The sequence below is a fragment of the Falco cherrug genome, chromosome 4, assembly GCF_023634085.1.
Source record: "Falco cherrug isolate bFalChe1 chromosome 4, bFalChe1.pri, whole genome shotgun sequence".
Taxonomy (NCBI): domain Eukaryota; kingdom Metazoa; phylum Chordata; class Aves; order Falconiformes; family Falconidae; genus Falco; species Falco cherrug.
In genome coordinates, this window is record NC_073700.1 from 89,709,846 (window position 1) to 89,777,881 (window position 68,036).

Sequence of the window (68,036 nt, forward strand, 5' to 3'; positions counted from 1 at the left end):
GGAGTAACGAGCATAAGAGGAAGGACAAGACTTTACCCTGCATTTGCAGGTACCGAGCATTCTTGAGTGTGCTGCTAATACAGTCCAAGCCTGAAAGAGGGAAGACGCTGGGGAACGGAGCTGTGTGGCATCTAGGAGCTTCTCTCCTAGGTGTGCTGGAGAAAAGGTTACCAGCCTCTGCAGGGCTGTCTCTAAACCTCGGGGGACAAACAGAGAAGGCTAACTAGAGTCAAGGAGAGCTGAAATGCTGTACAGGGACAGGGCAAGGGCAGAGGACGTGGTGTGTCATATGGAGGAGCTTCGCTAGCAAGAAGATACAGTCAGAGGTGGGAGAAGGACAGCTCATGGCTGCCGCTGCTGAAGGAGACAGCAGCAGTTAACATAGCTCAGAGGCAGATACGGAGAGAAAGAGTGGCTGGAAAGACATGTGCGCACTGCTGGAAAGCAGGATGATCTGGGCGGTGAGGAGTGGCAAGCAGCTGCAGAAAGAAGGGTGCAGGGACAAGCAGCTCAGCATCTCAGAGCCTGGGAAAAGTGAGATGGAGAGCGGGGACAGTGAGCAAGCCCAGGAAGTGACAGATGGACTGGTGCACAGGCAAGCAAGGCTGAAAGATATTTCTGGCTTTACAGGTCATGCCCAAAAGGACTCTGTGCTCCAGTTCCCCACAGAAATGACCATCCAGAGAGGACACAGCACAGCTCTGCGCTGCAATTTCTCCACCAGTTCTGCCAATCCCTACATCTTCTGGTACCAGCAGCGCCAGACGCAGTCCCCTCAGATGCTGCTGCAGGGAGTGTACAAATGGAAACCGCAGGTGGATTCAGGGAGGTTCTCGTCTTCACTGTCTGTGGAGACCTCCCAGGTGGTTCTGCATGTGCGGGATGCTGAGCTCCAGGACAGCGCTGCCTATTTCTGTGCACTGAGCCCACAGTGGTGCCCACAGCACGCAGCAGCGCATAGAAACATGGGCGGTGCTGTGAGGGGCACATCCCTCCCTGCCACTGCTTGCCTGGAGCTCTGAGCTCAGCCTACTCAGCAGCAGCACCTGGGGGCTGTGGTGAGGCTGGGCCTCTGCCTCCCCAGCCTGTACTGCTGTGAGGCACAGGCCTGTGTGACTTGTGCAGCTGCGTCTGGATCCAGGCTCTTTGATGATGAGAAGCGCTCAAGAAAGCACCGCAGAGTGGACGTTTTCAAGGCCCTTCCAGATATCGAGCCTGTCCACATCTCAAGCCTATGTGTGGAGGATAATGCAAAGCTGGAGAACATCCCCTTTGCTGCAGCCACCCAAAGAATTCCCATGGTACCAGGAAAAGAAAGGAAAAGAAACATTAAATCCCTCAGTGGTAGCAGCTCCCGCCTGACCTTGGTGATCTCCTCAGGGGTCTGGGACCAGCCCCTGCCCTTGCAGAGGGAGCAGTTCCACAGTGACACACTCATGTGGCCGCAGAAGGGGTGTGTCTGGGACAAGCCAGACTCCCCTTGGGCCGCAGCCGCTGAGGCTGGGGCATCAGAAGTGATGTAGCAGTGAGCCTGTCTCTAGGCTCACGTGAAGGCAAATACCCTCTCTTGTAAAGGCAGAGAAAGGCAGGAGCAACATTAATTTACAGAGCAGCTGAGCAAATGGTTTGGCTGCCCTGTGAATGCTCACGCATTCTTGTTATTTTTCCCCTGTTTTAATTGCTGTGCTGGCCTTTGCTCTGCTGCTGTTTTGCCTGCAGGTGCGGGTGCGGTAATTGCCCGTAGCAAGAGGGAGCTGCCAGCAGCCTCCTCTGTGCGCCTTGAGCTGGCTGGCTTTATCCTGCAGACACAAAACAGGTTTTGCACATAATCACACCAGGGTAATGACAGTGCACGTGTTTCACCTAAGGCTGTGGTAGCGGACGGGCTGCAGGGATGGCTTCTGCGAGAAGCTGCCAGAAGCTGCCCCCATGTCAGAGCCATAGACAGAGCCAATGACAGCCGGCTCCAAGGCGGTCCTGCTGCTGGCCAAAGCAGAGCTAATCAGCAGCGCTGGCAGCGCCTCTCTGATAACATATGCAAGAAGGGGTAAAAGGTGCTGTGCATCACCTGCGAGAGAAGAGTCAGAAAATGTGAGAGAAACAACTTGGCAGGCACCGAGGTCTTTGAGGAAGGAGGGGGAGCCGGTGCCTGAAGTGCCAGAGCAGATACTCCCCTGCAGCCATGGAGAAGACACTGGTGACACAGCTTGTCCTGTGCCAACCCACGGAGGACTATGATGCAGCACATACCCACCCTGCAGCCCACGGAGGACCTCATGCCACAACAGGTGGAGATGCCCTGAAGGAAGCTGCAGAGCATAGAGAACCCTGTGCTGGAGGAGGCTCCTCAGAGAAACTGCGGCCCACAGAGAGGAGCCTACGGAGGAGACATTTTTCTAGCAGGACCTGTACAGCAGGGGGGACCCAGACTGGAACAATCCATTCCTGAAGGACTGCAGACCGTGGAAAGGACTTTATGAAGAATGGCAGTGCATGGGAAGGACCCATTTGGAGAACTTTGTCAAGGACTGCCTCCCAGAGGAGGGAGTAATGTAAGTCTACGAGATACTGCTTTTAATAAAAAGTTCCTCTAGCTTTCAGTGGTGAGTGAACTCGCACAACTTGGTAGTTTCCACAGTCAGAGTAGATGAATATGAATTTGTTAATTTCCAACCCTCTAACACTGAGTGGAGGGTAATCTACTTAACGGTTACACAATCTTACTGGTCAACTACACATGCTCGTTGAGGAAGGGTGTCTTTGTGGGCCGAGGCATCTGGTGTAAGGGCTGTGAGTTATAGTATTATAATGAAGGCAGTTTGCTTAAGGACAAATCTCTTGCTACCTGTGCAACAAGGATGAGGGACAACTTTCCTGGATGTAATTCTTCTGCAGAGTCACCTTGTCCCAAGCAGCAATTGCCTCAGCTAATTATCCTTGATAGTTCTTTGCATGGCACATCCTGAATCAAAAGTATGTGGATGTTCTCTTTCTTCAAGAAGATGTGCAGATTATTAAACAAAACCGTATGTCCATATAGTATTGTTCATTAGCTTATACATTCTGGTTAAAACATTTTGTACCATGCCCAAAAGCCAGGGACCTACAGTCCTACACCAGGACCCAGTCGCTTGCTTTACAGGCCAGCCCGGGTTACTGAAAGGCAAATGCCCCTGCTGGATAACCCCAGGCTCTAGGAGTGTTTGGCTTGGTGGAGACCTGTCAGCAAGCCCTGAAGGCAGCCAGTCCTGCTCTGAGGCTACTGTCCTGGAGGGAGGGGGCTGCATAATGTGGGGGGCAAAGTCCTCCCCGCTGTGAGCTGGGTGGATGTGGGAGGAATATTTTCCCCCGCTGGATATGGAAAGCCTTTCCTGCTAAGGGATCGCGGCCTGTGATATGAAGCAGGGCACTCTGGAAGCCCACCCCAACTTGTAAGTAGCTCGTTTCCTCCTGGCTGCAAGGTTAGAAAGACTTTTGGAGACAACTCTTCTGCCTCTGCCCCCAACAGCCCCTTCCCAACTGTGTTACCGGTCATTGCTTTCGTCTTGGGGTGATGGTGCAGATTGCCATGAATTAGGGTTACTTCTGCCCCAGTATCCAGCAGAGCCGTAACACGGTGAGTGTTGTGCTGGCTCCGCAGTGTCACAAGCAGAACTCAAGGGCTGTGTTCATTCCCGCCCCTGGCCAGCCCTGTCCCTGCCCCAGGGCTGAAGAGGGGACACCCCTTCCCTGGGCTGGTTTGCAGGTGAGGAGGGATGCCACCCCGTGTGCCCCCTGCTCCCACACCACCATGTGCTGCCCAGATGCGTTTGAGCTACCGCGCCTGCATCTCACCTGGGGCTGCTGCTTCAGCTCCGAACATCCCCACGTCCACCTCCAGCACGGATGCCACAACCAACACAGCACAGGTTCTCCTTGCCTTTTCCTTGTGCGGGCCCACGCTGCCTGAAACAAGTTAGTTGTTCAGGGGGGCTGGGACATTCCGATAATCCCTCCTCACTTCCCGCTTCACCAGGAAAACCACCTAGGCCACGTGTCCCGTAACAGCCTTCCATGGCTGTGTGCGCGGGCCCAGTCGGGCATTTGCTCTGTCTCTGCTTCACTATTGAATAATGGGCCATATACGATTTATTTAAAGAACATGTGCTCATGTTTGTCTGAGGAGACCCTTATTGTTAACTTGAGGGTGTACTAAATCCTTGAATGGGTGACACAGGGAGGGTGCTAAATTGTCCAGGCATGAGATATCTTAATATTGTTAACTTGAAGATGTACTAAATCCTTGAATGGGTGACAGAGGGAATGTTGTGCTAATTGTCCAGGTGTGAAATATGTTAATGAGTTCATGGAAAGTTAATGAATAGACATGAGTGACTTGTATAAAGAAGGGGCTGAAAGGTTCCCTTGCTGTGCATGACTTTGGTGCAGCGATCCCCCATGCACCCACCGCTGCCAAATAAAGATAACCTGCGCTTGCTCATATATTGCTAGAGTGATTCTTTAAATCACTGTCCTTCCCCTGCAAAGGCATTTCCCACGGGGACCTGCCAGCTGCACCAAACGTTTTGCACCAGGAGCTGCTGGTTTGATTCCCAGTGGAAAGGCACCCAGACTCTGTAAATGGCCATTTCTTATCCCAGAGAATGCCACTGAAGAAAGAGATGGCAGTACAGATAATCCTATGTCCTTCAGACGCTGGGAGCCCTAAGCTACGTGCTGTCAAATAGGTGGCTCCAGTCAGGGCACAGCACACCACGCTCGTCCTGCCCATGAAAAGGTCACCCCTTCTTGGTCAGTCAAACTCTAAGACGATTGTCATGAAATAAAACAGCTCTATTCAGCATTTCTGCTGCGAAACAGAAGCCATGTTCACATGAGACCTTCCTGCTGCACTTCAGATAGAGGCAAGGACACAAGGGCAGTGCAATCACTGGCACCAAGCCGAAGCTGCCTGAAAGCTCATCGGCTGCAATGGACGGGCTGAGTTTGTCCCCTGGCCAAGGGATCTGTGCAGAACAACACGGGCCTGAAGGCCAGGCTCTGCTTGTAGCAGGGCACAGCAGAGGCCAGGGCCTCCTCAGGATACCTGGATCACCAACTCCCTGACCTACGGTGATGTGGGGGTGAGGGTGATGGCACCCTGCTGGTTGTTTCCCTCATGTGAAGAAATGCCAGCTCTTGACCCTGCTCAGAGCAGCTTTCACATCCTCCTTTCTTAGGGTGTAAACCAAGGTGTTGAGCAGAAGAGGAAGAACCACGCAGAGAACAGCCGCTACTCTGCCTAGTGACCTTTTCTCGGGGGCTCCCGTGTAGGTGAAGACACATGAGGCATAGAACCAGGCCACAGCATTGAAATGAGAAGCGCAGCCTGAGACAGCTCAGTGCCCGTCTTCTGCACAGAAGAGCTGCAGCATGATTTAAATCTCCATTGGAAAGGACAACCGCTGGCAGCAATGCCCTTAGTTTGAGGTCTAAAACTTGGGTGGGTCCTGTGCCCCTTTTCTATCTTTCCATGGTCTCCGTTGGGCAAGCAAGCTAGAGGTCGTGCCAAGAGCCAGTAGCAGCGCTCTGGCAGGGCTTTGGCAAAAGGCCTTACTTGCCAGGCACGCAACAGAAACGCCCTTATAATGGTGTTGGCCTTTTCACATTTTTGCTATGCTTGTATGTGCTTCATTAGCCATAATCCCCTCTCGGTGGAGGACAGGGGTGTAGGGATTTCCATCCTTCCACTTGTACATTTCTGTCAAGACATCGGGGTTTTCGTGGAGGAAATAGGATATGAGGCTGTGGTGGCTGCCAAGAGACAATTCCATCTCCCAGAAGGGATGAGATTTACAGGTAAGAGAATCCTCTTCCCCCAGCACTGCAGCCAATTCCTGAGCACAAGGTCTGTGGTGGAGAGGAAGCCTGCACGGCTCTGAACAGCACTCAGCTGTTCAGAGTCGACGTTCTTGGGCTTCTGAAGCACAGAGGAAAACCTGGTTTGTGCAGCGGCAGAGGCCCTCGCCGTGAACCGGTGGTAAAGGATCCCTTCTCCAGGCATTCTTTGCATGCGGTTCAAAGCGGCCAGCCAGCACGCTTGCCTCAGCGGTGGTGTCCTGGAGCCCAGGGCAGCACAGGCCGCCAGGGGTTCTCCAGGTGGGTACTTGGAGGGATGGATGAAGCCTGGCTGTAAAGCAGAGGGCAACATGGTGCTGTGGGTTGTGGTTAGGCTGGGCGTGTGCCTCCCCAGCCTCTGTGCCAGTGAGGAAAGCTGTGGAGATTGGTATGGGGGCGACTTTTTCAGCCAAGTCCAAGCCCAGGGGCTTGGAACACAGGAGTGAATCCTCAGCAGAAGGATCCTACTTGTCTTGCTCCTAGGCTCCCCCCAGCATCCACCGAGAGCTGCCGTTGGAGAGAATGGTTCTAGGCAGGAGGCATGATCATGCTCGTGACTTAATTCCTGGCCAAATGAGCCCAAGGAGGGAAGATCCCTCCTTGCCTTGCACCTGGGGGTTGGCTGAACCCTGAGCCTGCAATCTCACCCTGTTCAGATGCATGGATCAGCCTTTGGCAGCTTATAGAAAGCGAGGTGGAGCATGAGCCCAGTGCCAAAGCTGACAAACGGATAGATACGGCGGACACAGAGCCAGGCAATGCTGAAATACCTTTCTGGCTTGACAGATCACAGGCAGAAGGAATTTACGCTGCAGTTCCACCAGAAGCGACCATGCAGGTAGGACACACCAGAAGAGGATTGTTCTCCAAAGGCCTGAGCCATGATCGAGCACTTCCTCCGGGGAGAGGCACCTTTCAGCTTCTGGAGGGCCCTGGGACCGTGCTGTAGACACAGGTTGGAGGTCAGGCAGCTGGGGAGGCAGGGGATGCCTGGTGGCCAGTGGCTGCAGGTGAGTCAGCAGTGTGCCCTTGTGGCAAAGCACACCTACTGCGCTCTGAGATGCCAGCGAAAGCGGAACCAGCACAGGCAGGGAAGTCATCCTTCTCCTCTCTTTGGCACTCCTGAGACCATGCCTGGGCTCCTGCGTTCAGGCTGGGGCTCCTCGGTGTGCAGGCAAGGTACAGGCGTGTTGGAGGGAGTCCAGCGGGAGGCCCCAAGGCAGGCAGGGAGCTTGAGGACATGATGCACTCAGAGCCTGAGGGAACGAGGCCTTAGCAAAAGAAGGCTCAAAGGGAGACCTTATGGGTGTCTACAGCTACGTGCTCTGAGCACGTGGAGAAGATGAAGCCAGGCTCTTCTCCAAGTGCACGGTGCCGGTAGGCCGAGAGGCCACAGACACAGTTTGGAACCTGCGGAATTCTACTGACGTGTGAGAACCTTATTTTCCAGTTCTTTTTGACCCTGAAAAAGCTCAAGGACTGGAATGCACTGTCCATAAATGTTGTGCAGGCTCTGGCCTTGGACGTTTTCAAGACTCGTCTGGACACAGCCCTGACCGGCCCTGTCCAACCTACATCATGCTATGGGAAGAGCAGAAACAGTTTGGCAGGTTTGTTTGATGGGACTGGAAGTAAGGGGAGGACAGCTGGAGATCCAGCTGGTTTGGAGGAAAGGGAAATTGGCAGGGTTACGGTCATCGGGAAAGGCTGTGTGGTGTTGGGTGAGCTTGGCAGAAGCTGATTTATAAGAGGGGTTGAGCAGCGGGGCACAAAGCTTCATGTGTTGCTTCCTCGAGTACCGATCTTCTTTTGGATAGAAGGAGAAAGTCCACAGTGCCTGTGGGGCTGAGTGGGACAGTTGGTGTCTGCAGGGCTTGGGGGTGTTGAAGATGATGTTTGTAAGAGCTGCAGCCTTGGGCTGTGCTGACAGGAGCTTGGCGCTAGGCACCGTGAAGGCGCTAGGACAGGCCAACCCCACCAAGGCCTTGTGCTGTGAGAGAGAGGACACAGGCATCAGGGAAGGAGAGACTCCCACGACATTGCATGGGGGGATGTGTCAGAGAGGTTGGTCCCCAGCTGCAGGCCTGTCGCCCCTCCACCCTGGCAAGGCAGAAGCTGCTGAGTGCAGGAGCAACAGGTGCCACTGCTGGAGGAGGCAGGAGCACAGCACAGGCATTTCAGGCATGCTAAGAACAAGAATTCTCTCCTCCCTTTCTCGTTCTGGGTTCCCCTGGCAGAGTCGTTTCTGGCAGCTCTGCTCTCTCAGAGCTCCCGGTGGGGATGCGGGCGGGAAACAAGGGAAACAAGGGAAAGGGAAAAACTCCTGTCCTTGGAAGAACAGCACCACGCACCAGGGCAGCCCGGGGTCACCCATAGAAAGCAGTCCTGTGCAGAGAACAAACTAGGCTTCTGGTAGACACCAAGCTGGCCATGAGCCAGTACTGTGCCCCTGCGCCAAGGAGTTCCAAGGGAATCCTCGGCCGCCTCAGACAAAGCATTGCCAAGAGGCCAAGAGAGGCGATTGCTCCCCTTTTCTCAGCACTGCTGGGCAACAGCTGGAGCGGCATCTTCTCGCACACCTTCTCTATGACCCAAGTGGGCTGCAGAGGCAGCAGAAGGCAGGCTCTGAGGCTGCTCCCCGGCACCCGCAGGGCAGCGGGGGCTGCCGCTTCCAGCCCCGGAGCGGGGAGGCAGCTCTGGAAGCTGCTCCATCTCCCGGGCCGAGGCCCCGCTGCTGCCCCAGGCTGCGGCGAGCCCCCGAGCGGCGCCGGCGCCGGGCTCAGCCCCGGGGCGGAGCTGGCGGCGGCGCGGAGCAGAGGAGGCGGCGGAGAGGAGGCGCCGCGGCCGCCGCCCAGAGCCGGGGCTGGCGCGGGGCAGCGAGGCGCGGGCGGCGGAGCGGCGGCATGCGGCGGGGCCGGGGCGCAGGGCTGGCGGGGCTGGCCGCGCTGCTGCTGGGTGCGCGGGGCTGGCGGCGGGGGGCGGGCCGGGGCTCGGCCTGCGGGGGCCCCCGCGGGGCTGCCGTCCCCTCGGGCTTCTGCACGGAGCCCTGCCGCCGCGCCGGGCTCGCGTCCCTCCCTCCCTCTGCTGCCATCCCGCCTTCCCTGCGGAAACTCGCCGTGCTCTCGCTGTCCAGCCCTGCCCGCTGCCTCCTTCCCTCCGCCTTCTGCCGCGGAGCGCCTGCAGCCGCTCCTTCCCCGCTGCTGCTTCCCCTCGGGCTCCTTCCCCGCTGCTGCTTCCCCTCGGGCTCCTTCCCTTTGTCCCTGTTTTTCTCCAGTGACTCCACCTGTCACTCTCGCGTTCGTATGTCTGCCAGCCGTTAACGGACACCTCCGTTAATGCACCGCTAGACATCCTCTGGAAACTCTTCTCCCCCCCCCATGCCCGAACGTTCCTGGCTGGGATTTGCCATGGCGAACGGCAGGCGGGGCAGGGCACAAAGCAGGTTTTGAGGATTCCCCCTTCTTTTTCTCCTCGGCAGTGGCTGTGGGCAGAGCCCAGGTGCAGCAGGAGCCGTCGGCAGAGACCACCGAGGACACCGGCATCGCCATCAGCTGCTCACACCCCAGCATATTGACAACAGACTTAATCTACTGGTACCGCCAGCTCCCGGGCCGAGGCCCCGCATTCATCACGAGCGGTCACAAAGGGTCCAGAGAGGTGCAGGACCCTCCGGGGCGGATGTCGGTGGCGGCAGACCGCCGGTCCAGCGCCCTGTGGCTCGCCCGGCCCCGGCGCAGGGACGCGGCGGTGTATTACTGCGCCGTGGGAGACACGGGGCTCGGAGCCGGGGCTGCGGCCGGGCACGAACCTCGGCGGCCGGGGCCGGGCGTGTGTGTCGGGGGCGGGGGGACAGCCCCGGCCGGGCCCGCCAGGGGGCGCTGCCGCCTCGGCCCGCCCGGCCGCGGGCGCTTCCCGCCACCGCCTGCGGCACCGGCACCGGCACCGGGATCAGCGGGTGCCCCTTGCAGTCGCTGCCCGGGCTCAGCACCTCTCCTCCTCGAGGGCTGCTGCGCATCGGTGCTCCGAGGCAGCAAACAGCCGCGCTTGGGCCGCGCTGCATGGGGAGCCTGAGAGGGTCTGTGCAAGGCAGCGGGGCGCAGCGTGTTTCCCACCACGCGCTCGTGCTTGCCCAGCACGGGGTCAGAGCCTTGCGGGTACCGTGGCGTCCCCTGGCCTGTCTGAAAAGGCCTGCCGGCATTGTCCCGCAACGCCTTCCCAGAGGGGACCGATTCCCATCCAGGCCACCTCAGGCTGCTTCTCCTCTTGCCAAGGATGCTGAGCTCTTCATGACTTTTAGGAAGGCCAAGTGACACCTCTAGGTCCTCCAAGTGCTGCCATGGCACAGGGAGTTCACGATGTCAAGAATAAAGCGAACGCAAATGCTCCAGCACGATGCTCAGCTTAGTGGGTGTCTCACCTTTGCCTGGCTGCCTTGGGCAAACACAGCAGCAGCTTCCACCCGGTAATTTTCCCCATCCCAAGGACGCACACAAAGATCTCAGCTTGGAGTTGTTATTAACACTAACAAGCTCCCTGGGCATTCAAATCAGGCAATTCCCTGCAGATCCTTGTGCATTTCTTCCTGTCAGGCTTTCCTTCTTGGAGATCTGCTGTGTCACCACCATCGTCCCCCAGATGCTGTCCCCAAGATTCCTTGCCAACAGAACAATCCTTTGTGTCTCCTGCTGTTATTTTCCTGCTTCTTCCTGGCTATGCCTGAGTTCCCGATCCTCTCAGCCATGGCCTTCAGTCATGGTGTCACCATACGCAAAGTGCTTGGCAAAAAGCACTGTCATGACAAAGAAGCTCTGCTCCCTGCCAGCGCCGGGAGTGTGGGCAGTGGGCTTTTTGGTCACCTCCTCCCAGGTGGCTCTGCTGCTGCAATGTCCCTTCTGCACCAGGAAGGTTGTTAGACCATTTCTACTGCTGTACTGGGCCAGCATGAGCATGGCGTGTTGGGGTTGGGTTGACCTTGCCTGGCTGCAACGTCTCCCCCACTCTGCTCTATCACTCCCACTACTCACCAGGATGGAAAAATAAGAAGGCTCATGGTTTGTGGCAAGGACAGGGAAATTTTGACCCAGCAGTTGGTGTCACAGGCAAACAGGCTCAGCTTGGAGAAATTAATTTCTTGCCAATCAAATCAGAGTAGGAGAATGAGAAATGAGAATAAATTTTAAAACACCTTCCCTGCAACACTTCCTTATGCCTGGGCTCACCTTCCGTCCTGACGTCCCTACTTCCTCCCCCAGAGGAACACAGGAGGATGTGCAATGGGTGCTGCAGTCAGTTCATAACTCATTCCCTCTGCCGCCTCTTCCTCCTCATGCTCTTTCCCTGCTGCGGTGTGGGGTCCCTCCCGTGGGAGACTGTCCTTCTCCAACACGAGTCCTTTCCGTGGGCTGCAGTTCTTCCCAAACTGCTACAGCGTGGATCCCCCGTGGGGCCACAGATCTTGCCAGAAGCCTGCTCCATGATGGGATCTCCATGGGGTCACAGCTTCCTTCAGGGCACATCCACCTGCTGTGGCATGGGTTCCTCCATGGGCTGCAGGTGGATGTCTGCCCCACCCTTAACCTCCATGGGCTGCAGGGGGACAAGCTGCATCACCAGCTCATCAGGGACAACCTGTGTCATGAGCCACACATGAACCTGGAGCACCTCATCCCCTCCTCCTTCTTTGCTGACTTCAGTGCCTACAGAGTTGTTTCTCTCCCATATTCTCATTCCTCTCTCCCACATGCTCTTGTGCACCACTTTTTCAACCTTCTTAAATGTATTATTGTGGAGGCACCACCACCGTCACTGACTGGCCCAGCTTTGGTCAGTGGCAGGTCCGTCTTGTAGCCACCTGAAACTGGCTCTGAACAACATGGGGTGGCACTGACTGGCACCTTCTTACAGAAGCCACCCCTGCAGCCCCCCTGCTACCATAACCTTGCCCCATAAACCAAATACATTCCACTCCTCACCTCTGTGAATCAAGTGTTTTCAATTAACAGTCAAATATGCCCTTCTCAGACAGTCCACAATGCTCACAAACTCCCCCTTACATCAGCAGGCCACAGCCAGGGCACAGGACACTGTGCAGATCGCGTCCACAGAAGGATTACTCCATTGCGGCTGGTCATGCTTTTAGAGCATTTTCTTCCATTGGAAACAGATCTGACATCATTGCTACTGTGAACCACCGCAAGCTGGACAGAAGTTGACTGCAAATCAGCAGATAGTAGCAGCTGGGACATCCTGAGTTCTCAGGGTATAAATCAAGGCAATCAGCAGGGGAGTAAGAGAGGTGTAAAGAACCATGGCAGCTCCATCAGTAGGTGGTTTAAATCACCATCAAAAAACCCCAGAACCTCTGGCAGCAGCGCCCTTAGTTTGGACTGTAAAACCTGCATGGATTCTGTACCCGTTTCCTCCATGTCCAAGATCTCCTCGGTTGGGCAGGCAAACCAGGGGGCATGCCAAGGGCCAGGAGCAGCGCCTTGGCGGTGCTGTGGCCAAATGGCTTGCTCGTCTGTATGGAGAAATGCCATCCCTCCCTCTTCTACAAGGACCATTGCAGGTGCTATCCTCATTAAGAAGGAACTCCAGCTTGTTACAAGGTTTACTGTGGTTGGGTTAGGAAGTGCAGCTGTGCTGCTGCAGGTGATGGTTCCTTGTAGCACAGCTAGGGAAAAAGGATTTCAGACATGCAAGTGAAATGCCCTGATAAAACATTGCCCTTCAGTCGTGGTCCTTGGTGAGGAGCGACTCCTCTTGGGTCTGCACAGGGAGGCAGGCAGCAGAGGTCCTCCTGCCACATGAGCCGGGCATTGCTGCTGCTCAGCAGGCAGGGGCTGGGGATCTCTTCCACCCCACTAACATAGCCAGGCCCTGTTAGAACAGAAAGTCACAACTGAGACAGCCTGGGGGCAAGCCATTGCTTTGAATCCACAAGGAGAAGTGGTTTCTTGCTGGTACCTTTGTAACGTTGGCTCAGGCACACAATTACAAACTGGCTGCCCCGGCTTCACAGTCCACTTTCAGCCTGCTCCTGCTGCTGTGGGAAGGCCTCCTGCAGAGAGGTGTTTTGCCATAGACCGGGTCAGTACAACGAAAAGAGACCCCTAGTTAAAGAAGTGAGTTTATCTTTACTTACATTTTAAAAAATAGAATAGGAAGTGAAACAAGTAGTAAGTGAAAGGATACAGCAAGAATAAAACAAGGCAATGCACCTAATCACTGCTGCCTATGACAGGCTACAGCGGTTAAGAAAGATACATCACCAATTGCCTTAATACTTTACTGTCATCCGGGTCCACAGCTGCTGGGAGCCCTGGTTACAGTGAGGATTTGGAGAGCCTGTCCCGGCATTTGGGAGGTCCTACACAGGGCATCCACTCATAGGTGAGGTCTCCAAAGTCACTGTCAGAGGGTCCAGCTCTTATAGTGTTGAATAAACAAGATCACCTAATTTCAGATACAGAGACATCTGGTTTCACTCTCCTCTCAGATCCCACCAAAGCCTGGCCAGGGCTACCAGGAGGAACCAAGGGAGCCTCCCTTACCTACTTGATTTTAACCACCGGTTTCCATAGAAGGCCATATATCTGGTTTCACAGCCTTGACCACCTGCCTCTAAGCAAGGAAGGATGCACTCCATCTTTGCAAATGATTATATTCTATCTAAGCTACATCTTTCACTAATATCATGCATATTTTACCAATGATTGGATACTAAATACAGATATATATATATAAAACATTTGGTTGGCGTGTTCATCTAGATGTCAAAGTTGGCTCCTGGTCCCAGCCAGTCCCCAGCGAGGCTGGTGCGGCTGCAGGAGCTGACGCAGCTGTGAAAGTTCATGTGCACAGGCTTGAGAGGCAGAGGGGAAAGGTTCAGCCCTTCGTCCTGCCTCAGCTGGGGACTGTGGTGGCAGCTACAGTGCATTACCAGGAGCCCCTGGCAGGTTTGCAGACATTGGAGAGCAGAGGGCAGCCCACCGTCCTTCTGCCACGGCCTCGGCTGAGCAGCAGGACCCTGAAGGCCTTGTGGGAGCGGGGTTGTGAATGGGGGCTGCTGCGCTCGCCAGCTGTTTTCTGCAGTCCCTGCCAGCTGTGTGAGCCAAGGGCCCTGGGTGAGAAGTGGCAGAGGAGCCCTGCTCCAGGAGCAGGAGGCAGTAAAACCGAGCAGCCCTTTGGCTTGCCTGGGGATAGCGGTTCTGGGGCCCAGGGTGGGACAAGCACCTGGCGCCTGTGGCTAATGTGGGCAGGTGAAGGGACACAGGGGGACTGCCTGTACAACGGAGAGCTGTGTGGCAGTGTCCTCCCCCTGCCAGAGTGCGGGAGCGTGCCTGTCCCTGTGCGGCTGGTTTCTGCAGCAGATGCTCTTTACAGAGATGTTTCTCTTCAGGTTCCTGCTCCACGGCCAGAGGGGAAGGGAGAGTGTGCGACACCTGGGTCCGATGCCAGGAGAAGATCACCAGGGATGCCATTCCCTCTGATGGACGGTACCTACACCACGAGGCTCTGGAGAACGTTCTGGTGGTAGAGGCTGGGGGACAGGTGCAACGAGGCCTGCCTGGAGCAGCAGGGAGAGAGTTTTGCTCCGCCCTCTGGGCTGTGGTTTGGAGGCCTCTTTGATCGGGCAGAGGCAGAGGAAGAGGTGAAGTTGCAAGCATCAGGTCCCTCCGGCTGGCAGGTGCCTGCACACCCCGTGAAGGGAGAGCGTGACATGGCCCTGATTGTGCTGGCAGCCCTGGCGGGACTGGCAGCCTTTGGTGAGATGCCACTTCCAGGCTGGGGTGAACGAGGCAAGAGTTTGCGCAGCTGGTGGTGGAAGCACGGAGGTGTCAGTCCTGATGGCCTGGGGGATCAGGGAGTGTTTCTGTAGGGAGAGCCGGGGCTGCAGGTGGGTATGGCAAATAATGTGGGAGATGTCAGGAGTAACGAGCATAAGAGGAAGGACAAGACTTTACCCTGCATTTGCAGGTACCGAGCATTCTTGAGTGTGCTGCTAATACAGTCCAAGCCTGAAAGAGGGAAGACGCTGGGGAACGGAGCTGTGTGGCATCTAGGAGCTTCTCTCCTAGGTGTGCTGGAGAAAAGGTTACCAGCCTCTGCAGGGCTGTCTCTAAACCTCGGGGGACAAACAGAGAAGGCTAACTAGAGTCAAGGAGAGCTGAAATGCTGTACAGGGACAGGGCAAGGGCAGAGGACGTGGTGTGTCATATGGAGGAGCTTCGCTAGCAAGAAGATACAGTCAGAGGTGGGAGAAGGACAGCTCATGGCTGCCGCTGCTGAAGGAGACAGCAGCAGTTAACATAGCTCAGAGGCAGATACGGAGAGAAAGAGTGGCTGGAAAGACATGTGCGCACTGCTGGAAAGCAGGATGATCTGGGCGGTGAGGAGTGGCAAGCAGCTGCAGAAAGAAGGGTGCAGGGACAAGCAGCTCAGCATCTCAGAGCCTGGGAAAAGTGAGATGGAGAGCGGGGACAGTGAGCAAGCCCAGGAAGTGACAGATGGACTGGTGCACAGGCAAGCAAGGCTGAAAGAAGTTTCTGGCTTTACAGGTCATGCCCAAAAGGACTCTGTGCTCCAGTTCCCTGCAGAAATGACCATCCAGAGAGGACACAGCACAGCTCTGCGCTGCAATTTCTCCACCAGTTTTACCAATCCCTACATCTTCTGGTACCAGCAGCGCCAGACACAGTCCCCTCAGATGCTGCTGCAGGGAGTGCACAAATGGAAACCGCAGGTGGATTCAGGGAGGTTCTCGTCTTCACTGTCTGTGGAGACCTCCCAGGTGGTTCTGCATGTGCGGGATGCTGAGCTCCAGGACAGCGCTGCCTATTTCTGTGCACTGAGCCCACAGTGGTGCCCACAGCACGCAGCAGCGCATAGAAACATGGGCGGTGCTGTGAGGGGCACATCCCTCCCTGCCACTGCTTGCCTGGAGCTCTGAGCTCAGCCTACTCAGCAGCAGCACCTGGGGGCTGTGGTGAGGCTGGGCCTCTGCCTCCCCAGCCTGTACTGCTGTGAGGCACAGGCCTGTGTGACTTGTGCAGCTGCGTCTGGATCCAGGCTCTTTGATGATGAGAAGCGCTCAAGAAAGCACCGCAGAGTGGACGTTTTCAAGGCCCTTCCAGATATCGAGCCTGTCCACATCTCAAGCCTATGTGTGGAGGATAATGCAAAGCTGGAGAACATCCCCTTTGCTGCAGCCACCCAAAGAATTCCCATGGTACCAGGAAAAGAAAGGAAAAGAAACATTAAATCCCTCAGTGGTAGCAGCTCCCGCCTGACCTTGGTGATCTCCTCAGGGGTCTGGGACCAGCCCCTGCCCTTGCAGAGGGAGCAGTTCCACAGTGACACACTCATGTGGCCGCAGAAGGGGTGTGTCTGGGACAAGCCAGACTCCCCTTGGGCCGCAGCCGCTGAGGCTGGGGCATCAGAAGTGATGTAGCAGTGAGCCTGTCTCTAGGCTCACGTGAAGGCAAATACCCTCTCTTGTAAAGGCAGAGAAAGGCAGGAGCAACATTAATTTACAGAGCAGCTGAGCAAATGGTTTGGCTGCCCTGTGAATGCTCACGCATTCTTGTTATTTTTCCCCTGTTTTAATTGATGTGCTGGCCTTTGCTCTGCTGCTGTTTTGCCTGCAGGTGCGGGTGCGGTAATTGCCCGTAGCAAGAGGGAGCTGCCAGCAGCCTCCTCTGTGCGCCTTGAGCTGGCTGGCTTTATCCTGCAGACACAAAACAGGTTTTGCACATAATCACACCAGGGTAATGACAGTGCACGTGTTTCACCTAAGGCTGTGGTAGCGGACGGGCTGCAGGGATGGCTTCTGCGAGAAGCTGCCAGAAGCTGCCCCCATGTCAGAGCCATAGACAGAGCCAATGACAGCCGGCTCCAAGGCGGTCCTGCTGCTGGCCAAAGCAGAGCTAATCAGCAGCGCTGGCAGCGCCTCTCTGATAACATATGCAAGAAGGGGTAAAAGGTGCTGTGCATCACCTGCGAGAGAAGAGTCAGAAAATGTGAGAGAAACAACTTGGCAGGCACCGAGGTCTTTGAGGAAGGAGGGGGAGCCGGTGCCTGAAGTGCCAGAGCAGATACTCCCCTGCAGCCATGGAGAAGACACTGGTGACACAGCTTGTCTTGTGCCAACCCACGGAGGACTATGATGCAGCACATACCCACCCTGCAGCCCACGGAGGACCTCATGCCACAACAGGTGGAGATGCCCTGAAGGAAGCTGCAGAGCATAGAGAACCCTGTGCTGGAGGAGGCTCCTCAGAGAAACTGCGGCCCACAGAGAGGAGCCTACGGAGGAGACATTTTTCTAGCAGGACCTGTACAGCAGGGGGGACCCAGACTGGAACAATCCATTCCTGAAGGACTGCAGACCGTGGAAAGGACTTTATGAAGAATGGCAGTGCATGGGAAGGACCCATTTGGAGAACTTTGTCAAGGACTGCCTCCCAGAGGAGGGAGTAATGTAAGTCTACGAGATACTGCTTTTAATAAAAAGTTCCTCTAGCTTTCAGTGGTGAGTGAACTCACACAACTTGGTAGTTTCCACAGTCAGAGTAGATGAATATGAATTTGTTAATTTCCAACCCTCTAACACTGAGTGGAGGGTAATCTACTTAACGGTTACACAATCTTACTGGTCAACTACACATGCTCGTTGAGGAAGGGTGTCTTTGTGGGCCGAGGCATCTGGTGTAAGGGCTGTGAGTTATAGTATTATAATGAAGGCAGTTTGCTTAAGGACAAATCTCTTGCTACCTGTGCAACAAGGATGAGGTACAACTTTCCTGGATGTAATTCTTCTGCAGAGTCACCTTGTCCCAAGCAGCAATTGCCTCAGCTAATTATCCTTGATAGTTCTTTGCATGGCACATCCTGAATCAAAAGTATGTGGATGTTCTCTTTCTTCAAGAAGATGTGCAGATTATTAAACAAAACCGTATGTCCATATAGTATTGTTCATTAGCTTATACATTCTGGTTAAAACATTTTGTACCATGCCCAAAAGCCAGGGACCTACAGTCCTACACCAGGACCCAGTCGCTTGCTTTACAGGCCAGCCCGGGTTACTGAAAGGCAAATGCCCCTGCTGGATAACCCCAGGCTCTAGGAGTGTTTGGCTTGGTGGAGACCTGTCAGCAAGCCCTGAAGGCAGCCAGTCCTGCTCTGAGGCTACTGTCCTGGAGGGAGGGGGCTGCATAATGTGGGGGGCAAAGTCCTCCCCGCTGTGAGCTGGGTGGATGTGGGAGGAATATTTTCCCCCGCTGGATATGGAAAGCCTTTCCTGCTAAGGGATCGCGGCCTGTGATATGAAGCAGGGCACTCTGGAAGCCCACCCCAACTTGTAAGTAGCTCGTTTCCTCCTGGCTGCAAGGTTAGAAAGACTTTTGGAGACAACTCTTCTGCCTCTGCCCCCAACAGCCCCTTCCCAACTGTGTTACCGGTCATTGCTTTCGTCTTGGGGTGATGGTGCAGATTGCCATGAATTAGGGTTACTTCTGCCCCAGTATCCAGCAGAGCCGTAACACGGTGAGTGTTGTGCTGGCTCCGCAGTGTCACAAGCAGAACTCAAGGGCTGTGTTCATTCCCGCCCCTGGCCAGCCCTGTCCCTGCCCCAGGGCTGAAGAGGGGACACCCCTTCCCTGGGCTGGTTTGCAGGTGAGGAGGGATGCCACCCCGTGTGCCCCCTGCTCCCACACCACCATGTGCTGCCCAGATGCGTTTGAGCTACCGCGCCTGCATCTCACCTGGGGCTGCTGCTTCAGCTCCGAACATCCCCACGTCCACCTCCAGCACGGATGCCACAACCAACACAGCACAGGTTCTCCTTGCCTTTTCCTTGTGCGGGCCCACGCTGCCTGAAACAAGTTAGTTGTTCAGGGGGGCTGGGACATTCCGATAATCCCTCCTCACTTCCCGCTTCACCAGGAAAACCACCTAGGCCACGTGTCCCGTAACAGCCTTCCATGGCTGTGTGCGCGGGCCCAGTCGGGCATTTGCTCTGTCTCTGCTTCACTATTGAATAATGGGCCATATACGATTTATTTAAAGAACATGTGCTCATGTTTGTCTGAGGAGACCCTTATTGTTAACTTGAGGGTGTACTAAATCCTTGAATGGGTGACACAGGGAGGGTGCTAAATTGTCCAGGCATGAGATATCTTAATATTGTTAACTTGAAGATGTACTAAATCCTTGAATGGGTGACAGAGGGAATGTTGTGCTAATTGTCCAGGTGTGAAATATGTTAATGAGTTCATGGAAAGTTAATGAATAGACATGAGTGACTTGTATAAAGAAGGGGCTGAAAGGTTCCCTTGCTGTGCATGACTTTGGTGCAGCGATCCCCCATGCACCCACCGCTGCCAAATAAAGATAACCTGCGCTTGCTCATATATTGCTAGAGTGATTCTTTAAATCACTGTCCTTCCCCTGCAAAGGCATTTCCCACGGGGACCTGCCAGCTGCACCAAACGTTTTGCACCAGGAGCTGCTGGTTTGATTCCCAGTGGAAAGGCACCCAGACTCTGTAAATGGCCATTTCTTATCCCAGAGAATGCCACTGAAGAAAGAGATGGCAGTACAGATAATCCTATGTCCTTCAGACGCTGGGAGCCCTAAGCTACGTGCTGTCAAATAGGTGGCTCCAGTCAGGGCACAGCACACCACGCTCGTCCTGCCCATGAAAAGGTCACCCCTTCTTGGTCAGTCAAACTCTAAGACGATTGTCATGAAATAAAACAGCTCTATTCAGCATTTCTGCTGCGAAACAGAAGCCATGTTCACATGAGACCTTCCTGCTGCACTTCAGATAGAGGCAAGGACACAAGGGCAGTGCAATCACTGGCACCAAGCCGAAGCTGCCTGAAAGCTCATCGGCTGCAATGGACGGGCTGAGTTTGTCCCCTGGCCAAGGGATCTGTGCAGAACAACACGGGCCTGAAGGCCAGGCTCTGCTTGTAGCAGGGCACAGCAGAGGCCAGGGCCTCCTCAGGATACCTGGATCACCAACTCCCTGACCTACGGTGATGTGGGGGTGAGGGTGATGGCACCCTGCTGGTTGTTTCCCTCATGTGAAGAAATGCCAGCTCTTGACCCTGCTCAGAGCAGCTTTCACATCCTCCTTTCTTAGGGTGTAAACCAAGGTGTTGAGCAGAAGAGGAAGAACCACGCAGAGAACAGCCGCTACTCTGCCTAGTGACCTTTTCTCGGGGGCTCCCGTGTAGGTGAAGACACATGAGGCATAGAACCAGGCCACAGCATTGAAATGAGAAGCGCAGCCTGAGACAGCTCAGTGCCCGTCTTCTGCACAGAAGAGCTGCAGCATGATTTAAATCTCCATTGGAAAGGACAACCGCTGGCAGCAATGCCCTTAGTTTGAGGTCTAAAACTTGGGTGGATCCTGTGCCCCTTTTCTATCTTTCCATGGTCTCCGTTGGGCAAGCAAGCTAGAGGTCGTGCCAAGAGCCAGTAGCAGCGCTCTGGCAGGGCTTTGGCAAAAGGCCTTACTTGCCAGGCACGCAACAGAAACGCCCTTATAATGGTGTTGGCCTTTTCACATTTTTGCTATGCTTGTATGTGCTTCATTAGCCATAATCCCCTCTCGGTGGAGGACAGGGGTGTAGGGATTTCCATCCTTCCACTTGTACATTTCTGTCAAGACATCGGGGTTTTCGTGGAGGAAATAGGATATGAGGCTGTGGTGGCTGCCAAGAGACAATTCCATCTCCCAGAAGGGATGAGATTTACAGGTAAGAGAATCCTCTTCCCCCAGCACTGCAGCCAATTCCTGAGCACAAGGTCTGTGGTGGAGAGGAAGCCTGCACGGCTCTGAACAGCACTCAGCTGTTCAGAGTCGACGTTCTTGGGCTTCTGAAGCACAGAGGAAAACCTGGTTTGTGCAGCGGCAGAGGCCCTCGCCGTGAACCGGTGGTAAAGGATCCCTTCTCCAGGCATTCTTTGCATGCGGTTCAAAGCGGCCAGCCAGCACGCTTGCCTCAGCGGTGGTGTCCTGGAGCCCAGGGCAGCACAGGCCGCCAGGGGTTCTCCAGGTGGGTACTTGGAGGGATGGATGAAGCCTGGCTGTAAAGCAGAGGGCAACATGGTGCTGTGGGTTGTGGTTAGGCTGGGCGTGTGCCTCCCCAGCCTCTGTGCCAGTGAGGAAAGCTGTGGAGATTGGTATGGGGGCGACTTTTTCAGCCAAGTCCAAGCCCAGGGGCTTGGAACACAGGAGTGAATCCTCAGCAGAAGGATCCTACTTGTCTTGCTCCTAGGCTCCCCCCAGCATCCACCGAGAGCTGCCGTTGGAGAGAATGGTTCTAGGCAGGAGGCATGATCATGCTCGTGACTTAATTCCTGGCCAAATGAGCCCAAGGAGGGAAGATCCCTCCTTGCCTTGCACCTGGGGGTTGGCTGAACCCTGAGCCTGCAATCTCACCCTGTTCAGATGCATGGATCAGCCTTTGGCAGCTTATAGAAAGCGAGGTGGAGCATGAGCCCAGTGCCAAAGCTGACAAACGGATAGATACGGCGGACACAGAGCCAGGCAATGCTGAAATACCTTTCTGGCTTGACAGATCACAGGCAGAAGGAATTTACGCTGCAGTTCCACCAGAAGCGACCATGCAGGTAGGACACACCAGAAGAGGATTGTTCTCCAAAGGCCTGAGCCATGATCGAGCACTTCCTCCGGGGAGAGGCACCTTTCAGCTTCTGGAGGGCCCTGGGACCGTGCTGTAGACACAGGTTGGAGGTCAGGCAGCTGGGGAGGCAGGGGATGCCTGGTGGCCAGTGGCTGCAGCTGAGTCAGCAGTGTGCCCTTGTGGCAAAGCACACCTACTGCGCTCTGAGATGCCAGCGAAAGCGGAACCAGCACAGGCAGGGAAGTCATCCTTCTCCTCTCTTTGGCACTCCTGAGACCATGCCTGGGCTCCTGCGTTCAGGCTGGGGCTCCTCGGTGTGCAGGCAAGGTACAGGCGTGTTGGAGGGAGTCCAGCGGGAGGCCCCAAGGCAGGCAGGGAGCTTGAGGACATGATGCACTCAGAGCCTGAGGGAACGAGGCCTTAGCAAAAGAAGGCTCAAAGGGAGACCTTATGGGTGTCTACAGCTACGTGCTCTGAGCACGTGGAGAAGATGAAGCCAGGCTCTTCTCCAAGTGCACGGTGCCGGTAGGCCGAGAGGCCACAGACACAGTTTGGAACCTGCGGAATTCTACTGACGTGTGAGAACCTTATTTTCCAGTTCTTTTTGACCCTGAAAAAGCTCAAGGACTGGAATGCACTGTCCATAAATGTTGTGCAGGCTCTGGCCTTGGACGTTTTCAAGACTCGTCTGGACACAGCCCTGACCGGCCCTGTCCAACCTACATCATGCTATGGGAAGAGCAGAAACAGTTTGGCAGGTTTGTTTGATGGGACTGGAAGTAAGGGGAGGACAGCTGGAGATCCAGCTGGTTTGGAGGAAAGGGAAATTGGCAGGGTTACGGTCATCGGGAAAGGCTGTGTGGTGTTGGGTGAGCTTGGCAGAAGCTGATTTATAAGAGGGGTTGAGCAGCGGGGCACAAAGCTTCCTGTGTTGCTTCCTCGAGTACCGATCTTCTTTTGGATAGAAGGAGAAAGTCCACAGTGCCTGTGGGGCTGAGTGGGACAGTTGGTGTCTGCAGGGCTTGGGGGTGTTGAAGATGATGTTTGTAAGAGCTGCAGCCTTGGGCTGTGCTGACAGGAGCTTGGCGCTAGGCACCGTGAAGGCGCTAGGACAGGCCAACCCCACCAAGGCCTTGTGCTGTGAGAGAGAGGACACAGGTATCAGGGAAGGAGAGACTCCCACGACATTGCATGGGGGGATGTGTCAGAGAGGTTGGTCCCCAGCTGCAGGCCTGTCGCCCCTCCACCCTGGCAAGGCAGAAGCTGCTGAGTGCAGGAGCAACAGGTGCCACTGCTGGAGGAGGCAGGAGCACAGCACAGGCATTTCAGGCATGCTAAGAACAAGAATTCTCTCCTCCCTTTCTCGTTCTGGGTTCCCCTGGCAGAGTCGTTTCCTGCAGCTCTGCTCTCTCAGAGCTCCCGGTGGGGACGCGGGCGGGAAACAAGGGAAACAAGGGAAAGGGAAAAACTCCTGTCCTTGGAAGAACAGCACCACGCACCAGGGCAGCCCGGGGTCACCCATAGAAAGCAGTCCTGTGCAGAGAACAAACTAGGCTTCTGGTAGACACCAAGCTGGCCATGAGCCAGTACTGTGCCCCTGCGCCAAGGAGTTCCAAGGGAATCCTCGGCCGCCTCAGACAAAGCATTGCCAAGAGGCCAAGAGAGGCGATTGCTCCCCTTTTCTCAGCACTGCTGGGCAACAGCTGGAGCGGCATCTTCTCGCACACCTTCTCTATGACCCAAGTGGGCTGCAGAGGCAGCAGAAGGCAGGCTCTGAGGCTGCTCCCCGGCACCCGCAGGGCAGCGGGGGCTGCCGCTTCCAGCCCCGGAGCGGGGAGGCAGCTCTGGAAGCTGCTCCATCTCCCGGGCCGAGGGCCCGCTGCTGCCCCAGGCTGCGGCGAGCCCCCGAGCGGCGCCGGCGCCGGGCTCAGCCCCGGGGCGGAGCTGGCGGCGGCGCGGAGCAGAGGAGGCGGCGGAGAGGAGGCGCCGCGGCCGCCGCCCAGAGCCGGGGCTGGCGCGGGGCAGCGAGGCGCGGGCGGCGGAGCGGCGGCATGCGGCGGGGCCGGGGCGCAGGGCTGGCGGGGCTGGCCGCGCTGCTGCTGGGTGCGCGGGGCTGGCGGCGGGGGGCGGGCCGGGGCTCGGCCTGCGGGGGCCCCCGCGGGGCTGCCGTCCCCTCGGGCTTCTGCACGGAGCCCTGCCGCCGCGCCGGGCTCGCGTCCCTCCCTCCCTCTGCTGCCATCCCGCCTTCCCTGCGGAAACTCGCCGTGCTCTCGCTGTCCAGCCCTGCCCGCTGCCTCCTTCCCTCCGCCTTCTGCCGCGGAGCGCCTGCAGCCGCTCCTTCCCCGCTGCTGCTTCCCCTCGGGCTCCTTCCCCGCTGCTGCTTCCCCGCTGCTGCTTCCCCTCGGGCTCCTTCCCTTTGTCCCTGTTTTTGTCCAGTGACTCCACCTGTCACTCTCGCGTTCGTATGTCTGCCAGCCGTTAACGGACACCTCCGTTAATGCACCTGTAGACATCCTCTGGAAACACTTCTCCCCCCGCCATGCCCGAATGTTCCCGACTGGGATTTGCCATGGCGAACGGCAGGCGGGGCAGGGCACAAAGCAGGTTTTGAGGATTCCCCCTTCTTTTTCTCCTCGGCAGTGGCTGTGGGCAGAGCCCAGGTGCAGCAGGAGCCGTCGGCAGAGACCACCGAGGACACCGGCATCGCCATCAGCTGCTCACACCCCAGCATAGGGACAGGAGACTTAATCTACTGGTACCGCCAGCTCCCGGGCCGAGGCCCCGCATTCATCACGAGCGGTCACAAAGGGTCCAGAGAGGTGCAGGACCCTCCGGGGCGGATGTCGGTGGCGACAGACCGCCGGTCCAGCGCCCTGTGGCTCGCCCGGCCCCGGCGCAGGGACGCGGCGGTGTATTACTGCGCCGTGGGAGACACGGGGCTCGGAGCCGGGGCTGCGGCCGGGCACGAACCTCGGCGGCCGGGGCCGGGCGTGTGTGTCGGGGGCGGGGGGACAGCCCCGGCCGGGCCCGCCAGGGGGCGCTGCCGCCTCGCCCCGCCCGGCCGCGGGCGCTTCCCGCCACCGCCTGCGGCACCGGCACCGGCACCGGGATCAGCGGGTGCCCCTTGCAGTCGCTGCCCGGGCTCAGCACCTCTCCTCCTCGAGGGCTGCTGCGCATCGGTGCTCCGAGGCAGCAAACAGCCGCGCTTGGGCCGCGCTGCACGGGGAGCCTGAGAGGGTCTGTGCAAGGCAGCGGGGCGCAGCGTGTTTCCCACCACGCGCTCGTGCTTGCCCAGCACGGGGTCAGAGCCTTGCGGGTACCGTGGCGTCCCCTGGCCTGTCTGAAAAGGCCTGCCGGCATTGTCCCGCAACGCCTTCCCAGAGGGGACCGATTCCCATCCAGGCCACCTCAGGCTGCTTCTCCTCTTGCCAAGGATGCTGAGCTCTTCATGACTTTTAGGAAGGCCAAGTGACACCTCTAGGTCCTCCAAGTGCTGCCATGGCACAGGGAGTTCACGATGTCAAGAATAAAGCGAACGCAAATGCTCCAGCACGATGCTCAGCTTAGTGGGTGTCTCACCTTTGCCTGGCTGCCTTGGGCAAACACAGCAGCAGCTTCCACCCGGTAATTTTCCCCATCCCAAGGACACACACAAAGATCTCAGCTTGGAGTTGTTATTAACACTAACAAGCTCCCTGGGCATTCAAATCAGGCAATTCCCTGCAGATCCTTGTGCATTTCTTCCTGTCAGGCTTTCCTTCTTGGAGATCTGCTGTGTCACCACCATCGTCCCCCAGATGCTGTCCCCAAGATTCCTTGCCAACAGAACAATCCTTTGTGTCTCCTGCTGTTATTTTCCTGCTTCTTCCTGGCTATGCCTGAGTTCCCGATCCTCTCAGCCATGGCCTTCAGTCATGGTGTCACCATACGCAAAGTGCTTGGCAAAAAGCACTGTCATGACAAAGAAGCTCTGCTCCCTGCCAGCGCCGGGAGTGTGGGCAGTGGGCTTTTTGGTCACCTCCTCCCAGGTGGCTCTGCTGCTGCAATGTCCCTTCTGCACCAGGAAGGTTGTTAGACCATTTCTACTGCTGTACTGGGCCAGCATGAGCATGGCGTGTTGGGGTTGGGTTGACCTTGCCTGGCTGCAACGTCTCCCCCACTCTGCTCTATCACTCCCACTACTCACCAGGATGGAAAAATAAGAAGGCTCATGGTTTGTGGCAAGGACAGGGAAATTTTGACCCAGCAGTTGGTGTCACAGGCAAACAGGCTCAGCTTGGAGAAATTAATTTCTTGCCAATCAAATCAGAGTAGGAGAATGAGAAATGAGAATAAATTTTAAAACACCTTCCCTGCAACACTTCCTTATGCCTGGGCTCACCTTCCGTCCTGACGTCCCTACTTCCTCCCCCAGAGGAACACAGGAGGATGTGCAATGGGTGCTGCAGTCAGTTCATAACTCATTCCCTCTGCCGCCTCTTCCTCCTCATGCTCTTTCCCTGCTGTGGTGTGGGGTCCCTCCTGTGGGAGACTGTCCTTCTCCAACACGAGTCCTTTCCGTGGGCTGCAGTTCTTCACAAACTGCTACAGCGTGGATCCCCCGTGGGGCCACAGATCTTGCCAGAAGCCTGCTCCATGATGGGATCTCCATGGGGTCACAGCTTCCTTCAGGGCACATCCACCTGCTGTGGCATGGGTTCCTCCATGGGCTGCAGGTGGATGTCTGCCCCACCCTTAACCTCCATGGGCTGCAGGGGGACAAGCTGCATCACCAGCTCATCAGGGACAACCTGTGTCATGAGCCACACATGAACCTGGAGCACCTCATCCCCTCCTCCTTCTTTGCTGACTTCAGTGCCTGCAGAGTTGTTTCTCTCCCATATTCTCATTCCTCTCTCCCACATGCTCTTGTGCACCACTTTTTCAACCTTCTTAAATGTATTATTGTGGAGGCGCCACCACCGTCACTGACTGGCCCAGCTTTGGTCAGTGGCAGGTCCGTCTTGTAGCCACCTGAAACTGGCTCTGAACAACATGGGGCGGCACTGACTGGCATCTTCTCACAGAAGCCACCCCGGCAGCCCCCCTGCTACCATAACCTTGCCCCATAAACCAAATACATTCCACTCCTCACCTCTGTGAATCAAGTGTTTTCAATTAACAGTCATATATGCCCTTCTCAGACAGTCCACAATGCTCACAAACTCCCCCTTACATCAGCAGGCCACAGCCAGGGCACAGGACACTGTGCAGATCGCGTCCACAGAAGGATTACTCCATTGCGGTTGGTCATGCTTTTAGAGCATTTGCTTCCATTGGAAACAGATCTGACATCATTGCTACTGTGAACCACCGCAAGCTGGACAGAAGTTGACTGCAAATCAGCAGGTAGTAGCAGCTGGGACATCCTGAGTTCTCAGGGTATAAATCAAGGCAATCAGCAGGGGAGTAAGAGAGGTGTAAAGAACCATGGCAGCTCCATCAGTAGGTGGTTTAAATCACCATCAAAAACCCCCAGAACCTCTGGCAGCAGCGCCCTTAGTTTGGACTGTAAAACCTGCATGGATTCTGTACCCGTTTCCTCCATGTCCAAGATCTCCTCGGTCGGGCAGGCAAACCAGGGGGCATGCCAAGGGCCAGGAGCAGCGCCTTGGCGGTGCTGTGGCCAAATGGCTTACTCGTCTGTATGGAGAAATGCCATCCCTCCCTCTTCTACAAGGACCATTGCAGGTGCTATCCTCATTAAGAAGGAACTCCAGCTTGTTACAAGGTTTACTGTGGTTGGGTTAGGAAGTGCAGCTGTGCTGCTGCAGGTGATGGTTCCTTGTAGCACAGCTAGGGAAAAAGGATTTCAGACATGCAAGTGAAATGCCCTGATAAAACATTGCCCTTCAGTCGTGGTCCCTGGCGAGGAGCGACTCCTCTTGGGTCTGCACAGGGAGGCAGGCAGCAGAGGTCCTCCTGCCACATGAGCCGGGCATTGCTGCTGCTCAGCAGGCAGGGGCTGGGGATCTCTTCCACCCCACTAACATAGCCAGGCCCTGTTAGAACAGAAAGTCACAACTGAGACAGCCTGGGGGCAAGCCATTGCTTTGAATTCACAAGGAGAAGTGGTTTCTTGCTGGTACCTTTGTAACGTTGGCTCAGGCACACAATTACAAACTGGCTGCCCCGGCTTCACAGTCCACTTCCAGCCTGCTCCTGCTGCTGTGGGAAGGCCTCCTGCAGAGAGGTGTTTTGCCATAGACCGGGTCAGTACAACGAAAAGAGACCCCTAGTTAAAGAAGTGAGTTTATCTTTACTTACATTTTAAAAAATAGAATAGGAAGTGAAACAAGTAGTAAGTGAAAGGATACAGCAAGAATAAAACAAGGCAATGCACCTAATCACTGCTGCCTATGACAGGCTACAGCAGTTAAGAAAGATACATCACCAATTGCCTTAATACTTTACCGTCATCCGGGTCCACAGCTGCTGGGAGCCCTGGTTACAGTGAGGATTTGGAGAGCCTGTCCCAGCATTTGGGAGGTCCTACACAGGGCATCCACTCGTAGGTGAGGTCTCCAAAGTCACTGTCAGAGGGTCCAGCTCTTATAGTGTTGAATAAACAAGATCACCTGATTTCAAATGCAGAGACATCTGGTTTCACTCTCCTCCCACAGATCCCACCAAAGCCTGGCCAGGGCTACCAGGAGGAACCAAGGGAGCCTCCCTTACCTACTTGATTTTAACCACCGGTTTCCATAGAAGGCCATATATCTGGTTTCACAGCCTTGACCACCTGCCTCCAAGCAAGGAAGGATGCACTCCATCTTTGCAAATGATTATATTCTATCTAAGCTACATCTTTCACTAATGATCATGCATATTTTACCAATGATTGGATACTAAATACATATATATATATATATATATATATAAAACATTTGGTTGGCATGTTCATCTAGATGTCAAAGTTGGCTCCTGGTCCCAGCCAGTCCCCAGCGAGGCTGGTGCGGCTGCAGGAGCTGACACAGCTGTGAAAGTTCATGTGCACAGGCTTGAGAGGCAGAGGGGAAAGGTTCAGCCCTTCGTCCTGCCTCAGCTGGGGACTGTGGTGGCAGCTACAGTGCATTACCAGGAGCCCCTGGCAGGTTTGCAGACATTGGAGAGCAGAGGGCAGCCCACCGTCCTTCTGCCACGGCCTCGGCTGAGCAGCAGGACCCTGAAGGCCTTGTGGGAGCGGGGTTGTGAATGGGGGCTGCTGCGCTCGCCAGCTGTTTTCTGCAGTCCCTGCCAGCTGTGTGAGCCAAGGGCCCTGGGTGAGAAGTGGCAGAGGAGCCCTGCTCCAGGAGCAGGAGGCAGTAAAACCGAGCAGCCCTTTGGCTTGCCTGGGGATAGCGGTTCTGGGGCCCAGGGTGGGACAAGCACCTGGCGCCTGTGGCTAATGTGGGCAGGTGAAGGGACACAGGGGGACTGCCTGTACAACGGAGAGCTGTGTGGCAGTGTCCTCCCCCTGCCAGAGTGCGGGAGCGTGCCTGTCCCTGTACGGCTGGTTTCTGCAGCAGATGCTCTTTACAGAGATGTTTCTCTTCAGGTTCCTGCTCCACGGCCAGAGGGGAAGGGAGAGTGTGCGACACCTGGGTCCGATGCCAGGAGAAGATCACCAGGGATGCCATTCCCTCTGATGGACGGTACCTACACCACGAGGCTCTGGAGAACGTTCTGGTGGTAGAGGCTGGGGGACAGGTGCAACGAGGCCTGCCTGGAGCAGCAGGGAGAGAGTTTTGCTCCGCCCTCTGGGCTGTGGTTTGGAGGCCTCTTTGATCGGGCAGAGGCAGAGGAAGAGGTGAAGTTGCAAGCATCAGGTCCCTCCGGCTGGCAGGTGCCTGCACACCCCGTGAAGGGAGAGCGTGACATGGCCCTGATTGTGCTGGCAGCCCTGGCGGGACTGGCAGCCTTTGGTGAGATGCCACTTCCAGGCTGGGGTGAACGAGGCAAGAGTTTGCGCAGCTGGTGGTGGAAGCACGGAGGTGTCAGTCCTGACGGCCTGGGGGATCAGGGAGTGTTTCTGTAGGGAGAGCCGGGGCTGCAGGTGGGTATGGCAAATAATGTGGGAGATGTCAGGAGTAACGAGCATAAGAGGAAGGACAAGACTTTACCCTGCATTTGCAGGTACCGAGCATTCTTGAGTGTGCTGCTAATACAGTCCAAGCCTGAAAGAGGGAAGACGCTGGGGAACGGAGCTGTGTGGCATCTAGGAGCTTCTCTCCTAGGTGTGCTGGAGAAAAGGTTACCAGCCTCTGCAGGGCTGTCTCTAAACCTCGGGGGACAAACAGAGAAGGCTAACTAGAGTCAAGGAGAGCTGAAATGCTGTACAGGGACAGGGCAAGGGCAGAGGACGTGGTGTGTCATATGGAGGAGCTTCGCTAGCAAGAAGATACAGTCAGAGGTGGGAGAAGGACAGCTCATGGCTGCCGCTGCTGAAGGAGACAGCAGCAGTTAACATAGCTCAGAGGCAGATACGGAGAGAAAGAGTGGCTGGAAAGACATGTGCGCACTGCTGGAAAGCAGGATGATCTGGGCGGTGAGGAGTGGCAAGCAGCTGCAGAAAGAAGGGTGCAGGGACAAGCAGCTCAGCATCTCAGAGCCTGGGAAAAGTGAGATGGAGAGCGGGGACAGTGAGCAAGCCCAGGAAGTGACAGATGGACTGGTGCACAGGCAAGCAAGGCTGAAAGATATTTCTGGCTTTACAGGTCATGCCCAAAAGGACTCTGTGCTCCAGTTCCCTGCAGAAATGACCATCCAGAGAGGACACAGCACAGCTCTGCACTGCAATTTCTCCACCAGTTCTGCCAATCCCTACATCTTCTGGTACCAGCAGCGCCAGACGCAGTCCCCTCAGATGCTGCTGCAGGGAGTGTACAAATGGAAACCGCAGGTGGATTCAGGGAGGTTCTCGTCTTCACTGTCTGTGGAGACCTCCCAGGTGGTTCTGCATGTGCGGGATGCTGAGCTCCAGGACAGCGCTGCCTATTTCTGTGCACTGAGCCCACAGTGGTGCCCACAGCACGCAGCAGCGCATAGAAACATGGGCGGTGCTGTGAGGGGCACATCCCTCCCTGCCACTGCTTGCCTGGAGCTCTGAGCTCAGCCTACTCAGCAGCAGCACCTGGGGGCTGTGGTGAGGCTGGGCCTCTGCCTCCCCAGCCTGTACTGCTGTGAGGCACAGGCCTGTGTGACTTGTGCAGCTGCGTCTGGATCCAGGCTCTTTGATGATGAGAAGCGCTCAAGAAAGCACCGCAGAGTGGACGTTTTCAAGGCCCTTCCAGATATCGAGCCTGTCCACATCTCAAGCCTATGTGTGGAGGATAATGCAAAGCTGGAGAACATCCCCTTTGCTGCAGCCACCCAAAGAATTCCCATGGTACCAGGAAAAGAAAGGAAAAGAAACATTAAATCCCTCAGTGGTAGCAGCTCCCGCCTGACCTTGGTGATCTCCTCAGGGGTCTGGGACCAGCCCCTGCCCTTGCAGAGGGAGCAGTTCCACAGTGACACACTCATGTGGCCGCAGAAGGGGTGTGTCTGGGACAAGCCAGACTCCCCTTGGGCCGCAGCCGCTGAGGCTGGGGCATCAGAAGTGATGTAGCAGTGAGCCTGTCTCTAGGCTCACGTGAAGGCAAATACCCTCTCTTGTAAAGGCAGAGAAAGGCAGGAGCAACATTAATTTACAGAGCAGCTGAGCAAATGGTTTGGCTGCCCTGTGAATGCTCACGCATTCTTGTTATTTTTCCCCTGTTTTAATTGATGTGCTGGCCTTTGCTCTGCTGCTGTTTTGCCTGCAGGTGCGGGTGCGGTAATTGCCCGTAGCAAGAGGGAGCTGCCAGCAGCCTCCTCTGTGCGCCTTGAGCTGGCTGGCTTTATCCTGCAGACACAAAACAGGTTTTGCACATAATCACACCAGGGTAATGACAGTGCACGTGTTTCACCTAAGGCTGTGGTAGCGGACGGGCTGCAGGGATGGCTTCTGCGAGAAGCTGCCAGAAGCTGCCCCCATGTCAGAGCCATAGACAGAGCCAATGACAGCCGGCTCCAAGGCGGTCCTGCTGCTGGCCAAAGCAGAGCTAATCAGCAGCGCTGGCAGCGCCTCTCTGATAACATATGCAAGAAGGGGTAAAAGGTGCTGTGCATCACCTGCGAGAGAAGAGTCAGAAAATGTGAGAGAAACAACTTGGCAGGCACCGAGGTCTTTGAGGAAGGAGGGGGAGCCGGTGCCTGAAGTGCCAGAGCAGATACTCCCCTGCAGCCATGGAGAAGACACTGGTGACACAGCTTGTCTTGTGCCAACCCACGGAGGACTATGATGCAGCACATACCCACCCTGCAGCCCACGGAGGACCTCATGCCACAACAGGTGGAGATGCCCTGAAGGAAGCTGCAGAGCATAGAGAACCCTGTGCTGGAGGAGGCTCCTCAGAGAAACTGCGGCCCACAGAGAGGAGCCTACGGAGGAGACATTTTTCTAGCAGGACCTGTACAGCAGGGGGGACCCAGACTGGAACAATCCATTCCTGAAGGACTGCAGACCGTGGAAAGGACTTTATGAAGAATGGCAGTGCATGGGAAGGACCCATTTGGAGAACTTTGTCAAGGACTGCCTCCCAGAGGAGGGAGTAATGTAAGTCTACGAGATACTGCTTTTAATAAAAAGTTCCTCTAGCTTTCAGTGGTGAGTGAACTCGCACAACTTGGTAGTTTCCACAGTCAGAGTAGATGAATATGAATTTGTTAATTTCCAACCCTCTAACACTGAGTGGAGGGTAATCTACTTAACGGTTACACAATCTTACTGGTCAACTACACATGCTCGTTGAGGAAGGGTGTCTTTGTGGGCCGAGGCATCTGGTGTAAGGGCTGTGAGTTATAGTATTATAATGAAGGCAGTTTGCTTAAGGACAAATCTCTTGCTACCTGTGCAACAAGGATGAGGGACAACTTTCCTGGATGTAATTCTTCTGCAGAGTCACCTTGTCCCAAGCAGCAATTGCCTCAGCTAATTATCCTTGATAGTTCTTTGCATGGCACATCCTGAATCAAAAGTATGTGGATGTTCTCTTTCTTCAAGAAGATGTGCAGATTATTAAACAAAACCGTATGTCCATATAGTATTGTTCATTAGCTTATACATTCTGGTTAAAAAATTTTGTACCATGCCCAAAAGCCAGGGACCTACAGTCCTACACCAGGACCCAGTTGCTTGCTTTACAGGCCAGCCCGGGTTACTGAAAGGCAAATGCCCCTGCTGGATAACCCCAGGCTCTAGGAGTGTTTGGCTTGGTGGAGACCTGTCAGCAAGCCCTGAAGGCAGCCAGTCCTGCTCTGAGGCTACTGTCCTGGAGGGAGGGGGCTGCATAATGTGGGGGGCAAAGTCCTCCCCGCTGTGAGCTGGGTGGATGTGGGAGGAATATTTTCCCCCGCTGGATATGGAAAGCCTTTCCTGCTAAGGGATCGCGGCCTGTGATATGTAGCAGGGCACTCTGGAAGCCCACCCCAACTTGTAAGTAGCTCGTTTCCTCCTGGCTGCAAGGTTAGAAAGACTTTTGGAGACAACTCTTCTGCCTCTGCCCCCAACAGCCCCTTCCCAACTGTGTTACCGGTCATTGCTTTCGTCTTGGGGTGATGGTGCAGATTGCCATGAATTAGGGTTACTTCTGCCCCAGTATCCAGCAGAGCCGTAACACGGTGAGTGTTGTGCTGGCTCCGCAGTGTCACAAGCAGAACTCAAGGGCTGTGTTCATTCCCGCCCCTGGCCAGCCCTGTCCCTGCCCCAGGGCTGAAGAGGGGACACCCCTTCCCTGGGCTGGTTTGCAGGTGAGGAGGGATGCCACCCCGTGTGCCCCCTGCTCCCACACCACCATGTGCTGCCCAGATGCGTTTGAGCTACCGCGCCTGCATCTCACCTGGGGCTGCTGCTTCAGCTCCGAACATCCCCACGTCCACCTCCAGCACGGATGCCACAACCAACACAGCACAGGTTCTCCTTGCCTTTTCCTTGTGCGGGCCCACGCTGCCTGAAACAAGTTAATTGTTCAGGGGGGCTGGGACATTCCGATAATCCCTCCTCACTTCCCGCTTCACCAGGAAAACCACCTAGGCCACGTGTCCCGTAACAGCCTTCCATGGCTGTGTGCGCGGGCCCAGTCGGGCATTTGCTCTGTCTCTGCTTCACTATTGAATAATGGGCCATATACGATTTATTTAAAGAACATGTGCTCATGTTTGTCTGAGGAGACCCTTATTGTTAACTTGAGGGTGTACTAAATCCTTGAATGGGTGACACAGGGAGGGTGCTAAATTGTCCAGGCATGAGATATCTTAATATTGTTAACTTGAAGATGTACTAAATCCTTGAATGGGTGACAGAGGGAATGTTGTGCTAATTGTCCAGGTGTGAAATATGTTAATGAGTTCATGGAAAGTTAATGAATAGACATGAGTGACTTGTATAAAGAAGGGGCTGAAAGGTTCCCTTGCTGTGCATGACTTTGGTGGAGCGATCTCCCATGCACCCACCGCTGCCAAATAAAGATAACCTGCGCTTGCTCATATATTGCTAGAGTGATTCTTTAAATCACTGTCCTTCCCCTGCAAAGGCATTTCCCACGGGGACCTGCCAGCTGCACCAAATGTTTTGCACCAGGAGCTGCTGGTTTGATTCCCAGTGGAAAGGCACCCAGACTCTGTAAATGGCCATTTCTTATCCCAGAGAATGCCACTGAAGAAAGAGATGGCAGTACAGATAATCCTATGTCCTTCAGACGCTGGGACCCCTAAGCTACGTGCTGTCAAATAGGTGGCTCCAGTCAGGGCACAGCACACCACGCTCGTCCTGCCCATGAAAAGGTCACCCCTTCTTGGTCAGTCAAACTCTAAGACGATTGTCATGAAATAAAACAGCCCTATTCAGCATTTCTGCTGCGAAACAGAAGCCATGTTCACATGAGACCTTCCTGCTGCACTTCAGATAGAGGCAAGGACACAAGGGCAGTGCAATCACTGGCACCAAGCCGAAGCTGCCTGAAAGCTCATCGGCTGCAATGGACGGGCTGAGTTTGTCCCCTGGCCAAGGGATCTGTGCAGAACAACACGGGCCTGAAGGCCAGGCTCTGCTTGTAGCAGGGCACAGCAGAGGCCAGGGCCTCCTCAGGATACCTGGATCACCAACTCCCTGACCTACGGTGATGTGGGGGTGAGGGTGATGGCACCCTGCTGGTTGTTTCCCTCATGTGAAGAAATGCCAGCTCTTGACCCTGCTCAGAGCAGCTTTCACATCCTCCTTTCTTAGGGTGTAAACCAAGGTGTTGAGCAGAAGAGGAAGAACCACGCAGAGAACAGCCGCTACTCTGCCTAGTGACCTTTTCTCGGGGGCTCCCGTGTAGGTGAAGACACATGAGGCATAGAACCAGGCCACAGCATTGAAATGAGAAGCGCAGCCTGAGACAGCTCAGTGCCCGTCTTCTGCACAGAAGAGCTGCAGCATGATTTAAATCTCCATTGGAAAGGACAACCGCTGGCAGCAATGCCCTTAGTTTGAGGTCTAAAACTTGGGTGGATCCTGTGCCCCTTTTCTATCTTTCCATGGTCTCCGTTGGGCAAGCAAGCTAGAGGTCGTGCCAAGAGCCAGTAGCAGCGCTCTGGCAGGGCTTTGGCAAAAGGCCTTACTTGCCAGGCACGCAACAGAAACGCCCTTATAATGGTGTTGGCCTTTTCACATTTTTGCTATGCTTGTATGTGCTTCATTAGCCATAATCCCCTCTCGGTGGAGGACAGGGGTGTAGGGATTTCCATCCTTCCACTTGTACATTTCTGTCAAGACATCGGGGTTTTCGTGGAGGAAATAGGATATGAGGCTGTGGTGGCTGCCAAGAGACACTTCTCCCCACCCGAAGGGATGAGATTTACAGGTAAAGGGAATTCTAGGTATGTTCCCCCAGCACTGCAGCCAATTCCTGAGCACAAGGTCTGTGGTGGAGAGGAAGCCTGCACGGCTCTAGTAGCTCACTCAGCTGTTCAGAGTCGACGTTCTTGGGCTTCAGAAGCACAGAGGAAAACCTGGTTTGTGCAGCGGCAGAGGCCCTCGCCGTGAACCGGTGGTAAAGGATCCCTTCTCCAGGCATTCTTTGCATGCGGTTCAAAGCGGCCAGCCAGCACGCTTGCCTCAGCGGTGGTGTCCTGGAGCCCAGGGCAGCACAGGCCGCCAGGGGTTCTCCAGGTGGGTACTTGGAGGGATGGATGAAGCCTGGCTGTAAAGCAGAGGGCAACATGGTGCTGTGGGTTGTGGTTAGGCTGGGCGTGTGCCTCCCCAGCCTCTGTGCCAGTGAGGAAAGCTGTGGAGATTGGTATGGGGGCGACTTTTTCAGCCAAGTCCAAGCCCAGGGGCTTGGAACACAGGAGTGAATCCTCAGCAGAAGGATCCTACTTGTCTTGCTCCTAGGCTCCCCCCAGCATCCACTGAGAGCTGCCGTTGGAGAGAATGGTTCTAGGCAGGAGGCATGATCGTGCTCGTGACTTAATTCCTGGCCAAATGAGCCCAAGGAGGGAAGATCCCCTCCTTGCCTTGCACCTGGGGGTTGGCTGAACCCTGAGCCTGCAATCTCACCCTGTTCAGATGCATGGATCAGCCTTTGGCAGCTTATAGAAAGCGAGGTGGAGCATGAGCCCAGTGCCAAAGCTGACAAACGGATAGATACGGCGGACACGGAGCCAGGCAATGCTGAAATACCTTTCTGGCTTGACAGATCACAGGCAGAAGGAATTTACGCTGCAGTTCCACCAGAAGCGACCATGCAGGTAGGACACACCAGAAGAGGATTGTTCTCCAAAGGCCTGAGCCATGATCGAGCACTTCCTCCGGGGAGAGGCACCTTTCAGCTTCTGGAGGGCGCTGGGACCGTGCTGTAGACACAGGTTGGAGGTCAGGCAGCTGGGGAGGCAGGGGATGCCTGGTGGCCAGTGGCTGCAGGTGAGTCAGCAGTGTGCCCTTGTGGCAAAGCACACCTACTGCGCTCTGAGATGCCAGCGAAAGCGGAGCCAGCACAGGCAGGGAAGTCATCCTTCTCCTCTCTTTGGCACTCCTGAGACCATGCCTGGGCTCCTGCGTTCAGGCTGGGGCTCCTCGGTGTGCAGGCAAGGTACAGGCGTGTTGGAGGGAGTCCAGCGGGAGGCCCCAAGGCAGGCAGGGAGCTTGAGGGCATGATGTACTCAGAGCCTGAGGGAACGAGGCCTTAGCAAAAGAAGGCTCAAAGGGAGACCTTATGGGTGTCTACAGCTACGTGCTCTGAGCACGTGGAGAAGATGAAGCCAGGCTCTTCTCCAAGTGCACGGTGCCGGTAGGCCGAGAGGCCACAGACACAGTTTGGAACCTGCGGAATTCTACTGACGTGTGAGGACCTTATTTTCCAGTTCTTTTTGACCCTGAAAAAGCTCAAGGACTGGAATGCACTGTCCATAAATGTTGTGCAGGCTCTGGCCTTGGACGTTTTCAAGACTTGTCTGGACACAGCCCTGACCGGCCCTGTCCAACCTACATCACGCTATGGGAAGAGCAGAAACAGTTTGGCAGGTTTGTTTGATGGGACTGGCAGTAAGGGCAGGACAGCTGGAGATCCAGCTGGTTTGGAGGAAAGGGAAATTGGCAGGGTTACGGTCATCGGGAAAGGCTGTGTGGTGTTGGGTGAGCTTGGCAGAAGCTGATTTATAAGAGGGGTTGAGCAGCGGGGCACAAAGCTTCATGTGTTGCTTCCTCGAGTACCGATCTTCTTTTGGATAGAAGGAGAAAGTCCACAGTGCCTGTGGGGCTGAGTGGGACAGTTGGTGTCTGCAGGGCTTGGGGGTGTTGAAGATGATGTTTGTAAGAGCTGCAGCCTTGGGCTGTGCTGACAGGAGCTTGGCGCTAGGCACCGTGAAGGCGCTAGGACAGGCCAACCCCACCAAGGCCTTGTGCTGTGAGAGAGAGGACACAGGCATCAGGGAAGGAGAGACTCCCACGACATTGCATGGGGGGATGTGTCAGAGAGGTTGGTCCCCAGCTGCAGGCCTGTCGCCCCTCCACCCTGGCAAGGCAGAAGCTGCTGAGTGCAGGAGCAACAGGTGCCACTGCTGGAGGAGGCAGGAGCACAGCACAGGCATTTCAGGCATGCTAAGAACAAGAATTCTCTCCTCCCTTTCTCGTTCTGGGTTCCCCTGGCAGAGTCGTTTCTGGCAGCTCTGCTCTCTCAGAGCTCCCGGTGGGGATGCGGGCGGGAAACAAGGGAAACAAGGGAAAGGGAAAAACTCCTGTCCTTGGAAGAACAGCACCACGCACCAGGGCAGCCCGGGGTCACCCATAGAAAGCAGTCCTGTGCAGAGAACAAACTAGGCTTCTGGTAGACACCAAGCTGGCCATGAGCCAGTACTGTGCCCCTGCGCCAAGGAGTTCCAAGGGAATCCTCGGCCGCCTCAGACAAAGCATTGCCAAGAGGCCAAGAGAGGCGATTGCTCCCCTTTTCTCAGCACTGCTGGGCAACAGCTGGAGCGGCATCTTCTCGCACACCTTCTCTATGACCCAAGTGGGCTGCAGAGGCAGCAGAAGGCAGGCTCTGAGGCTGCTCCCCGGCACCCGCAGGGCAGCGGGGGCTGCCGCTTCCAGCCCCGGAGCGGGGAGGCAGCTCCGGAAGCTGCTCCATCTCCCGGGCCGAGGCCCCGCTGCTGCCCCAGGCTGCGGCGAGCCCCCGAGCGGCGCCGGCGCCGGGCTCAGCCCCGGGGCGGAGCTGGCGGCGGCGCGGAGCAGAGGAGGCGGCGGAGAGGAGGCGCCGCGGCCGCCGCCCAGAGCCGGGGCTGGCGCGGGGCAGCGAGGCGCGGGCGGCGGAGCGGCGGCATGCGGCGGGGCCGGGGCGCAGGGCTGGCGGGGCTGGCCGCGCTGCTGCTGGGTGCGCGGGGCTGGCGGCGGGGGGCGGGCCGGGGCTCGGCCTGCGGGGGCCCCCGCGGGGCTGCCGTCCCCTCGGGCTTCTGCACGGAGCCCTGCCGCCGCGCCGGGCTCGCGTCCCTCCCTCCCTCTGCTGCCATCCCGCCTTCCCTGCGGAAACTCGCCGTGCTCTCGCTGTCCAGCCCTGCCCGCTGCCTCCTTCCCTCCGCCTTCTGCCGCGGAGCGCCTGCAGCCGCTCCTTCCCCGCTGCTGCTTCCCCTCGGGCTCCTTCCCCGCTGCTGCTTCCCCTCGGGCTCCTTCCCCGCTGCTGCTTCCCCTCGGGCTCCTTCCCCGCTGCTGCTTCCCCGCTGCTGCTTCCCCTCGGGCTCCTTCCCCGCTGCTGCTTCTCCTCGGGCTCCTTCCCCGCTGCTGCTTCCCCTCGGGCTCCTTCCCCGCTGCTGCTTCCCCGCTGCTGCTTCCCCTCGGGCTCCTTCCCTTTGTCCCTGTTTTTCTCCAGTGACTCCACCTGTCACTCTCGCGTTCGTATGTCTGCCAGCCGTTAACGGACACCTCCGTTAATGCACCGCTAGACATCCTCTGGAAACTCTTCTCCCCCCGCCATGCCCGAACGTTCCTGGCTGGGATTTGCCATGGCGAACGGCAGGCGGGGCAGGGCACAAAGCAGGTTTTGAGGATTCCCCCTTCTTTTTCTCCTCGGCAGTGGCTGTGGGCAGAGCCCAGGTGCAGCAGGAGCCGTCGGCAGAGACCACCGAGGACACCGGCATCGCCATCAGCTGCTCACACCCCAGCATACGGACAGAAGAGTCGATAGTGTGGTACCGCCAGCTCCCGGGCCGAGGCCCCGCACTCATCACGAGCGGTCACAAAGGGTCCAGAGAGGTGCAGGACCCTCCGGGGCGGATGTCGGTGGCGGCAGACCGCCGGTCCAGCGCCCTGTGGCTCGCCCGGCCCCGGCGCAGGGACGCGGCGGTGTATTACTGCGCCGTGGGAGACACGGGGCTCGGAGCCGGGGCTGCGGCCGGGCACGAACCTCGGCGGCCGGGGCCGGGCGTGTGTGTCGGGGGCGGGGGGACAGCCCCGGCCGGGCCCGCCAGGGGGCGCTGCCGCCTCGGCCCGCCCGGCCGCGGGCGCTTCCCGCCACCGCCTGCGGCACCGGCACCGGGATCAGCGGGTGCCCCTTGCAGTCGCTGCCCGGGCTCAGCACCTCTCCTCCTCGAGGGCTGCTGCGCATCGGTGCTCCGAGGCAGCAAACAGCCGCGCTTGGGCCGCGCTGCACGGGGAGCCTGAGAGGGTCTGTGCAAGGCAGCGGGGCGCAGCGTGTTTCCCACCACGCGCTCGTGCTTGCCCAGCACGGGGTCAGAGCCTTGCGGGTACCGTGGCGTCCCCTGGCCTGTCTGAAAAGGCCTGCCGGCATTGTCCCGCAACGCCTTCCCAGAGGGGACCGATTCCCATCCAGGCCACCTCAGGCTGCTTCTCCTCTTGCCAAGGATGCTGAGCTCTTCATGACTTTTAGGAGGGCCAAGTGACACCTCTAGGTCCTCCAAGTGCTGCCATGGCACAGGGAGTTCACGATGTCAAGAATAAAGCGAACGCAAATGCTCCAGCACGATGCTCAGCTTAGTGGGTGTCTCACCTTTGCCTGGCTGCCTTGGGCAAACACAGCAGCAGCTTCCACCCGGTAATTTTCCCCATCCCAAGGACGCACACAAAGATCTCAGCTTGGAGTTGTTATTAACACTAACAAGCTCCCTGGGCATTCAAATCAGGCAATTCCCTGCAGATCCTTGTGCATTTCTTCCTGTCAGGCTTTCCTTCCTGGAGATCTGCTGTGTCACCACCATCGTCCCCCAGATGCTGTCCCCAAGATTCCTTGCCAACAGAACAATCCTTTGTGTCTCCTGCTGTTATTTTCCTGCTTCTTCCTGGCTATGCCTGAGTTCCCGATCCTCTCAGCCATGGCCTTCAGTCATGGTGTCACCATACGCAAAGTGCTTGGCAAAAAGCACTGTCATGACAAAGAAGCTCTGCTCCCTGCCAGCGCCGGGAGTGTGGGCAGTGGGCTTTTTGGTCACCTCCTCCCAGGTGGCTCTGCTGCTGCAATGTCCCTTCTGCAAAGGGAAGTTTGTTAGCTGTAGAGGAATTATAGAGCAATGAAGTCCTGTTAATTAACATTGATAATACACAGCTGTGAGCTGCCTTCAGGGTCGGTGGGTTGGCTGATGTGGATAATGTGCAGCTGTGGCTGGTTCCTGCTAAGTAGTTAAATAGCTCTAAGGGGTATGGAAGGGGACCACTGGATGAAGAGAGACCTGGAAGAAGCAGAGGGAGGAGAAAGAGTGCACGTGTGTTCTGGATGTATAAAAAACCAAGGAGAGTGCCAGGGAGATGTGTGAAGTAGAAGGGGGGGCTGGATAAGGTAGAGGCTGGCTGCAAGAGGAGCCCTGGGTGAAGAGAGAATCCAGATGCAGCAGAGGAACGCAGCAGGGTGTACTGGCCTGAAGAGGATGAGGAAACAGCATGGACAGTAGATGACCTTGTGAAACCTTGTGAGGGATTGGCAGCTCTGCCGGGGCAAGATGCGGGAGCTACTTATTGAAGTTAAGGGGGTATGTGATGGTAAAAGCCTTGTTGCAGCTGGCTAGTTTGGATACTGCTGTGACAGTTAACTATCTCTACTGCTGTACTGGGCCAGCATGAGCATGGCGTGTTGGGGTTGGGTTGACCTTGCCTGGCTGCAACGTCTCCCCCACTCTGCTCTATCACTCCCACTACTCACCAGGATGGAAAAATAAGAAGGCTCATGGTTTGTGGCAAGGACAGGGAAATTTTGACCCAGCAGTTGGTGTCACAGGCAAACAGGCTCAGCTTGGAGAAATTAATTTCTTGCCAATCAAATCAGAGTAGGAGAATGAGAAATGAGAATAAATTTTAAAACACCTTCCCTGCAACACTTCCTTATGCCTGGGCTCACCTTCCGTCCTGACGTCCCTACTTCCTCCCCCAGAGGAACACAGGAGGATGTGCAATGGGTGCTGCAGTCAGTTCATAACTCATTCCCTCTGCCGCCTCTTCCTCCTCATGCTCTTTCCCTGCTGCGGTGTGGGGTCCCTCCCGTGGGAGACTGTCCTTCTCCAACACGAGTCCTTTCCGTGGGCTGCAGTTCTTCACAAACTGCTACAGCATGGATCCCCCGTGGGGCCACAGATCTTGCCAGAAGCCTGCTCCATGATGGGATCTCCATGGGGTCACAGCTTCCTTCAGGGCACATCCACCTGCTGTGGCATGGGCTCCTCCATGGGCTGCAGGTGGATGTCTGCCCCACCCTTAACCTCCATGGGCTGCAGGGGGACAAGCTGCATCACCAGCTCATCAGGGACAACCTGTGTCATGAGCCACACATGAACCTGGAGCACCTCATCCCCTCCTCCTTCTTTGCTGACTTCAGTGCCTGCAGAGTTGTTTCTCTCCCATATTCTCATTCCTCTCTCCCACATGCTCTTGTGCACCACTTTTTCAACCTTCTTAAATGTATTATTGTGGAGGCACCACCACCGTCACTGACTGGCCCAGCTTTGGTCAGTGGCAGGTCCGTCTTGTAGCCACCTGAAACTGGCTCTGAACAACATGGGGCGGCACTGACTGGCATCTTCTCACAGAAGCCACCCCTGCAGCCCCCCTGCTACCATAACCTTGCCCCATAAACCAAATACATTCCACTCCTCACCTCTGTGAATCAAGTGTTTTCAATTAACAGTCATATATGCCCTTCTCAGACAGTCCACAATGCTCACAAACTCCCCCTTACATCAGCAGGCCACAGCCAGGGCACAGGACACTGTGCAGATCGCGTCCACAGAAGGATTACTCCATTGCGGTTGGTCATGCTTTTAGAGCATTTGCTTCCATTGGAAACAGATCTGACATCATTGCTACTGTGAACCACCACAAGCTGGACAGAAGTTGATTGCAAATCAGCAGATAGTAGCAGCTGGGACATCCTGAGTTCTCAGGGTATAAATCAAGGCAATCAGCAGGGGAGTAAGAGAGGTGTAAAGAACCATGGCAGCTCCATCAGTAGGTGGTTTAAATCACCATCAAAAAACCCCAGAACCTCTGGCAGCAGCGCCCTTAGTTTGGACTGTAAAACCTGCATGGATTCTGTACCCGTTTCCTCCATGTCCAAGATCTCCTCGGTTGGGCAGGCAAACCAGGGGGCATGCCAAGGGCCAGGAGCAGCGCTTTGGCAGTGCTGTGGCCAAATGGCTTACTCGTCTGTATGGAGAAATGCCATCCCTCCCTCTTCTACAAAGACCATTGCAGGTGCTATCCTCATTAAGAAGGAACTCCAGCTTGTTACAAGGTTTACTGTGGTTGGGTTAGGAAGTGCAGCTGTGCTGCTGCAGGTGATGGTTCCTTGTAGCACAGCTAGGGAAAAAGGATTTCAGACATGCAAGTGAAATGCCCTGATAAAACATTGCCCTTCAGTCGTGGTCCCTGGCGAGGAGCGACTCCTCTTGGGTCAGCACAGGGAGGCAGGCAGCAGAGGTCCTCCTGCCACATGAGCCGGGCATTGCTGCTGCTCAGCAGGCAGGGGCTGGGGATCTCTTCCACCCCACTAACATAGCCAGGCCCTGTTAGAACAGAAAGTCACAACTGAGACAGCCTGGGGGCAAGCCATTGCTTTGAATCCACAAGGAGAAGTGGTTTCTTGCTGGTACCTTTGTAACGTTGGCTCAGGCACACAATTACAAACTGGCTGCCCCGGCTTCACAGTCCACTTCCAGCCTGCTCCTGCTGCTGTGGGAAGGCCTCCTGCAGAGAGGTGTTTTGCCATAGACCGGGTCAGTACAACGAAAAGCGACCCCTAGTTAAAGAAGTGAGTTTATCTTTACTTACATTTTAAAAAATAGAATAGGAAGTGAAACAAGTAGTAAGTGAAAGGATACAGCAAGAATAAAACAAGGCAATGCACCTAATCACTGCTGCCTATGACAGGCTACAGCAGTTAAGAAAGATACATCACCAATTGCCTTAATACTTTACCGTCATCCGGGTCCACAGCTGCTGGGAGCCCTGGTTACAGTGAGGATTTGGAGAGCCTGTCCCAGCATTTGGGAGGTCCTACACAGGGCATCCACTCATAGGTGAGGTCTCCAAAGTCACTGTCAGAGGGTCCAGCTCTTATAGTGTTGAATAAACAAGATCACCTGATTTCAAATGCAGAGACATCTGGTTTCACTCTCCTCCCACAGATCCCACCAAAGCCTGGCCAGGGCTACCAGGAGGAACCAAGGGAGCCTCCCTTACCTACTTGATTTTAACCACCGGTTTCCATAGAAGGCCATATATCTGGTTTCACAGCCTTGACCACCTGCCTCTAAGCAAGGAAGGATGCACTCCATCTTTGCAAATGATTATATTCTATCTAAGCTACATCTTTCACTAATGATCATGCATATTTTACCAATGATTGGATACTAAATACAGATATATATATATAAAACATTTGGCTGGCATGTTCATCTAGATGTCAAAGTTGGCTCCTGGTCCCAGCCAGTCCCCAGCGAGGCTGGTGCGGCTGCAGGAGCTGACACAGCTGTGAAAGTTCATGTGCACAGGCTTGAGAGGCAGAGGGGAAAGGTTCAGCCCTTCGTCCTGCCTCAGCTGGGGACTGTGGTGGCAGCTACAGTGCATTACCAGGAGCCCCTGGCAGGTTTGCAGACATTGGAGAGCAGAGGGCAGCCCACCGTCCTTCTGCCACGGCCTCGGCTGAGCAGCAGGACCCTGAAGGCCTTGTGGGAGCGGGGTTGTGAACGGGGGCTGCTGCGCTCGCCAGCTGTTTTCTGCAGTCCCTGCCAGCTGTGTGAGCCAAGGGCCCTGGGTGAGAAGTGGCAGAGGAGCCCTGCTCCAGGAGCAGGAGGCAGTAAAACCGAGCAGCCCTTTGGCTTGCCTGGGGATAGCGGTTCTGGGGCCCAGGGTGGGACAAGCACCTGGCGCCTGTGGCTAATGTGGGCAGGTGAAGGGACACAGGGGGACTGCCTGTACAACGGAGAGCTGTGTGGCAGTGTCCTCCCCCTGCCAGAGTGCGGGAGCGTGCCTGTCCCTGTGCGGCTGGTTTCTGCAGCAGATGCTCTTTACAGAGATGTTTCTCTTCAGGTTCCTGCTCCACGGCCAGAGGGGAAGGGAGAGTGTGCGACACCTGGGTCCGATGCCAGGAGAAGATCACCAGGGATGCCATTCCCTCTGATGGACGGTACCTACACCACGAGGCTCTGGAGAACATTCTGGTGGTAGAGGCTGGGGGACAGGTGCAACGAGGCCTGCCTGGAGCAGCAGGGAGAGAGTTTTGCTCCGCCCTCTGGGCTGTGGTTTGGAGGCCTCTTTGATCGGGCAGAGGCAGAGGAAGAGGTGAAGTTGCAAGCATCAGGTCCCTCCGGCTGGCAGGTGCCTGCACACCCCGTGAAGGGAGAGCGTGACATGGCCCTGATTGTGCTGGCAGCCCTGGCGGGACTGGCAGCCTTTGGTGAGATGCCACTTCCAGGCTGGGGTGAACGAGGCAAGAGTTTGCGCAGCTGGTGGTGGAAGCACGGAGGTGTCAGTCCTGACGGCCTGGGGGATCAGGGAGTGTTTCTGTAGGGAGAGCCGGGGCTGCAGGTGGGTATGGCAAATAATGTGGGAGATGTCAGGAGTAACGAGCATAAGAGGAAGGACAAGACTTTACCCTGCATTTGCAGGTACCGAGCATTCTTGAGTGTGCTGCTAATACAGTCCAAGCCTGAAAGAGGGAAGACGCTGGGGAACGGAGCTGTGTGGCATCTAGGAGCTTCTCTCCTAGGTGTGCTGGAGAAAAGGTTACCAGCCTCTGCAGGGCTGTCTCTAAACCTCGGGGGACAAACAGAGAAGGCTAACTAGAGTCAAGGAGAGCTGAAATGCTGTACAGGGACAGGGCAAGGGCAGAGGACGTGGTGTGTCATATGGAGGAGCTTCGCTAGCAAGAAGATACAGTCAGAGGTGGGAGAAGGACAGCTCATGGCTGCCGCTGCTGAAGGAGACAGCAGCAGTTAACATAGCTCAGAGGCAGATACGGAGAGAAAGAGTGGCTGGAAAGACATGTGCGCACTGCTGGAAAGCAGGATGATCTGGGCGGTGAGGAGTGGCAAGCAGCTGCAGAAAGAAGGGTGCAGGGACAAGCAGCTCAGCATCTCAGAGCCTGGGAAAAGTGAGATGGAGAGCGGGGACAGTGAGCAAGCCCAGGAAGTGACAGATGGACTGGTGCACAGGCAAGCAAGGCTGAAAGAAGTTTCTGGCTTTACAGGTCATGCCCAAAAGGACTCTGTGCTCCAGTTCCCCGCAGAAATGACCATCCAGAGAGGACACAGCACAGCTCTGCGCTGCAATTTCTCCACCAGTTCTGCCAGTCCCTACATCTTCTGGTACCAGCAGCGCCAGACGCAGTCCCCTCAGATGCTGCTGCAGGGAGTGTACAAATGGAAACCGCAGGTGGATTCAGGGAGGTTCTCGTCTTCACTGTCTGTGGAGACCTCCCAGGTGGTTCTGCATGTGCGGGATGCTGAGCTCCAGGACAGCGCTGCCTATTTCTGTGCACTGAGCCCACAGTGGTGCCCACAGCACGCAGCAGCGCATAGAAACATGGGCGGTGCTGTGAGGGGCACATCCCTCCCTGCCACTGCTTGCCTGGAGCTCTGAGCTCAGCCTACTCAGCAGCAGCACCTGGGGGCTGTGGTGAGGCTGGGCCTCTGCCTCCCCAGCCTGTACTGCTGTGAGGCACAGGCCTGTGTGACTTGTGCAGCTGCGTCTGGATCCAGGCTCTTTGATGATGAGAAGCGCTCAAGAAAGCACCGCAGAGTGGACGTTTTCAAGGCCCTTCCAGATATCGAGCCTGTCCACATCTCAAGCCTATGTGTGGAGGATAATGCAAAGCTGGAGAACATCCCCTTTGCTGCAGCCACCCAAAGAATTCCCATGGTACCAGGAAAAGAAAGGAAAAGAAACATTAAATCCCTCAGTGGTAGCAGCTCCCGCCTGACCTTGGTGATCTCCTCAGGGGTCTGGGACCAGCCCCTGCCCTTGCAGAGGGAGCCGTTCCACAGTGAAACACTCATAATCCCCTCTCGGTGGAGGACAGGGATGTAGGGATTTCCATCCTTCCACTTGTACACTTTTGTCAAGACGTCGGGATTTTCATGGAGGAAATAGGATATGAGACTGTGGTGGCTGCCAAGAGACACTTCTCCCCACCCGAAGGGATGAGATTTACAGGTAAAGGGAATTCTAGGTATGTTCCCCCAGCACTGCAGCCAATTCCTGAGCAATTCCCCTCCTTGCCTTGCACCTGGGGGTTGGCTGAACCCTGAGCCTGCAATCTCACCCTGTTCAGATGCATGGATCAGCCTTTGGCAGCTTATAGAAAGCGAGGTGGAGCATGAGCCCAGTGCCAAAGCTGACAAACGGATAGATACGGCGGACACGGAGCCAGGCAATGCTGAAATACCTTTCTGGCTTGACAGATCACAGGCAGAAGGAATTTACGCTGCAGTTCCACCAGAAGCGACCATGCAGGTAGGACACACCAGAAGAGGATTGTTCTCCAAAGGCCTGAGCCATGATCGAGCACTTCCTCCGGGGAGAGGCACCTTTCAGCTTCTGGAGGGCGCTGGGACCGTGCTGTAGACACAGGTTGGAGGTCAGGCAGCTGGGGAGGCAGGGGATGCCTGGTGGCCAGTGGCTGCAGCTGAGTCAGCAGTGTGCCCTTGTGGCAAAGCACACCTACTGCGCTCTGAGATGCCAGCGAAAGCGGAGCCAGCACAGGCAGGGAAGTCATCCTTCTCCTCTCTTTGGCACTCCTGAGACCATGCCTGGGCTCCTGCGTTCAGGCTGGGGCTCCTCGGTGTGCAGGCAAGGTACAGGCGTGTTGGAGGGAGTCCAGCGGGAGGCCCCAAGGCAGGCAGGGAGCTTGAGGACATGATGCACTCAGAGCCTGAGGGAACGAGGCCTTAGCAAAAGAAGGCTCAAAGGGAGACCTTATGGGTGTCTACAGCTACGTGCTCTGAGCACGTGGAGAAGATGAAGCCAGGCTCTTCTCCAAGTGCACGGTGCCGGTAGGCCGAGAGGCCACAGACACAGTTTGGAACCTGTGGAATTCTACTGACGTGTGAGGACCTTATTTTCCAGTTCTTTTTGACCCTGAAAAAGCTCAAGGACTGGAATGCACTGTCCATAAATGTTGTGCAGGCTCTGGCCTTGGACGTTTTCAAGACTCGTCTGGACACAGCCCTGACCGGCCCTGTCCAACCTACATCATGCTATGGGAAGAGCAGAAACAGTTTGGCAGGTTTGTTTGATGGGACTGGAAGTAAGGGCAGGACAGCTGGAGATCCAGCTGGTTTGGAGGAAAGGGAAATTGGCAGGGTTACGGTCATCGGGAAAGGCTGTGTGGTGTTGGGTGAGCTTGGCAGAAGCTGATTTATAAGAGGGGTTGAGCAGCGGGGCACAAAGCTTCATGTGTTGCTTCCTCGAGTACCGATCTTCTTTTGGATAGAAGGAGAAAGTCCACAGTGCCTGTGGGGCTGAGTGGGACAGTTGGTGTCTGCAGGGCTTGGGGGTGTTGAAGATGATGTTTGTAAGAGCTGCAGCCTTGGGCTGTGCTGACAGGAGCTTGGCGCTAGGCACCGTGAAGGCGCTAGGACAGGCCAACCCCACCAAGGCCTTGTGCTGTGAGAGAGAGGACACAGGCATCAGGGAAGGAGAGACTCCCACGACATTGCATGGGAGGATGTGTCAGAGAGGTTGGTCCCCAGCTGCAGGCCTGTCGCCCCTCCACCCTGGCAAGGCAGAAGCTGCTGAGTGCAGGAGCAACAGGTGCCACTGCTGGAGGAGGCAGGAGCACAGCACAGGCATTTCAGGCATGCTAAGAACAAGAATTCTCTCCTCCCTTTCTCGTTCTGGGTTCCCCTGGCAGAGTCGTTTCTGGCAGCTCTGCTCTCTCAGAGCTCCCGGTGGGGACGCGGGCGGTCTTTGAGTCGCTCTCACACATGCAGGACGATCCATCTCAGCATGGTCCTTGCGTATCTCGTCATCGTTGACTTCCTGAGGCAACCGCTGGGTAAGCCTTGGCTTTGACTGACGGTACGATTCCTCGTCTGCTCTGGTACCAGCAGAAGAAAGGCTAAGCCCCACAGCACGTCTCGTAGCAGGCAGCGGGTAGTCCCAGGCAGAGCGGCCATTTCACCACGTTGCTGAACACCACAGGGAAATAGAGTGTCCTGCAGCCAGCGCAAGTCGAGGTCTCGGCCAGTGCCGTGCACCTCGCTGCTGTGCAAGACACCCTGGCACAGGGAGATGCTCCGGCTGTGCGACGAGCCAGGGGAGGGAGGGGACGTGCCTGTGCAAGGCTGAGCTTGGGGGAAGGGGCCCTCAGGTGTCCCCGGGCAGCGCTCCTTCCCCCGTCCACCCAGAGCTCTGCAGGCCAAGACCCTCTTCCAGGGAGGGCCGGTGTCAGTGGCCTGAGAGGCAGCAGAAGGCGGTGAAAGAATCTGAGGTCCCCGTGCCTTCGCTGTGGCTTACGTGAGTATTCTGCCCAATGGCTCTGCTGAGGTGACAGGCAATGCAGGAGATCAGCGCAGTTTCTGCATTGGTGCCTTGCTGCTGCTCTTTGCTTTCTGGTTTCCCTGCGGCACGTTGCTTCTTCAGGTATTCCTGCAGGCCTGTCTCTTAGAGCAGCTGCTCGAGGATGCGTCCCTCACAGGTCAGAGCTCAAGGTAAGAGGAAAGGTACATAAGTGACATGCCACGTGGCAATGCTCCTTCCTGGAACGACATGATGACAAGGATTTTGGAAAACCCTCCGGCTGCTGTGTGTTGGGAGCCTGAGGAAGTCTCTTCTCAGTGCGCTCTGTCCGTCCCTGGAGCCTTTCTTATGCCCTACCTTGTGTGCTGCCCTCAGCCCTGCCTCATCTCTTCTGCAGCGGGACCATGCTGTACAAGTCTATCCAAGAGCTGAATGGGGGAGCAGACCAGCAGGCAGAGGTGGGCAACATGTCCTCCAGGAGAAGAGCTGGCCTGGGGGAAAGCTGCTTCCTGCCTGGGGGAAGGCCAGGCAGCACAGAGCAGCTGTGGGGGCTTGGGCACTGGGTGCCGTCGTCTGTGGCCTGGCCAGGCTGATTTCAGCGTCAGCCTGTGAGTCGCCTTAGCCCTGCCCATGCGTGCAACTGCCGTGCTGTGCAGGGAACTGTTTCTGGCATAGAGGGTGTACAGGTGACCTGCCCTTGCTATCCTTGCCCTTGGGTGCAGGCCATGGCCCATCATTATGGGGACAGGTGGGAGGAGGAGGAGGAGGAGAATGTCTTGGGCTCTTGTAAATGCTTTTCCTCACTCCAGCCCCACTCCTGCTTCCTTTGGAGCCATCTTCTCACTGAGCTTCCTTTTGCAGCACTACGCTACCGAAACCATGAGGAATAGCATTCCTCATAGGCCTGAGAGCTGCTGACAGCTCAGGCACGCCAGCAGCACCAGGATCCTCACTGAGGGACAGCCGTGGTTGGGCTGCCCATCTGCAGGACATGCTCTGAGGCCAAGGGGCTGCTCCTGAGCAGAGATGCCAGGATACAGGGTCTGATTGTCACTGACTTGGGAGGAGCTGGCTGTGTCTTCCTCAGCCTGAAAGGGAAGGGGAGGCTGAATCTTTGGCTGCTTCAAAGATGTACTCAGAAGAGTCCCCTGGGATAAGGCCCTAGAGGCAACAGGGGCCCAAGAAAGCTGGTTCCTAGTCAAGAATTGCATTCTCCGGGCTCAAGAGCAGCCCATCCCAACAAGGAAGAAGTCTGGAAAGAACGCCAGGAGGCCTACATGGATGAACAAGGAGCTCCTGGTGGAATTCAAACACAAAAAGGAAGCATACGGAAGGTGGAAGCCACAACAAGTAACCTGGGAGGCGTACAGAGACAACCTCCAATGAGGTTAAGGAAGGGAAAGCCCAGCTGGAAGTCAGTCGAGGGAGGGATGTCAAAGGCAAGAAGGGCTCCTCTAAGGGCATGGGTAACAAAAGGAAGAATACGGCAAATGAAGGAGCATGCTCAATGAGATGAGGGCCCTGGTGGCACAGAATAGGGGAAAAACTGAGGTGCTGAAGGCCGCTTTTGCCTCACTCCTTACTAGCAAGACTGGCCTTCAGGAATCCCAATTGCAGACCTGGGGAAAGTCGGGAGTAAGGGAGACCTGCCCTTGGCAGAAGGAGATCAGGTCAGGGAATACTGAAGCAAACTGCACATAGAAACTGTCCGTGGGCTCTGACAGCATGCACCGCAAGAGCTGAGGGAGCTGGCTCATGTCATTGCCAGGTCACTCACGAGTATCTTCAAATGACCACGGTGACTGGAAGACGTGCCTGAGCACTGGAGGAAAGCCAATGTTGCTCCTTCATTCAAGAAAAAAGAAGGAGAATCCAAGGAACCACAGGCTTTTCAGCCTCACCTCAGTCTCTGTGAAGGGGATGGAGCAGGTAATCCCAGAAAGCCTGATTAATGCAGGCATGATAGCGATGAGAAAGCCACCATGAGTAGTCAGTATGGCTTCACCAAAGGGAACTCACGCCTGACCAAGCTGGTAAGCTTCTGCGATGAAGAGGCTGGCTTGGGAGATGATGGGAGAGCAGTGGATCTCATCTGGCTCCACTTGAGCAAGGCCTTTGATGCCGTCCTCATTAAAGAAGCCATTGACATAGAGCGCTGCATGAGCAGACAGTGAGGTGGATTGAAAACTCTCTGAATGTCCAGGCCCAGGGGGGGCCGGTCAGTGGCGCAAAACTGAGTCACAGGCCACTGAGTAGTGGGTGTTCCATGGATCAATAGTGGGCCCTGTTCAACCCCTTCTCTAATGATCTCTATGATGGAACAGAGCGTGCCCGCAGCAGGGTTGCAGAGCACCCCAACCTGGGAGGAGTGGCTGCTGTTCCAGAGGGTCTGGCCACTGGCCACAGGGACCACACCAGGCTGGAGAAATGGGCTGATGGGAACCTCATGCAGTTCAACAAGGGAAAGGGAAAAACTCCCGTCCTTGGAAGAACAGCACCACGCACCAGGGCAGCCCGGGGTCACCCATAGAAAGCAGTCCTGTGCAGAGAACAAACTAGGCTTCTGGTAGACACCAAGCTGGCCATGAGCCAGTACTGTGCCCCTGCGCCAAGGAGTTCCAAGGGAATCCTCGGCCGCCTCAGACAAAGCATTGCCAAGAGGCCAAGAGAGGCGATTGCTCCCCTTTTCTCAGCACTGCTGGGCAACAGCTGGAGCGGCATCTTCTCGCACACCTTCTCTATGACCCAAGTGGGCTGCAGAGGCAGCAGAAGGCAGGCTCTGAGGCTGCTCCCCGGCACCCGCAGGGCAGCGGGGGCTGCCGCTTCCAGCCCCGGAGCGGGGAGGCAGCTCTGGAAGCTGCTCCATCTCCCGGGCCGAGGCCCCGCTGCTGCCCCAGGCTGCGGCGAGCCCCCGAGCGGCGCCGGCGCCGGGCTCAGCCCCGGGGCGGAGCTGGCGGCGGCGCGGAGCAGAGGAGGCGGCGGAGAGGAGGCGCCGCGGCCGCCGCCCAGAGCCGGGGCTGGCGCGGGGCAGCGAGGCGCGGGCGGCGGAGCGGCGGCATGCGGCGGGGCCGGGGCGCAGGGCTGGCGGGGCTGGCCGCGCTGCTGCTGGGTGCGCGGGGCTGGCGGCGGGGGGCGGGCCGGGGCTCGGCCTGCGGGGGCCCCCGCGGGGCTGCCGTCCCCTCGGGCTTCTGCACGGAGCCCTGCCGCCGCGCCGGGCTCGCGTCCCTCCCTCCCTCTGCTGCCATCCCGCCTTCCCTGCGGAAACTCGCCGTGCTCTCGCTGTCCAGCCCTGCCCGCTGCCTCCTTCCCTCCGCCTTCTGCCGCGGAGCGCCTGCAGCCGCTCCTTCCCCGCTGCTGCTTCCCCTCGGGCTCCTTCCCCGCTGCTGCTTCCCCTCGGGCTCCTTCCCTTTGTCCCTGTTTTTCTCCAGTGACTCCACCTGTCACTCTCGCGTTCGTATGTCTGCCAGCCGTTAACGGACACCTCCGTTAATGCACCGCTAGACATCCTCTGGAAACTCTTCTCCCCCCCCCATGCCCGAACGTTCCTGGCTGGGATTTGCCATGGCGAACGGCAGGCGGGGCAGGGCACAAAGCAGGTTTTGAGGATTCCCCCTTCTTTTTCTCCTCGGCAGTGGCTGTGGGCAGAGCCCAGGTGCAGCAGGAGCCGTCGGCAGAGACCACCGAGGACACCGGCATCGCCATCAACTGCTCACACCCCAGCATAGGGACAGGAGACTTCATACAGTGGTACCGCCAGCTCCCGGGCCGAGGCCCCGCATTCATCACGAGCGGTCACAAAGGGTCCAGAGAGGTGCAGGACCCTCCGGGGCGGATGTCGGTGGCGGCAGACCGCCGGTCCAGCGCCCTGTGGCTCGCCCGGCCCCGGCGCAGGGACGCGGCGGTGTATTACTGCGCCGTGGGAGACACGGGGCTCGGAGCCGGGGCTGCGGCCGGGCACGAACCTCGGCGGCCGGGGCCGGGCGTGTGTGTCGGGGGCGGGGGGACAGCCCCGGCCGGGCCCGCCAGGGGGCGCTGCCGCCTCGGCCCGCCCGGCCGCGGGCGCTTCCCGCCACCGCCTGCGGCACCGGCACCGGCACCGGGATCAGCGGGTGCCCCTTGCAGTCGCTGCCCGGGCTCAGCACCTCTCCTCCTCGAGGGCTGCTGCGCATCGGTGCTCCGAGGCAGCAAACAGCCGCGCTTGGGCCGCGCTGCACGGGGAGCCTGAGAGGGTCTGTGCAAGGCAGCGGGGCGCAGCGTGTTTCCCACCACGCGCTCGTGCTTGCCCAGCACGGGGTCAGAGCCTTGCGGGTACCGTGGCGTCCCCTGGCCTGTCTGAAAAGGCCTGCCGGCATTGTCCCGCAACGCCTTCCCAGAGGGGACCGATTCCCATCCAGGCCACCTCAGGCTGCTTCTCCTCTTGCCAAGGATGCTGAGCTCTTCATGACTTTTAGGAAGGCCAAGTGACACCTCTAGGTCCTCCAAGTGCTGCCATGGCACAGGGAGTTCACGATGTCAAGAATAAAGCGAACGCAAATGCTCCAGCACGATGCTCAGCTTAGTGGGTGTCTCACCTTTGCCTGGCTGCCTTGGGCAAACACAGCAGCAGCTTCCACCCGGTAATTTTCCCCATCCCAAGGACGCACACAAAGATCTCAGCTTGGAGTTGTTATTAACACTAACAAGCTCCCTGGGCATTCAAATCAGGCAATTCCCTGCAGATCCTTGTGCATTTCTTCCTGTCAGGCTTTCCTTCCTGGAGATCTGCTGTGTCACCACCATCGTCCCCCAGATGCTGTCCCCAAGATTCCTTGCCAACAGAACAATCCTTTGTGTCTCCTGCTGTTATTTTCCTGCTTCTTCCTGGCTATGCCTGAGTTCCCGATCCTCTCAGCCATGGCCTTCAGTCATGGTGTCACCATACGCAAAGTGCTTGGCAAAAAGCACTGTCATGACAAAGAAGCTCTGCTCCCTGCCAGCGCCGGGAGTGTGGGCAGTGGGCTTTTTGGTCACCTCCTCCCAGGTGGCTCTGCTGCTGCAATGTCCCTTCTGCAAAGGGAAGTTTGTTAGCTGTAGAGGAATTATAGAGCAATGAAGTCCTGTTAATTAACATTGATAATACACAGCTGTGAGCTGCCTTCAGGGTCGGTGGGTTGGCTGATGTGGATAATGCGCAGCTGTGGCTGGTTCCTGCTAAGTAGTTAAATAGCTCTAAGGGGTATGGAAGGGGACCACTGGATGAAGAGAGACCTGGAAGAAGCAGAGGGAGGAGAAAGAGTGCACGTGTGTTCTGGATGTATAAAAAACCAAGGAGAGTGCCAGGGAGATGTGTGAAGTAGAAGGGGGGGCTGGATAAGGTAGAGGCTGGCTGCAAGAGGAGCCCTGGGTGAAGAGAGAATCCAGATGCAGCAGAGGAACGCAGCAGGGTGTACTGGCCTGAAGAGGATGAGGAAACAGCATGGACAGTAGATGACCTTGTGAAACCTTGTGAGGGATTGGCAGCTCTGCCGGGGCAAGATGCAGGAGCTACTTATTGAAGTTAAGGGGGTATGTGATGGTAAAAGCCTTGTTGCAGCTGGCTAGTTTGGATACTGCTGTGACAGTTAACTATCTCTACTGCTGTACTGGGCCAGCATGAGCATGGCGTGTTGGGGTTGGGTTGACCTTGCCTGGCTGCAACGTCTCCCCCACTCTGCTCTATCACTCCCACTACTCACCAGGATGGAAAAATAAGAAGGCTCATGGTTTGTGGCAAGGACAGGGAAATTTTGACCCAGCAGTTGGTGTCACAGGCAAACAGGCTCAGCTTGGAGAAATTAATTTCTTGCCAATCAAATCAGAGTAGGAGAATGAGAAATGAGAATAAATTTTAAAACACCTTCCCTGCAACACTTCCTTATGCCTGGGCTCACCTTCCGTCCTGACGTCCCTACTTCCTCCCCCAGAGGAACACAGGAGGATGTGCAATGGGTGCTGCAGTCAGTTCATAACTCATTCCCTCTGCCGCCTCTTCCTCCTCATGCTCTTTCCCTGCTGCGGTGTGGGGTCCCTCCCGTGGGAGACTGTCCTTCTCCAACACGAGTCCTTTCCGTGGGCTGCAGTTCTTCACAAACTGCTACAGCGTGGATCCCCCGTGGGGCCACAGATCTTGCCAGAAGCCTGCTCCATGATGGGATCTCCATGGGGTCACAGCTTCCTTCAGGGCACATCCACCTGCTGTGGCATGGGCTCCTCCATGGGCTGCAGGTGGATGTCTGCCCCACCCTTAACCTCCATGGGCTGCAGGGGGACAAGCTGCATCACCAGCTCATCAGGGACAACCTGTGTCATGAGCCACACATGAACCTGGAGCACCTCATCCCCTCCTCCTTCTTTGCTGACTTCAGTGCCTGCAGAGTTGTTTCTCTCCCATATTCTCATTCCTCTCTCCCACATGCTCTTGTGCACCACTTTTTCAACCTTCTTAAATGTATTATTGTGGAGGCGCCACCACCGTCACTGACTGGCCCAGCTTTGGTCAGTGGCAGGTCCGTCTTGTAGCCACCTGAAACTGGCTCTGAACAACATGGGGCGGCACTGACTGGCACCTTCTCACAGAAGCCACCCCTGCAGCCCCCCTGCTACCATAACCTTGCCCCATAAACCAAATACATTCCACTCCTCACCTCTGTGAATCAAGTGTTTTCAATTAACAGTCATATATGCCCTTCTCAGACAGTCCACAATGCTCACAAACTCCCCCTTACATCAGCAGGCCACAGCCAGGGCACAGGACACTGTGCAGATCGCGTCCACAGAAGGATTACTCCATTGCGGTTGGTCATGCTTTTAGAGCATTTTCTTCCATTGGAAACAGATCTGACATCATTGCTACTTTGAACCACCGCAAGCCGGACAGAAGTTGATTGCAAATCAGCAGATAGTAGCAGCTGGGACATCCTGAGTTCTCAGGGTATAAATCAAGGCAATCAGCAGGGGAGTAAGAGAGGTGTAAAGAACCATGGCAGCTCCATCAGTAGGTGGTTTAAATCACCATCAAAAAACCCCAGAACCTCTGGCAGCAGCACCCTTAGTTTGGACTGTAAAACCTGCATGGATTCTGTACCCGTTTCCTCCATGTCCAAGATCTCCTCGGTTGGGCAGGCAAACCAGGGGGCATGCCAAGGGCCAGGAGCAGCGCTTTGGCGGTGCTGTGGCCAAATGGCTTACTCGTCTGTATGGAGAAATGCCATCCCTCCCTCTTCTACAAGGACCATTGCAGGTGCTATCCTCATTAAGAAGGAACTCCAGCTTGTTACAAGGTTTACTGTGGTTGGGTTAGGAAGTGCAGCTGTGCTGCTGCAGGTGATGGTTCCTTGTAGCACAGCTAGGGAAAAAGGATTTCAGACATGCAAGTGAAATGCCCTGATAAAACATTGCCCTTCAGTCGTGGTCCCTGGCGAGGAGCGACTCCTCTTGGGTCAGCACAGGGAGGCAGGCAGCAGAGGTCCTCCTGCCACATGAGCCGGGCATTGCTGCTGCTCAGCAGGCAGGGGCTGGGGATCTCTTCCACCCCACTAACATAGCCAGGCCCTGTTAGAACAGAAAGTCACAACTGAGACAGCCTGGGGGCAAGCCATTGCTTTGAATCCACAAGGAGAAGTGGTTTCTTGCTGGTACCTTTGTAACGTTGGCTCAGGCACACAATTACAAACTGGCTGCCCCGGCTTCACAGTCCACTTCCAGCCTGCTCCTGCTGCTGTGGGAAGGCCTCCTGCAGAGAGGTGTTTTGCCATAGACCGGGTCAGTACAACGAAAAGAGACCCCTAGTTAAAGAAGTGAGTTTATCTTTACTTACATTTTAAAAAATAGAATAGGAAGTGAAGCAAGTAGTAAGTGAAAGGATACAGCAAGAATAAAACAAGGCAATGCACCTAATCACTGCTGCCTATGACAGGCTACAGCGGTTAAGAAAGATACATCACCAATTGCCTTAATACTTTACCGTCATCCGGGTCCACAGCTGCTGGGAGCCCTGGTTACAGTGAGGATTTGGAGAGCCTGTCCCGGCATTTGGGAGGTCCTACACAGGGCATCCACTCGTAGGTGAGGTCTCCAAAGTCACTGTCAGAGGGTCCAGCTCTTATAGTGTTGAATAAACAAGATCACCTAATTTCAAATGCAGAGACATCTGGTTTCACTCTCCTCTCAGATCCCACCAAAGCCTGGCCAGGGCTACCAGGAGGAACCAAGGGAGCCTCCCTTACCTACTTGATTTTAACCACCGGTTTCCATAGAAGGCCATATATCTGGTTTCACAGCCTTGACCACCTGCCTCTAAGCAAGGAAGGATGCACTCCATCTTTGCAAATGATTATATTCTATCTAAGCTACATCTTTCACTAATGATCATGCATATTTTACCAATGATTGGATACTAAATACAGATATATATATATAAAACATTTGGTTGGCGTGTTCATCTAGATGTCAAAGTTGGCTCCTGGTCCCAGCCAGTCCCCAGCGAGGCCGGTGCGGCTGCAGGAGCTGACGCAGCTGTGAAAGTTCATGTGCACAGGCTTGAGAGGCAGAGGGGAAAGGTTCAGCCCTTCGTCCTGCCTCAGCTGGGGACTGTGGTGGCAGCTACAGTGCATTACCAGGAGCCCCTGGCAGGTTTGCAGACATTGGAGAGCAGAGGGCAGCCCACCGTCCTTCTGCCACGGCCTCGGCTGAGCAGCAGGACCCTGAAGGCCTTGTGGGAGCGGGGTTGTGAATGGGGGCTGCTGCGCTCGCCAGCTGTTTTCTGCAGTCCCTGCCAGCTGTGTGAGCCAAGGGCCCTGGGTGAGAAGTGGCAGAGGAGCCCTGCTCCAGGAGCAGGAGGCAGTAAAACCGAGCAGCCCTTTGGCTTGCCTGGGGATAGCGGTTCTGGGGCCCAGGGTGGGACAAGCACCTGGCGCCTGTGGCTAATGTGGGCAGGTGAAGGGACACAGGGGGACTGCCTGTACAACGGAGAGCTGTGTGGCAGTGTCCTCCCCCTGCCAGAGTGCGGGAGCGTGCCTGTCCCTGTGCGGCTGGTTTCTGCAGCAGATGCTCTTTACAGAGATGTTTCTCTTCAGGTTCCTGCTCCACGGCCAGAGGGGAAGGGAGAGTGTGTGACACCTGGGTCCGATGCCAGGAGAAGATCACCAGGGATGCCATTCCCTCTGATGGACGGTACCTACACCACGAGGCTCTGGAGAACGTTCTGGTGGTAGAGGCTGGGGGACAGGTGCAACGAGGCCTGCCTGGAGCAGCAGGGAGAGAGTTTTGCTCCGCCCTCTGGGCTGTGGTTTGGAGGCCTCTTTGATCGGGCAGAGGCAGAGGAAGAGGTGAAGTTGCAAGCATCAGGTCCCTCCGGCTGGCAGGTGCCTGCACACCCCGTGAAGGGAGAGCGTGACATGGCCCTGATTGTGCTGGCAGCCCTGGCGGGACTGGCAGCCTTTGGTGAGATGCCACTTCCAGGCTGGGGTGAACGAGGCAAGAGTTTGCGCAGCTGGTGGTGGAAGCACGGAGGTGTCAGTCCTGACGGCCTGGGGGATCAGGGAGTGTTTCTGTAGGGAGAGCCGGGGCTGCAGGTGGGTATGGCAAATAATGTGGGAGATGTCAGGAGTAACGAGCATAAGAGGAAGGACAAGACTTTACCCTGCATTTGCAGGTACCGAGCATTCTTGAGTGTGCTGCTAATACAGTCCAAGCCTGAAAGAGGGAAGACGCTGGGGAACGGAGCTGTGTGGCATCTAGGAGCTTCTCTCCTAGGTGTGCTGGAGAAAAGGTTACCAGCCTCTGCAGGGCTGTCTCTAAACCTCGGGGGACAAACAGAGAAGGCTAACTAGAGTCAAGGAGAGCTGAAATGCTGTACAGGGACAGGGCAAGGGCAGAGGACGTGCTGTGTCATATGGAGGAGCTTCGCTAGCAAGAAGATACAGTCAGAGGTGGGAGAAGGACAGCTCATGGCTGCTGCTCCTGCAGGAGACAGCAGCAGTTAACATAGCTCAGAGGCAGATACGGAGAGAAAGAGTGGCTGGAAAGACATGTGCGCACTGCTGGAAAGCAGGATGATCTGGGCGGTGAGGAGTGGCAAGCAGCTGCAGAAAGAAGGGTGCAGGGACAAGCAGCTCAGCATCTCAGAGCCTGGGAAAAGTGAGATGGAGAGCGGGGACAGTGAGCAAGCCCAGGAAGTGACAGATGGACTGGTGCACAGGCAAGCAAGGCTGAAAGAAGTTTCTGGCTTTACAGGTCATGCCCAAAAGGACTCTGTGCTCCAGTTCCCCACAGAAATGACCATCCAGAGAGGACACAGCACAGCTCTGCACTGCAATTTCTCCACCAGTTCTGCCAATCCCTACATCTTCTGGTACCAGCAGCGCCAGACGCAGTCCCCTCAGATGCTGCTGCAGGGAGTGTACAAATGGAAACCGCAGGTGGATTCAGGGAGGTTCTCATCTTCACTGTCTGTGGAGACCTCCCAGGTGGTTCTGCATGTGCGGGATGCTGAGCTCCAGGACAGCGCTGCCTATTTCTGTGCACTGAGCCCACAGTGGTGCCCACAGCACGCAGCAGCGCATAGAAACATGGGCGGTGCTGTGAGGGGCACATCCCTCCCTGCCACTGCTTGCCTGGAGCTCTGAGCTCAGCCTACTCAGCAGCAGCACCTGGGGGCTGTGGTGAGGCTGGGCCTCTGCCTCCCCAGCCTGTACTGCTGTGAGGCACAGGCCTGTGTGACTTGTGCAGCTGCGTCTGGATCCAGGCTCTTTGATGATGAGAAGCGCTCAAGAAAGCACCGCAGAGTGGACGTTTTCAAGGCCCTTCCAGATATCGAGCCTGTCCACATCTCAAGCCTATGTGTGGAGGATAATGCAAAGCTGGAGAACATCCCCTTTGCTGCAGCCACCCAAAGAATTCCCATGGTACCAGGAAAAGAAAGGAAAAGAAACATTAAATCCCTCAGTGGTAGCAGCTCCCGCCTGACCTTGGTGATCTCCTCAGGGGTCTGGGACCAGCCCCTGCCCTTGCAGAGGGAGCAGTTCCACAGTGACACACTCATGTGGCCGCAGAAGGGGTGTGTCTGGGACAAGCCAGACTCCCCTTGGGCCGCAGCCGCTGAGGCTGGGGCATCAGAAGTGATGTAGCAGTGAGCCTGTCTCTAGGCTCACGTGAAGGCAAATACCCTCTCTTGTAAAGGCAGAGAAAGGCAGGAGCAACATTAATTTACAGAGCAGCTGAGCAAATGGTTTGGCTGCCCTGCGAATGCTCACGCATTCTTGTTATTTTTCCCCTGTTTTAATTGATGTGCTGGCCTTTGCTCTGCTGCTGTTTTGCCTGCAGGTGCGGGTGCGGTAATTGCCCGTAGCAAGAGGGAGCTGCCAGCAGCCTCCTCTGTGCGCCTTGAGCTGGCTGGCTTTATCCTGCAGACACAAAACAGGTTTTGCACATAATCACACCAGGGTAATGACAGTGCACGTGTTTCACCTAAGGCTGTGGTAGCGGACGGGCTGCAGGGATGGCTTCTGCGAGAAGCTGCCAGAAGCTGCCCCCATGTCAGAGCCATAGACAGAGCCAATGACAGCCGGCTCCAAGGCGGTCCTGCTGCTGGCCAAAGCAGAGCTAATCAGCAGCGCTGGCAGCGCCTCTCTGATAACATATGCAAGAAGGGGTAAAAGGTGCTGTGCATCACCTGCGAGAGAAGAGTCAGAAAATGTGAGAGAAACAACTTGGCAGGCACCGAGGTCTTTGAGGAAGGAGGGGGAGCCGGTGCCTGAAGTGCCAGAGCAGATACTCCCCTGCAGCCATGGAGAAGACACTGGTGACACAGCTTGTCTTGTGCCAACCCACGGAGGACTATGATGCAGCACATACCCACCCTGCAGCCCACGGAGGACCTCATGCCACAACAGGTGGAGATGCCCTGAAGGAAGCTGCAGAGCATAGAGAACCCTGTGCTGGAGGAGGCTCCTCAGAGAAACTGCGGCCCACAGAGAGGAGCCTACGGAGGAGACATTTTTCTAGCAGGACCTGTACAGCAGGGGGGACCCAGACTGGAACAATCCATTCCTGAAGGACTGCAGACCGTGGAAAGGACTTTATGAAGAATGGCAGTGCATGGGAAGGACCCATTTGGAGAACTTTGTCAAGGACTGCCTCCCAGAGGAGGGAGTAATGTAAGTCTACGAGATACTGCTTTTAATAAAAAGTTCCTCTAGCTTTCAGTGGTGAGTGAACTCACACAACTTGGTAGTTTCCACAGTCAGAGTAGATGAATATGAATTTGTTAATTTCCAACCCTCTAACACTGAGTGGAGGGTAATCTACTTAACGGTTACACAATCTTACTGGTCAACTACACATGCTCGTTGAGGAAGGGTGTCTTTGTGGGCCGAGGCATCTGGTGTAAGGGCTGTGAGTTATAGTATTATAATGAAGGCAGTTTGCTTAAGGACAAATCTCTTGCTACCTGTGCAACAAGGATGAGGTACAACTTTCCTGGATGTAATTCTTCTGCAGAGTCACCTTGTCCCAAGCAGCAATTGCCTCAGCTAATTATCCTTGATAGTTCTTTGCATGGCACATCCTGAATCAAAAGTATGTGGATGTTCTCTTTCTTCAAGAAGATGTGCAGATTATTAAACAAAACCGTATGTCCATATAGTATTGTTCATTAGCTTATACATTCTGGTTAAAACATTTTGTACCATGCCCAAAAGCCAGGGACCTACAGTCCTACACCAGGACCCAGTCGCTTGCTTTACAGGCCAGCCCGGGTTACTGAAAGGCAAATGCCCCTGCTGGATAACCCCAGGCTCTAGGAGTGTTTGGCTTGGTGGAGACCTGTCAGCAAGCCCTGAAGGCAGCCAGTCCTGCTCTGAGGCTACTGTCCTGGAGGGAGGGGGCTGCATAATGTGGGGGGCAAAGTCCTCCCCGCTGTGAGCTGGGTGGATGTGGGAGGAATATTTTCCCCCGCTGGATATGGAAAGCCTTTCCTGCTAAGGGATCGCGGCCTGTGATATGTAGCAGGGCACTCTGGAAGCCCACCCCAACTTGTAAGTAGCTCGTTTCCTCCTGGCTGCAAGGTTAGAAAGACTTTTGGAGACAACTCTTCTGCCTCTGCCCCCAACAGCCCCTTCCCAACTGTGTTACCGGTCATTGCTTTCGTCTTGGGGTGATGGTGCAGATTGCCATGAATTAGGGTTACTTCTGCCCCAGTATCCAGCAGAGCCGTAACACGGTGAGTGTTGTGCTGGCTCCGCAGTGTCACAAGCAGAACTCAAGGGCTGTGTTCATTCCCGCCCCTGGCCAGCCCTGTCCCTGCCCCAGGGCTGAAGAGGGGACACCCCTTCCCTGGGCTGGTTTGCAGGTGAGGAGGGATGCCACCCCGTGTGCCCCCTGCTCCCACACCACCATGTGCTGCCCAGATGCGTTTGAGCTACCGCGCCTGCATCTCACCTGGGGCTGCTGCTTCAGCTCCGAACATCCCCACGTCCACCTCCAGCACGGATGCCACAACCAACACAGCACAGGTTCTCCTTGCCTTTTCCTTGTGCGGGCCCACGCTGCCTGAAACAAGTTAGTTGTTCAGGGGGGCTGGGACATTCCGATAATCCCTCCTCACTTCCCGCTTCACCAGGAAAACCACCTAGGCCACGTGTCCCGTAACAGCCTTCCATGGCTGTGTGCGCGGGCCCAGTCGGGCATTTGCTCTGTCTCTGCTTCACTATTGAATAATGGGCCATATACGATTTATTTAAAGAACATGTGCTCATGTTTGTCTGAGGAGACCCTTATTGTTAACTTGAGGGTGTACTAAATCCTTGAATGGGTGACACAGGGAGGGTGCTAAATTGTCCAGGCATGAGATATCTTAATATTGTTAACTTGAAGATGTACTAAATCCTTGAATGGGTGACAGAGGGAATGTTGTGCTAATTGTCCAGGTGTGAAATATGTTAATGAGTTCATGGAAAGTTAATGAATAGACATGAGTGACTTGTATAAAGAAGGGGCTGAAAGGTTCCCTTGCTGTGCATGACTTTGGTGCAGCGATCCCCCATGCACCCACCGCTGCCAAATAAAGATAACCTGCGCTTGCTCATATATTGCTAGAGTGATTCTTTAAATCACTGTCCTTCCCCTGCAAAGGCATTTCCCATGGGGACCTGCCAGCTGCACCAAACGTTTTGCACCAGGAGCTGCTGGTTTGATTCCCAGTGGAAAGGCACCCAGACTCTGTAAATGGCCATTTCTTATCCCAGAGAATGCCACTGAAGAAAGAGATGGCAGTACAGATAATCCTATGTCCTTCAGACGCTGGGAGCCCTAAGCTACGTGCTGTCAAATAGGTGGCTCCAGTCAGGGCACAGCACACCACGCTCGTCCTGCCCATGAAAAGGTCACCCCTTCTTGGTCAGTCAAACTCTAAGACGATTGTCATGAAATAAAACAGCTCTATTCAGCATTTCTGCTGCGAAACAGAAGCCATGTTCACATGAGACCTTCCTGCTGCACTTCAGATAGAGGCAAGGACACAAGGGCAGTGCAATCACTGGCACCAAGCCGAAGCTGCCTGAAAGCTCATCGGCTGCAATGGACGGGCTGAGTTTGTCCCCTGGCCAAGGGATCTGTGCAGAACAACACGGGCCTGAAGGCCAGGCTCTGCTTGTAGCAGGGCACAGCAGAGGCCAGGGCCTCCTCAGGATACCTGGATCACCAACTCCCTGACCTACGGTGATGTGGGGGTGAGGGTGATGGCACCCTGCTGGTTGTTTCCCTCATGTGAAGAAATGCCAGCTCTTGACCCTGCTCAGAGCAGCTTTCACATCCTCCTTTCTTAGGGTGTAAACCAAGGTGTTGAGCAGAAGAGGAAGAACCACGCAGAGAACAGCCGCTACTCTGCCTAGTGACCTTTTCTCGGGGGCTCCCGTGTAGGTGAAGACACATGAGGCATAGAACCAGGCCACAGCATTGAAATGAGAAGCGCAGCCTGAGACAGCTCAGTGCCCGTCTTCTGCACAGAAGAGCTGCAGCATGATTTAAATCTCCATTGGAAAGGACAACCGCTGGCAGCAATGCCCTTAGTTTGAGGTCTAAAACTTGGGTGGGTCCTGTGCCCCTTTTCTATCTTTCCATGGTCTCCGTTGGGCAAGCAAGCTAGAGGTCGTGCCAAGAGCCAGTAGCAGCGCTCTGGCAGGGCTTTGGCAAAAGGCCTTACTTGCCAGGCACGCAACAGAAACGCCCTTATAATGGTGTTGGCCTTTTCACATTTTTGCTATGCTTGTATGTGCTTCATTAGCCATAATCCCCTCTCGGTGGAGGACAGGGGTGTAGGGATTTCCATCCTTCCACTTGTACATTTCTGTCAAGACATCGGGGTTTTCGTGGAGGAAATAGGATATGAGGCTGTGGTGGCTGCCAAGAGACAATTCCATCTCCCAGAAGGGATGAGATTTACAGGTAAGAGAATCCTCTTCCCCCAGCACTGCAGCCAATTCCTGAGCACAAGGTCTGTGGTGGAGAGGAAGCCTGCACGGCTCTGAACAGCACTCAGCTGTTCAGAGTCGACGTTCTTGGGCTTCTGAAGCACAGAGGAAAACCTGGTTTGTGCAGCGGCAGAGGCCCTCGCCGTGAACCGGTGGTAAAGGATCCCTTCTCCAGGCATTCTTTGCATGCGGTTCAAAGCGGCCAGCCAGCACGCTTGCCTCAGCGGTGGTGTCCTGGAGCCCAGGGCAGCACAGGCCGCCAGGGGTTCTCCAGGTGGGTACTTGGAGGGATGGATGAAGCCTGGCTGTAAAGCAGAGGGCAACATGGTGCTGTGGGTTGTGGTTAGGCTGGGCGTGTGCCTCCCCAGCCTCTGTGCCAGTGAGGAAAGCTGTGGAGATTGGTATGGGGGCGACTTTTTCAGCCAAGTCCAAGCCCAGGGGCTTGGAACACAGGAGTGAATCCTCAGCAGAAGGAACCTACTTGTCTTGCTCCTAGGCTCCCCCCAGCATCCACCGAGAGCTGCCGTTGGAGAGAATGGTTCTAGGCAGGAGGCATGATCATGCTCGTGACTTAATTCCTGGCCAAATGAGCCCAAGGAGGGAAGATCCCCTCCTTGCCTTGCACCTGGGGGTTGGCTGAACCCTGAGCCTGCAATCTCACCCTGTTCAGATGCATGGATCAGCCTTTGGCAGCTTATAGAAAGCGAGGTGGAGCATGAGCCCAGTGCCAAAGCTGACAAACGGATAGATACGGCGGACACGGAGCCAGGCAATGCTGAAATACCTTTCTGGCTTGACAGATCACAGGCAGAAGGAATTTACGCTGCAGTTCCACCAGAAGCGACCATGCAGGTAGGACACACCAGAAGAGGATTGTTCTCCAAAGGCCTGAGCCATGATCGAGCACTTCCTCCGGGGAGAGGCACCTTTCAGCTTCTGGAGGGCGCTGGGACCGTGCTGTAGACACAGGTTGGAGGTCAGGCAGCTGGGGAGGCAGGGGATGCCTGGTGGCCAGTGGCTGCAGCTGAGTCAGCAGTGTGCCCTTGTGGCAAAGCACACCTACTGCGCTCTGAGATGCCAGCGAAAGCGGAGCCAGCACAGGCAGGGAAGTCATCCTTCTCCTCTCTTTGGCACTCCTGAGACCATGCCTGGGCTCCTGCGTTCAGGCTGGGGCTCCTCGGTGTGCAGGCAAGGTACAGGCGTGTTGGAGGGAGTCCAGCGGGAGGCCCCAAGGCAGGCAGGGAGCTTGAGGGCATGATGCACTCAGAGCCTGAGGGAACGAGGCCTTAGCAAAAGAAGGCTCAAAGGGAGACCTTATGGGTGTCTACAGCTACGTGCTCTGAGCACGTGGAGAAGATGAAGCCAGGCTCTTCTCCAAGTGCACGGTGCCGGTAGGCCGAGAGGCCACAGACACAGTTTGGAACCTGCGGAATTCTACTGACGTGTGAGGACCTTATTTTCCAGTTCTTTTTGACCCTGAAAAAGCTCAAGGACTGGAATGCACTGTCCATAAATGTTGTGCAGGCTCTGGCCTTGGACGTTTTCAAGACTCGTCTGGACACAGCCCTGACCGGCCCTGTCCAACCTACATCATGCTATGGGAAGAGCAGAAACAGTTTGGCAGGTTTGTTTGATGGGACTGGAAGTAAGGGCAGGACAGCTGGAGATCCAGCTGGTTTGGAGGAAAGGGAAATTGGCAGGGTTACGGTCATCGGGAAAGGCTGTGTGGTGTTGGGTGAGCTTGGCAGAAGCTGATTTATAAGAGGGGTTGAGCAGCGGGGCACAAAGCTTCATGTGTTGCTTCCTCGAGTACCGATCTTCTTTTGGATAGAAGGAGAAAGTCCACAGTGCCTGTGGGGCTGAGTGGGACAGTTGGTGTCTGCAGGGCTTGGGGGTGTTGAAGATGATGTTTGTAAGAGCTGCAGCCTTGGGCTGTGCTGACAGGAGCTTGGCGCTAGGCACCGTGAAGGCGCTAGGACAGGCCAACCCCACCAAGGTCTTGTGCTGTGAGAGAGAGGACACAGGCATCAGGGAAGGAGAGACTCCCACGACATTGCATGGGGGGATGTGTCAGAGAGGTTGGTCCCCAGCTGCAGGCCTGTCGCCCCTCCACCCTGGCAAGGCAGAAGCTGCTGAGTGCAGGAGCAACAGGTGCCACTGCTGGAGGAGGCAGGAGCACAGCACAGGCATTTCAGGCATGCTAAGAACAAGAATTCTCTCCTCCCTTTCTCGTTCTGGGTTCCCCTGGCAGAGTCATTTCCTGCAGCTCTGCTCTCTCAGAGCTCCCGGTGGGGACGCGGGCGGGAAACAAGGGAAACAAGGGAAAGGGAAAAACTCTTGTCCTTGGAAGAACAGCACCACGCACCAGGGCAGCCCGGGGTCACCCATAGAAAGCAGTCCTGTGCAGAGAACAAACTAGGCTTCTGGTAGACACCAAGCTGGCCATGAGCCAGTACTGTGCCCCTGCGCCAAGGAGTTCCAAGGGAATCCTCGGCCGCCTCAGACAAAGCATTGCCAAGAGGCCAAGAGAGGCGATTGCTCCCCTTTTCTCAGCACTGCTGGGCAACAGCTGGAGCGGCATCTTCTCGCACACCTTCTCTATGACCCAAGTGGGCTGCAGAGGCAGCAGAAGGCAGGCTCTGAGGCTGCTCCCCGGCACCCGCAGGGCAGCGGGGGCTGCCGCTTCCAGCCCCGGAGCGGGGAGGCAGCTCCGGAAGCTGCTCCATCTCCCGGGCCGAGGCCCCGCTGCTGCCCCAGGCTGCGGCGAGCCCCCGAGCGGCGCCGGCGCCGGGCTCAGCCCCGGGGCGGAGCTGGCGGCGGCGCGGAGCAGAGGAGGCGGCGGAGAGGAGGCGCCGCGGCCGCCGCCCAGAGCCGGGGCTGGCGCGGGGCAGCGAGGCGCGGGCGGCGGAGCGGCGGCATGCGGCGGGGCCGGGGCGCAGGGCTGGCGGGGCTGGCCGCGCTGCTGCTGGGTGCGCGGGGCTGGCGGCGGGGGGCGGGCCGGGGCTCGGCCTGCGGGGGCCCCCGCGGGGCTGCCGTCCCCTCGGGCTTCTGCACGGAGCCCTGCCGCCGCGCCGGGCTCGCGTCCCTCCCTCCCTCTGCTGCCATCCCGCCTTCCCTGCGGAAACTCGCCGTGCTCTCGCTGTCCAGCCCTGCCCGCTGCCTCCTTCCCTCCGCCTTCTGCCGCGGAGCGCCTGCAGCCGCTCCTTCCCCGCTGCTGCTTCCCCTCGGGCTCCTTCCCCGCTGCTGCTTCCCCTCGGGCTCCTTCCCTTTGTCCCTGTTTTTCTCCAGTGACTCCACCTGTCACTCTCGCGTTCGTATGTCTGCCAGCCGTTAACGGACACCTCCGTTAATGCACCTGTAGACATCCTCTGGAAACACTTCTCCCCCCGCCATGCCCGAATGTTCCCGACTGGGATTTGCCATGGCGAACGGCAGGCGGGGCAGGGCACAAAGCAGGTTTTGAGGATTCCCCCTTCTTTTTCTCCT

General features: G+C 56.2%; 5 protein-coding genes and 2 gene segments (V, D, J or C); all 7 read left to right on the forward strand.

Moving 5' to 3' along the window:
* Window positions 1–8,413: 8,413 nt before the first annotated feature.
* Window positions 8,414–9,948, forward strand: LOC129735881 (collagen alpha-1(I) chain-like). The gene is made up of 2 exons (XM_055707629.1): window positions 8,414–8,832; window positions 9,356–9,948. Exons 1-2 carry the CDS (start codon window positions 8,781–8,783, stop codon window positions 9,946–9,948), a joined length of 645 nt encoding a protein of 214 aa, XP_055563604.1. The 5' UTR covers window positions 8,414–8,780.
* A 13,268-nt stretch (window positions 9,949–23,216) lies between these two features.
* LOC129735941 (uncharacterized) lies at window positions 23,217–25,004 on the forward strand. Its single transcript, XM_055708671.1, has 2 exons — window positions 23,217–23,639; window positions 24,177–25,004. Exons 1-2 carry the CDS (start codon window positions 23,588–23,590, stop codon window positions 24,767–24,769), a joined length of 645 nt encoding a protein of 214 aa, XP_055564646.1. The 5' UTR covers window positions 23,217–23,587; the 3' UTR covers window positions 24,770–25,004.
* Window positions 25,005–29,073: 4,069 nt separating this feature from the next.
* On the forward strand, window positions 29,074–31,139 carry LOC129735944 (T cell receptor alpha variable 1-2-like). The segment is given in 2 exon segments: window positions 29,074–29,479; window positions 30,272–31,139. Coding segments are annotated over 2 exon segments (438 nt in total).
* Window positions 31,140–38,220: 7,081 nt separating this feature from the next.
* On the forward strand, window positions 38,221–39,985 carry LOC129736073 (uncharacterized). Its single transcript, XM_055710231.1, is given in 3 exon segments — window positions 38,221–38,482; window positions 39,179–39,465; window positions 39,467–39,985. Coding segments are annotated over 3 exon segments (846 nt in total). The 5' UTR covers window positions 38,221–38,430; the 3' UTR covers window positions 39,974–39,985.
* A 4,804-nt stretch (window positions 39,986–44,789) lies between these two features.
* On the forward strand, window positions 44,790–46,400 carry LOC129735956 (T cell receptor alpha variable 13-1-like). The segment is given in 2 exon segments: window positions 44,790–45,001; window positions 45,794–46,400. Coding segments are annotated over 2 exon segments (438 nt in total).
* A 4,074-nt stretch (window positions 46,401–50,474) lies between these two features.
* On the forward strand, window positions 50,475–53,525 carry LOC129736042 (collagen alpha-1(I) chain-like). The gene is made up of 2 exons (XM_055709959.1): window positions 50,475–52,174; window positions 52,698–53,525. Exons 1-2 carry the CDS (start codon window positions 52,123–52,125, stop codon window positions 53,288–53,290), a joined length of 645 nt encoding a protein of 214 aa, XP_055565934.1. The 5' UTR covers window positions 50,475–52,122; the 3' UTR covers window positions 53,291–53,525.
* Window positions 53,526–67,028: 13,503 nt separating this feature from the next.
* Window positions 67,029–68,036, forward strand: part of LOC129735948 (collagen alpha-1(I) chain-like) — a 1,836-nt gene continuing 828 nt past the window's right edge. The window contains exon 1 of the mRNA XM_055708749.1: window positions 67,029–67,519. Within this exon, the coding sequence (XP_055564724.1) occupies window positions 67,468–67,519 (52 nt within the window). The 5' untranslated portion in view covers window positions 67,029–67,467. The remainder of the gene's footprint in view (window positions 67,520–68,036) is intronic.

Bases quoted from the DNA above. Each gene is read 5' to 3' on its own strand.
- LOC129735881 (XM_055707629.1), top strand. From the start codon at position 8,781: ATGCGGCGGGGCCGGGGCGCAGGGCTGGCGGGGCTGGCCGCGCTGCTG. The intron at 8,833-9,355 runs GTGCGCGGGGCT...TCTCCTCGGCAG, and splicing joins GCTGGCCGCGCTGCTGCTGG to TGGCTGTGGGCAGAGCCCAG.
- LOC129735941 (XM_055708671.1), top strand. From the start codon at position 23,588: ATGCGGCGGGGCCGGGGCGCAGGGCTGGCGGGGCTGGCCGCGCTGCTG. The intron at 23,640-24,176 runs GTGCGCGGGGCT...TCTCCTCGGCAG, and splicing joins GCTGGCCGCGCTGCTGCTGG to TGGCTGTGGGCAGAGCCCAG.
- LOC129736042 (XM_055709959.1), top strand. From the start codon at position 52,123: ATGCGGCGGGGCCGGGGCGCAGGGCTGGCGGGGCTGGCCGCGCTGCTG. The intron at 52,175-52,697 runs GTGCGCGGGGCT...TCTCCTCGGCAG, and splicing joins GCTGGCCGCGCTGCTGCTGG to TGGCTGTGGGCAGAGCCCAG.